General features: G+C 31.8%; 1 protein-coding gene across 1 annotated transcript; it reads left to right on the top strand.

The window, feature by feature from the left end:
- The first annotated feature begins 16,223 nt into the window (after positions 1-16,223).
- On the top strand, positions 16,224-39,867 carry LOC143045195 (uncharacterized). Its single transcript, XM_076217538.1, has 7 exons — positions 16,224-16,300; positions 24,444-24,510; positions 26,798-26,935; positions 35,079-35,222; positions 36,408-36,554; positions 37,742-37,873; positions 38,580-39,867. The coding sequence occupies exons 1-7, from the start codon at positions 16,298-16,300 to the stop codon at positions 38,660-38,662; spliced, it is 714 nt and encodes a 237-aa protein (XP_076073653.1). The 5' UTR covers positions 16,224-16,297; the 3' UTR covers positions 38,663-39,867.
- The last annotated feature ends 23,281 nt before the right edge of the window (positions 39,868-63,148 follow it).

Below are 63,148 nucleotides of genomic sequence, written 5' to 3'. Positions count from 1 at the left end.
TCAGAGACCTTCCAATTGGGATTTAGATTAAATAAAAGAGTAAAGTACATGCAGGTACACGAGAAGAAAAAAGAAAGTTTTTCAAGTTTTCAACATTTAAATCAAAACACAAGGCTAAGTCATCTGCTTGATATTTGTATTATTTGATTTAAGCGTTTCAAATCTTTGGCGACCCCACAGTGCAAATGTATATGAACGTACGATGTGACAAGTGGGCGTTAAAGACACACGTTCAGCTAATCTGACCCAGTCAATTGATAACCTGAGTGCGCCTAGTTTATAATTGTCTTGTTCACGCTGTTTAAAGGGTTCTATGACAAAACACGAACAAAAACCAGATATAACAAACAGCTGTAATTTGTCTTTGATTTCCTTCTTAATTATCGGTAATGGTTGAATGGAAATGTAACTATACTTCATAATTGTTATCTATATTCTAAAGTGTTTTCAAAATTTCTAAAACTTTATGTGTTATATGTTTCGGAATTGTAGACACATAGGTATTTTTATCAGTTATATCAAGTGGCGATAGATGTAGGTTTTTAGGGAAACAATAAGAGTATATGCGCTTAAATGGGTGGCTTGCTTTTCTTTTATCATGACAACATTCATATTGAATGTCTAGGTAAAACGGGCTATAACACAAAAATAATATTAAAAAAAACAATGATCTATGTTAATGAGGTCAAGACATGTAATGTACACCTGACTGTTATTACATATAGCAAATACAGTTAAACAACTGCTAATATTGTTTTACTGAATTATTCTAAAGGACTTGATCTTCTTTACTGGTCCATGAAGTGAGGTCAAAGTCAAGTGAACCCTGTATGTAGAACATGTAGATATCACAAGAATATTTTACCCTAAAAACCAAATATTCACATGACGAAAAGGACTATACACTTTTATAATTTGTGAACCGTAAAAAAAGGATAATGGCAATGCAGATGCGGATCATGGACCAAGACAGATATCTGTTTAAATGCTAAGAAGTTTACGTCATTGCCGCCACTGTCGAATGTTATTCGCTACGCAGACGAGACAAAACCATTGATAAATGTTCTCTACCCAGGACGTAGTTGTGAACTTTTAAGAGGGACGAAAGATACCAGAGGGACAGTCAAATTCATCAATCGAAAATAAACTAACAACGCCATGGCAAAAATCAAAAAAGACAAACAGACAAACAATAGTATTCAAGACACAACATAGAAAACTAAAGAATAAGCAAGGTTAAGCAGATCCTGCCTCACAAGTGGCACCCGTCGTGTTGCTAATGTGATAACAAATCCGGTAAATAGTCTAATTCGGTAGGTCATATTCATGAAAGGGAAGGGGATTGTAGTTACGACGTAAGGAACGTATCCGATATCATTTGTGAAACGGTTATACCGTAACGGTCAACCAACTCGTGATGGCGTCCTTAAAATTTACGAAGGGATGATTTCAACTTCACCATTTGGAACTCTTGGTTTAATAGCTTCCTTGTAAGCAGCAACCCTCTACGAAGAAAATCATGATAGGAAATGCAAGCACGGGAATATTGTATCAATTGGGAGATATATACCCCGTATGCAGGTGCTGCTGGAATGTTGCTACTTAGAAATGGAAAGTTCACAATTGGAAAGCTGAAATCATCTCTTTTTTCGTAAAGCTTTGTTTTCAATCGACCCTCATTGTCAATTTCTAGATGTCAGTGGTGTCTAAGCTGCGGAGAAAAAGAGAGATGGGTTGGCTTAAGCACGACGAATAAGCAGTCTGTCATCACGACGGGTAGTTAAACGGGGTCTGCCGGGACTTGGTCTATCATTTAAAGTTCCTGTGTCAACATGACGTTGTAAAAGTTTGACAGTGGTGGGTGTGATTAATATTAAAATGGTTACCTATGCTCTTTGTGTTCCTACTGGCATTTGACATGCCAATTACTTGCCAACGTTCAGCCATAGATAATTTGCGTCCGGCCATATCTTACAATGACTTGATAAAGGTCAAATTTCACCTGTACGCGGGACTGTAGGAAGATGATTTCCAGGTATCAAAACAGTGTATTTGTAGATGATCTTCGATAAAAGGTTGCTTAACGGGTTAATCGGAGCTCATTTTTTTGGTCGTAATGAATTTCTTAGTGTATGTTGAAGACAATTCATAACACCAAACATTAATATTTATTTTGCAATAGTTTATACAATTATTGCCAGTTATATTAAGGTGGTGCTAAACTTTTGGCGGACTGTATATATTTAGAAAAAATCTTTAAATACACTATAGCCACCAAACAAATAAAGAAAACGTATGAATAATTTAGAATACGACATTTTACAGCAATGGGTCGATACCTCTGATGGTAGACTTCAGTCCCGAAGGGTATCATTGGCTCAGTAGTTATTACTTCGGTACTGACATGATTTATAACAAATTATCTAAAACTTCCCTTTTATAAATTTTGAAATGATACAAATATTCCCACAGGCCAATTCGTCCTCGGATCGATTTGGCCTTTTGAGGGCGTTTTTGGTTTTATAGATCTTCAACGTTTTCGGTCCTTATAATATTGTTTCCTTGGCTTACAAATATTCGGCTTTGAACGTTCTTGGTAACGATAAATGCAGGAAAGCGATTCGGAATCATGAGGCTAATATCGTGTTGCTTATATGTTCAAAGCAGTTTGTTTTACAATTTCACAGATTCCAGACTACCAAAATCCTAGCTATATATTTGAAAGCGAAGAGGTATCAAATAAATAATGAATAGATACCTATTTATGTGAACAAAAGTCATGCAAGAATACCCAAGACTACTTTTGTAATTTTTTTAAAAGTCTATATAACCTACATGCATACACTATGAGACCAATTTATCATTATTTGATTGGATGAGAAGTTGTAAGTACATAGTATGTGCTAAAAAGGGGAAAACAAAATCATATGTTTTCACAAAAACCAGACACCATGGCTAAATGAAAAATAACAAACGACAATGAACAGTTAATTGTCATTACGCAGAGAGAACAAAATGATAGTGTAAAATAAAGACTGTTATTGATAACACCTGTAAGAAGATTCGATGTGTACTAAGAAAACCTGCATTTAACTTCATCACAAAGTGAATAAATTGATTATTGCTTTTTTCTTGTTATATTTAGTACAAAAGGTTAAGACAGTAATAAATGTGAACATCGGTATTTTGACTGTAATAGTAAACATGTTGTTGTCTTAGTACTTCATTTGAAAAATTTATTGGTATTAAATATACTTGACAAAAGATAAAAAAAACTAATATATAGCTATATATTTTTATGTAATGTAAATATCATAATCTAGACACGAAGATACTTAAATAATAAAAATGTCATTTCTTTGCAGATAAATTAATCCGTTAAAAAGTTAGTGGTATTAAACAAAACGTCGTCACAGATAGCATGCTTCTATATGTCATAAAGATACCGAATGCCTAGGAAAATTAAAAATAGTCAAGCCCTATTCCAATAGCAAAATCATAAACCAAACACATTAAACGAATGGATAACAACTGTCATATTCCTCACTTAGTACATGTATTTTTTTATGCAGAAAATGGCGGCTAACACCTGGTTTTATAGCTTCTAAATTTGTGCATCAGAAATGCGTTTTATCCACAAAACAAAAAAGCCCACTTTTTTGCAGTAGTTCGAATCAGTTGTTTTTGGATTTACATTTCACCAGGAACACTTACTAGTAATTTAGAATGTTTGAAAGCCAAAGATGTATACGAACTGAAACAGATGACAGCTTTACGACTCAAAATGGTTGAAACAAAATAGCCAAAAAAATTTAAAGATCAAATTTGAGAGAGTTGATTCTTTAGTTTTTAATAAATTTTAATCTATAAATGGACAGTATTAGAAATGTTTTGTTTCACATCATGTCAGTCCCAAAGTATTAACTTTTTCCATGATTGTCCACCAGTAGTGCTATCGACCAGTAATTGAAAAAATGAAAGCATTTGATACATTAACAAACCTCAGACGCTTTCTAAATAATGCTAAATTTCGAATGTTTGTTAGCCAAGTATTAATAAGAACCGACACTGTTGAATAGCCTTATAGCCATTTATGTAATAGTAAAAGTTCAATGATAAGTTAATATTGATATTAAAAGGCCTCCGAACAAAAAGGGGTGTTCAGATCCCCGAGCCCGAAGGGCGAGGGGATTTGAACAGCCCTTTTTGTGAGGAGGTCTTTCAATGTCAATATTAACTTAATCATTGAACTTTTACTGACTTACAAACCGTCAAAAATATATGAAAAGTACATAAAAAGCACTTGCAGAAACCTAATTCCCCTGAACTGGACGAGTCTAAATATGTTTAACTTAAATGATAGTTAAACAGTACTCAGACTGGTATATACAATTAACAGTTACCAAATTGAAATGAAAACGGACCAATTTAATGGCATTACATCATATAATTATTTATTTATGATAAAAAAAAATTAGCATCTAAATAACACCAAATGATAGTTTTACAAAATTAGGGGGTAAATTTATATTTTTTAGCCAACTTTTCAAAATAACGATTTCTTATTTAATAAATCAGCAATCAAAACCCCCGTACAGACCTCATTTATAACTGACCAATGAATATTATGCCCAACAACTTCATGCTATATATACTTGATGTTTTTGATCTGTCAGTAATCATGAAATAGAATCGTAAAGATCAGACCTTAGAAAACAGTAAGTAAACTCTTCCAACAATTAGCTTTTTAAACAGCTTGTTTAAGAACTTTTAATCGGACAGTCCTAGATGCATAAGGTCCTTCACAATATTCATCCGGCAAATGTTCCTTTTGTTTCTGATTTGGTAATTTTCCTACATTAAGATACATGCGAATGCAAAATAATTAGTGTTGTCTATTCAGTTCAATCAATTAATAGATCTTGCTTTATTTGTGTGTTTTTTTTTTTAAATAAGAACTATGCATGCAAACTTCAATGAATAAAACTGTATTGAACTATGGTTCATTGTCCCGATCAAAACGTGTTGGGTGAGATATATTCGCAAGTTCAATATATTATATGAAAACAAACACTTTAATTTAGTCGTCCGTTATTCCCTTTTCGTGTCTAAATGAAGCAAAAACACCTGGAAAAAAACTTGTATCTTTCTTAGTTTTATCCTTGCTTGACAAAAAAATCATCTGTAATAAATCGTATTTAAACATAGATAAGAACAATAGTAAAAAAATATCTAAAACTTTTGAATAAGCAGTCATTTATGTGATAAACTGAAGAGACCCCCCCCCCCCCAAAAAAAAAAAAAAAACCAAACAAAAACAAAACAAAACAAAATAAAAATTTAAATGAAAATTGTAAATTATAGCATTTTACAAGATCTTGTCTTTGTGTGCAAGTACTAGTACTGTAACAGAGATATTAGATCATATTATATCAAATTGATTGATTGTTGTTTGCTTTTTAAAAGTCCAGTAGCAAATATTTCATGCCTGTTAATGACTATAACACATAAATTTTAAATACAATAGGTAGGTCGTACAATAGGTGCAAAAGTTTTTAATTTGATTCATAAAATCTACCCTGAAGTCGATCATCCATGTTTACGTGTAGTTTACAATATCATTTCTCGCATCTTTTATCTCGCTTTAGTAACTGTGAGAATTCTGTGAAACTGTATTGTGTATTGTACTTTAGTTTTTGGTATGATATTCTGTACTACCGATCACTACTGCTCTCCTGGTTGGTCTCGTGTGGGGGCGTTCGCCTCGAGAGCGGGAGGTCATTAAATGTGTTCGAATCCCGAACGGGTCAAACAAAGACGTCAATTAAATTGGTATTCTATTTCAACGCTTAACACGTGGCATCATAAAGTAAGAGCACAGACTGGCCGGCTCAGCGTCGGAAATTTGTCCTGGTCGGGTGACTTTTCTTCCTGCGAACTAATATCTTGTGAACTTACACGATAAAAAAAAAAGACTCAGCTTGTCAGTCTAGTAAAAAACGGGGTTAATGCTCTTATTATATTTCACGTAATCGTCCTGAATATTAATTTTATTCGCCGCTGGTCGTCATCCATTATCATTATTTATTTTACCGTTTTATTATACAGTGAAGTGTTGGGATTATTATCTTTCATGGTAAATAATTATAGTAAATCAAATGTGCCTTTTCGGATATATAATATTTGACGGAAAATATTGAATTAACTCCGTATAACTATTATTTAGTCATGGGTCGGTTTTGGGCTTATTATTCTGTACACGGAATGTTCTATAAAAAAAGACCGAATGTTGACTCTAAATATTTTTATTTATTTGTGTCTTTGGGTTGCTGTCGCATTAATGTATACCTTTATCTCCTTTTATTCAAAACCAATATTTGCTTGGGTATAGAATATTTACATCTCTAGACCTCTCCCGTTCCACAGTATACCCTTGCTAAATGGGTGCGTTCGTTTGGCTTATTGGTTATATAAATACGCAGCTTTGTCCGATCAAAATATAATAGGAATGTATATCAGATGCCTGGTGCAGTACGAATTCCAAGCTATCTTAACCTTAAAAAAACATTAGAGGTAAAGATGTACGGAAGCGTATTAGCGCCACACATTTTTATTTTATTTTTCTTCTTATGTTTGCGTTATAACGCAAACCTTTGCGTTATTACGCAAACCTTTGCGATATAACGCAAACATCTTTATTTCAATTATTCATTAAGTTTTGTATATATGTCCGTCTGTCATTCATTTCGGATGTGATTTACTAGTAGATAAAAAAAAGAAACATACATACAAGGCCAAATCATTATAATAAATATGCATAGGAATAATGGAATAATTGAAGTGCAATTATACATAAATTAAGACTGATTTGTGCATCAGAAAAGTATATAATTTAACAAGAAAATAGATATAGTATATAGTCATATTAAAATTGAAAGATCAAAAATAATGTCATACAATTGTGAAACCTCCAAGTCAAATAGACAAAATGATCTTTCTGCTTTAAAATGAATTATTAATAAGGAAACATTTTTTTTAAATCTCAGAATATGATCAAGATTCTTTGATAGAAAGTCATTGAATTTTCATTTCAATATAATGAAGTATTTTTAAGATGCTTGGGTAGCAATTTGAATAGAGAGAACATAATTTTATTAATAAAACATCTTCATTCTATACATTTATTGCCAAAGGGTAGCTTGTTTGAATGTAACTACTTTACACAGTTCTCAAACGAGAGCTTACTTTGGAAGTATATTTATATTCGGTTATAGCTATATTAGCAGGGTTGATTTTTTTCTTAGGTATAACCTCAATTTACTCAATTTTCTTTGTAATATATATACTAGTAGTAACTTGGATATCATTTTTGGGGACCTTTATAGTTTGTTGTTTAGTGTGAGCCAATGCTCCGTGTTGAAGACCGTAATTCGGCCTATGATGGTTTACTTTTACGAATAGTGACTTAGATGGAGAGTTTTCTTATTGGCACTCATACCACATCTTCTTATATTATTCTGCTCATTATTAGTCATTGATATGATCTAATTATTCAAGCAGTTTACTTTGCAATTACTACAAAGGTGATAAATTTTATTATATCCAGCCTCCTCCATTAATAACTACTGTTTCCTTTGAATCTTAAATAAGAAATAAGATAAAACAAAGGTTTGCGTTATATCGCAAAGGTTTGCGTTATAACGCAAAGGTTTGCGTTATAACGCAAAGGTTTGCGTTACAACGCAAAGGTTTGCGTAACGCAAACATAGGAAGAAAAATAAAAAAAAAATGTGTGGCGCTAATACGCTTCCGTAAAGATGATCTACACACGAGTTGAATGATTGAAATGTGTAAATGTAACAGCCACTATGTTCCGTCAGTTACTTTGTTCCGGCGGAACTTTTCAACTAATTATTTTGTTCCGATGGAACTTTCCAACTAGTTGTTTTATTCCGAGTGTAGTCGAAAAGTTTCGGAAAAAAGTAGCTAGTTACAAAGTCCCGGAACAATTTATCTAGTTGAATAGTTCTGGCGGAACAGAACAACTAGTTAATTCGGTCAGAATGTTGCCTTCATAACGGAATAAGTTGTAATTCATTGTTATACATTAATCTGAAATTGATATTTTTAAAAGTACCCACATGAGGAGGAACTTTTGGGCTAGTTTGTTAGTTTCGGTTTTGACTAATTTGCCAAAAGAGGAACTTTGTGACTAGTTGACAAGTTCCTTTTGACTTTTGTAATCAGTATCTTGGTTCCCCTTTGAAAGGTTCAAATATAATATGTTACGCTTTTACTTTGCATCAATTCTCCAAATGGAACTTTGTGACTGGTTGGTAAGTTCCGTTGGAACTTTTGGGCTAGTTTGTTAGTTCCGGTTTTGACTAATTTGGCAAAAAGGAACTTTCTAACTAGTTGATATGTTCCGTTGGAACTTTTCAACTAGTCACTTTGTTCCGGTGGAACTTTTAAACCAGAGGAAGAACAAAGTAACTAGTTATTAAGTTCCTCCGGAACTTTTCGTCTAGTTAGTTCTTTCCGCCCGGAACTTTAATTTCCAACGTCGGAACAAAAGAGCATGTACAAAATAAACAACAAGAAAAGTCAGCTTAATCTTTTTAAATAATTATACGTCGCATGGCTGATTTTAACAACATTTTTGTGACTTTTGCTACAACAATAGTAGATGAAAAAAAAATATAACAAAACCGACTAGCAAGACAATATTAAAAAAAATGAAACGCTCAAAATAAGTTGAATCTTTTTTATAAATTGTTGTCAACCTTTTTTATCATTTTTTCCCCTTTTATGACAACTATTATACCATTCTGAGATATAAATAAACTTCAAACAGCAAATGGTGTCACCTAGACGAGGGAGCCGTCATTGTATGCTTCAATATATGAGTTATTGCCACTCAATGAAGATTGTTTTTCTGATGTAGTCCCTCCCCTGTTAGTTTTGCTGGAAATTATACAATGTAACCCCTGATGTGTATGTACTACGACAACGTTTTTTTTTTAATATTAAAAAAAAAGATTAAATGCAAAGAGAAAAATGATGGAAGAAATGCTAAGATTTACGCATAAAAATTCAAATGTAAATAAAAATGAAATATATAAAAATTGGAAAACTGTTTGAGACTATAATCAACTGAGGACAAATTATTATAAATCACTAAATGAAGCTGATTAATTTATTGCTCCTTTGTGTCCAGTGGCAAATACGTGATGCATATTCACGACTAGATACAAAGTGGATCAATTTGAAGCAAATGTTCACAAATTTAGAGTGGCACTTTTTACAATAAGGCAGAGCGTTCGATAGAGGTAAAACGTATGCCGTAATAGAATAGATTTGAACAATAATGATCGAACTCATAAGTTATAAAGCCCCCCTTCCTTTTTTTTCTCCACGATAGACGAATGTCATATACAAAACGTCATGAATTTACAAACAATAACGGCCACTATAAGTAAATGAGATATGGACTTTTTTATAAATTAATTCCTATTGCAGCCAACATCTCCCGGTTCGGGACAGGTTATTTATTTCCACAAAATACCGCCTGATTATTGATCGAAGATATTTAAGCAATCAAAAGCACTTTGAATCAAGCAAATTCTTGAAATGGTAAATTAAGGTATTTTGCTGGGTGCTTTTCCCAATCCTATTTCGGGCCCCTGATTTTAAGAGGGCGTATCTAATTAGTCATGCCCGATTAACTTTTATTGAATTGAACTTCAACTTAAAGACCTACATCGGGTAAATAAGTTCGAGGTACAATAAGTAGACAATAGAAATCCTTTGTGAAATAAGATTGTCCCAGGTATCTTAGAAAATAAATTTGCGTTGAATAACAATGAAAAATGCACGAGCCGGTTTGTAATACTAAACAAAAGAGCAAAATACATCTAAAGTCAACTTTGAATGGGAAAGTTGATAAATAGCATGCATTCAAAACTTTTTTTACAGACGCTCGAATAAAAAAAGTCAAATAAGTAGAAGACGATTCAGGAACCAAAATATCAAAAGGTTCATCTGTTCGTTTTATATATTTGAGCTTTTAATTTTGTCATTTGCTTAGTTACTTCTAGTTTTGAACTTGCTGCGGAGTTCGGTGTGTTTTTTATTGAACTTTTATTAATTTAATATATTCCGATCATGTAAGCTCGTCATATCGAGGGGCGTTTAATATATTGATTTTGTCATAATTTGGTTAAGTTTTACATGGTTTAGTAACGTTATCCCCGCACCATTGCATCAGTTCTACTCAAACGAGGTAATAAAAATCAAATAATGTTTGAAAACGTATCGTAAGTCAAACGATCTACATTTGAATTGTTGTTTCCATAAGATTAACGCAGAATAAGCAAATTAACGAGTTTACAATGGTTTGGTTAATAATAAGCTACTGGCATTGTTCGGCCTTGGCAAGTCTCTAGAAATGCGTTATGGTGTTGATCAAGTTTGTCATGGTTTAGATCCAAATTAATATATATATATATCTTTCAGTTCAATATTGATAAAAAAAAACAACAAATAAAAGGCTTGTAATTAAACGAAGTTACACAAATAACCAAATGACTAAATGGAAAAAATGCCTTTTAAACCAAATTTGGAGGGTGTAATTAGCAAATCCCACATCAAACAATTTTACTTCTTGGGATTGGTCTTTGTAAGCAAATCGTGCTACTACGAGTGTCTTGTAAAAGAATTAGGAATAAATGAGCTCTCAAGTAATCTAATATACAAAAAAATTGACACGGATGAGATTTTGGAGAATTATACGTCCGTCATGGCTTTAATAAACATTACAATGAGCAGCAAATCGGAGGTCATATCTTGTTTTTATTGGAAACTTACGCTTAAAAAATATATATGTCAACAACCGTACATTGCCGGCACATTTGTTTTGTCGACGATAGAATTGCCCATTAAATTGACACTTATTCTTTCCGCAGTGAAACAGGGTTTTCAGAAATAATGTTTACGCGCGTAGAAGTATTAATCGTTTGTTGGTTCAAAAGGTCACGAATATAGTCCTTAGTGTGAACAGTTTGTTACTTGTTAATATTTGTTATACCCCTTCCAAATTTATTTCTCCATGTTTTATTCCTCATATAGCAAGTAAGGGGGTGAAATGACACTGTAAAAAAATTTGGGTCATAAATATTAATGTAAAGTAGTGATTAGGTCCAGCTGAAAAAGGTCAAAAATTAGCACTTCGGAAGCTGTCAACAGATTTCAAGACCCCCTTAACATAAAATTGTCCATATTTTGAGTTAAAGCTGATGAAGTTTTCTATAATTTTGATATAATTTGTCCCAAAAGTAGTACAACACACTGTAAAAATATTATTGAGAAAGCGCAGGTGGGATTTTTTTTAATTTTCATTATTGTCGAAAAGAAATGCACTACGAAATAACTGTGTACTCGGACCTAAAAACTCTAACAACTGGATAATTTTAAATCTAGACCTTTTGTCTGAAATTGGTTCTATCAATACTTTTGATTTTGACCATGCATTTAATGGTAGCATACGCTATAGATTTATTACTTTGGAAAACCATACGCAAAATTTTGTTAATAGTAAACATGCTACACAGAGGAACAAGTGATCAGTATGCTGGACTTTCTTATTAATCACATATTTGTTGAATTTGAAAATAGACTTTTTGTTAACAAATTTTCGGCATTCTTATGGAGACGAATCGTGAACATTTCCTTGTCAACCTCTTTTTATTTTCACATGAGTCAAGGTTCCTTCAGACATTTGACAAAAAAAATCCAAAGAAACCAGATAATTTCTTATTCAGATGTATTGATGATGTGTTTACCATTACCATCCAGACTTTTCTAATTGGGTTCACCTGATATATCCCCAGAACTAGAAATTAATGAAACAACATGCATGGCTTTCTTTGTCTCAGTTTTAGACTGATACATCGAATTTGACACCAGGGATCATCTCAGTACCAAAATCTATGACAAACGAGACTATTTTGATTTCGAAATTATCAATTTCCCTCTCCTTAGTAGCAATATACCAATAATTTCTTTGTATGTTTATGATGGACTCTGCCGGGGATATTGTGAGCGGTATCACTTGAACAATAGTTAAAGATGTCTAATAAAAGTTGCAAATCGTATAAGCTAGTCAAAAAGTAATTTTGTTTTTTTTTATTTTTTACTAGCAAAATATACATCTGTTGTTTTATTTTGAACCAATCTATGATAAAAAAAAAAAAAAAAGGAGATGGGGAGGGTACACGCCTATGGAATAGTAATCCAACTACAAAACTAACAAAACGATAATAAGAGGACACTATAAGTCGTCAACCATCCACGAAACAAATTGTTAACGCGTACATTTAAGAAAGTCTTAATTCATTCAAAACTATTAGTAAAATTAAATTAAAAAAAAAACCCACAAGCTCCACCATAGCACAATTCCGAATTAGAATAAACCCGATATAATTTACATTTTTAACAATTGTTATTACGAGAAATAGAAAAAAATGTTTTCGTAATATTGTATACCTTCGTTTTCTCATTTATTTTTTTCTGAGGCTTTTATAGCTTGCTACAAGGTATGGATTTTTCTCATTGTTGAATGCCGTACGGCGACATATAGTTGCTAACATCTATGTAATTTTGGTCTCGGTGGATAGTTGTCTCATTGGCAACCAGACTGCATGTACGTAACATATAATACTACATTATATTTGCGTTCATACAATCTTTAAATTTGTATTCTAAATAAACCGATTTTATATATAAAAAAAATATTCCAATAGTTGTATAATGTCAGTTTATTTAAATCGTTACTCTTCCTTCACGACATGAATCACAGAACTGAACCATGTCGAACATGAGATAAACCTTGACACGACTGAACCAAACCATGATAGCGTATTTTCATTGATCTTAAATTGGATACAGGAGTAGCTATTTTTCGGAATCAGTGACGGCAGTTTAATATTATAAGGAAGGATGTGACGAAACAGACATTAAGCAAATCTCTTTTCTTTATGGATTAAAAACGATTCACTACTTTTAAATTTTGATATTCGCAAGCATCATTCTGTGACAAATTATTTAATATACGATACAAATGTAGATGTACAAACATATAAGCTATAAACAAATATACTTACCAGCTTGAATTTATGGTCAGAAGTTCCTTTAAAAAAATAGTTTTCAGAAATATTTTAAAAGTTAACAGAATGTTTATATTTTGGCATTATTTGTCATCAAAAGCACTTTACTTAGTCATGTCTAATTTAACCAAACTATGACAAAACACTGTACTAAATGCTCCTAGATATGACGAAGTGACCAGTGTCCTTGGTATTTCGAATAATCCAAAGTGTTTTATCAGTTAATTTTGAAATGTTAGCAAATAAAATAAACATGGACTCGGACTTCTCTTGAACTGACTTTTAATGTGCGTATTGTTATGCGTTTACTTTTCTACATTGGCTAGAGGTAAAGGGGGAGGGTTGAGATGTCATAAACATGTTTAACCCCTCCGTATTTTTGCGCCTGTCCCAAGTAAAAGCCTCTGACCTTTGCTAGTCTTGTATTATTTTTACTTTTAGTTTCTTAAGTATAATTTGGAGTTTATTATCACTGAACTAGTATATATATTTGTTTAGGGGCCAGCTGAAGGACGCCTCCGGGTGCGGGAATTTATCACTGCATTGAAGACTTTTCGGTGACCTTCTGTTGTTGTCTGTTCTGCTGTCGGATTGTTGTCTCTTTGACACAGTCCACATTTCCATTGTCAATTTTATTTTCTTCGTAAAATCTTTAGTTCTACACGTATGTCAAATTTAGGAAATCTTTACAACTTTTGAAGCAATGATTTCTAATGGTAGAGTATAAACAAATGAAAATAACTGTTTGCAAGTTTAATCTGTAAAACAAACACGTGAATACATGTATAAGAAGCTGCATTCGGTGTTGTGCAAATAAAATTGAAAATGGAAATGGGTAATCTGTCAAAGAGACAACAACCTGACCATAGAACAGACAACAACAAAAGGTCACAAATAGGTTTTCAATGCAGCGAGAAAATCCCGCACCCGGGAGGCGTCCTTCAGCTGGCCCCTTAACAAATATATATATACTAGTTCAGTGATAATGGACGTCATACTAAACTCAAAATTATACACAAGAAACTAAAATTAAAAATCATACAAGACTGACAAAGGCCAGAGGCTCCTGACTTGGAACAGGCACAAAAATGCGGCGTGGTTAAACATGTTTTTTGAGATTTCAACCCTCCCCCATACCTCTAGCCAATGTAGAAAAGTAAACGCATTACAATACGTACAGTAAAATTCAGTTCAAGAGAAGTCCGAGTCCGATGTTAACAAGAGCTAACAAAAGAAAATAAACAAAATAACAATAATACATAAATAACAACAGACTACTAGCAGTTACTGACATGTCAGCTCCAGACCTCAATCAAACTGATTGAAAGATTATGTCTTCATCATATGAATATCAATCACAACCTCTCCCGTTAGGGGTTTAGTATTATAACATCATAAAGTATATGAGAAGAACATAACCCGTGTCATGCCAACAACTGGTTTTTAAATAAATGTGTTTAATTCTGATGCAAAAACTCTATAAATGAATCAATATTAAGGCCAACATATGCAATCTTTAATGACCTGACAACAGTGTCGTAACTATATTCCTTCTTAATAAGTCTGTTTAAAGATTTTGTTATCTACTGGGGTGAATACTGACATGTTTGTGCTTTGTAAAGAATATTACCTTAAAAGATTGGATGTGAAATACCTGAACGTATAAGAAGTCTGCATGTTGAGTTATATTTACGAATGATGTCCTTGTACCGATGAGAAACTTAAGAAAATGTTTTGATTAGTTTGTGATATCGAAAACCCTGGTGTAATAATTTTTCAGTATTACATAAAGTTTTCTCGTAAAAATCTGAAACGTTGTTACATACACGAGCGAATCATACAAGTTGAGATATATAAACACCGTAAGATGGTGACAACTAAATTTTCTAAAAATGGATAATTAAACTATAGGAAAGGAAAAATCATCTCTTTTATCATACATTTTAGTAAAAAGCTATCCGTTAATGATATAGATATCAAGATCAAGGAAAGGGCAGTGGTCATTGTTAGTGTTAGCTTTATTTAAAGGTAGTTCAACAGGATAAATTTCTTTAGTGTACATACTGAAGTCGTCATTATTGAGAGCCAATTTATCATCCAAATATCTAAAAGTATTATCAAATTGTTGAATCAGATGTTGTTTCGATGGGTCTTTGCTGATTATAGAAAATAAAATAAATCGAGCACAGTTTTGAATAAAAATCCAGCTGTCGTAAAACTGGAAGTAATACATGTATCACGCAAAATCTGAAAATCTTATTTTTTTTTGAACCGGTAAAATGAAATTAAATCGAACCTTGTAACAAACGCTTACTAATGAATACATATACTTAAAAACAATAATACGCATTGGATAAAACAGAAATAACATAGAGTTGAGTATCGTCAAAAGTCATCCATTCGAATGTGTTACGGGCGCGATCATATTAAGTTCGTTGACAGTTATTTGACAATAATTTCATATGAAATGACCAATGATACGTCATGGCGTCCGTAAAGTTTTCAAATAGATATCTTTAACACTATAACTCTTTATTTCCGTCTATCAAGGAAAATCATGATAGGAAACTCAAGCTCTAAATTTTCTAAATTTAATAAAGTTTTCTTTTTAATATATCATCAAAAGATCTACCTGTATCATTTGCATGTAGCATACTCTTTTTAATTGGTAATTTGCGAGCGCAATTTTTTGCATGATATTGACCCATACAACCGGAAAAAAATTGAATTTCACTAATTTAACACTATAACTATAAGGATAGCTAATCATGAGCCGGAAGTTGTTAATATGTCAATATTAAATACATGAAATTTATCTAATTTCTAATAAAAATGACCTAAGTGGATTTTACTACTTGTTTATGTCCCTTTTAGTTACTTAGCTCTTCACGAATACAGGTATTTATACCCCATTGGGATGTCTAAATGAAGATAAATCCAGACAATTGCGTCGAACGCACGAAATTTATGAAGTCATTTTCTTTTGATTACTATATAGAGAGAAATGTACCAATAATGCAATGTCACCTGATGATATTGTTTTATACCTGGTAACAGTTGGGATGACGTTATCATATAAAAACAAAATTTGATATAAGCAGTTCACATTTTGAGTTTGTTGGTCTTTCTCAACTATGGTAAGTGCAATGTAATGTATTGTTATACATTTAGAAATTTAAACTACCTCAGGCAAAATTGAATGCATTTGACTATCCTTTTAATGTTCTTGTTGCTCATATACATGGCTCTTCAACGGTCAAAGTTCTATATAACCATGGCTTTCAAAAATTCAACTTTGAGCATTAATTATAAAGGTTTGTTGAAAAATCCACTTCTGACACATGCAACTGTTTATGTGTTGTTTTCATGGTTTTGCAAATTTCTTTATATAGGAAAATAAACCATTGTAAAATTTCATGTCAAAAGGTATATAGATTTTTTTCAAATGTGTAATCCTATATAACATACTGCTCTCAAGATCAATTACACTTTGGTTTGATATAAACGTCGATCTTTCTATATTTTAAGCTTCTACTAACAGTTTTTGAAATATTGTGTTTTTAAGTATTTGTTGCCGCTAGTATCACTAAAGATATTTTTGTAGAAATGCACATAAGGTGCTGTTAACTCGGTTCCTATTTCTTTTCTTTAAAACATGTTTATGTGTGCAAACATTTAGAACTTAATGCTACCATATGTGTTTATAAATTACTTGACCCTATCAAGCAGTGCAGGATATATACTGCAAACCAAATTTTCGTCCGTTTGTCCCTGCGTCAAACAATTTCATTTTTCTCAAACTATATTGAACGAAATAGTATGATATTCAGTCCTAAACATAATTCTGTTCAGTCGTACCGTCGTTCGCTCCAGACGGTCAGTTAAGTCATGTCGGTCACTTCTGTTAACTTATATATAAACCCATTAGACAAGAAATGTATCTCTCACGCAGTTTGATATGTGTTAACAAATTGTTTTTTGTTTGGCGAGGAACTTTATAATATTGAGTGAACCGTGTTACTGTTTTTCACCCAGTCAATCACTTCATGTTTGCCGACATTTATTATTATTATACTTTGTGGACAAGAAACTTTATCATAAGTTTATTTTTAGCTTCTAGCTGTGTAAAAGAATCATTTGTTCATCGATCTAGAACTCTCTTTTTATTGTGTATTGCACCGTGGTAGCAATTTTAACGCAAAATGTATATAACGAACTGCTCCCCCTCCACCACATTGTTTTTCAATTAGTTTTACATATGAATATTCTTAAGAAAATTAATACGTCAAGTAAACCAAATACGGAGGTATTCGTATTTATTATTTTTATGACAAGAGCTGTTGAAATCAATTCGTTTAAAGTCCTGGGGCCGTGTCAATGAAAGTATCCTAGGATATGTCCTAAGATATGTCTTAGGACATTATTTAGGATGGTCTTAGGACATTATTTAGGATGGTCTTAGGACGTGTCCGAGACATGTCTTAGGATGTAAAACAAAGCTGTCTTAGGACAGTCCTAACGACGATGGACCTAGGACCATCCTAACACATTTATTTAATTGAAAAAATATGTAGAGATTTGTATGTCATTGATTTAATGGTATTTTAGTATCTACTCTTATATGGAAACAGTTAATGCAAAATGAAAGTTAAAGTTTTAACGTAATACTTAATAAATACGTTATTAAATATGATAAAAGATATAAATGAATTTAATACGAAAACCTAAGTAAATAGTCACAAAACTTTGTAAAATGCGATATTCGTGCTGCAATTTTAGTACATAAACTAGTTTTGTACTTAGGTCCAATCGTTTTCATTACATGTATCTAATTAGGATTAGTTAAATTAAAAGTCAACTTTTTCCCATATTTAAATTAATATTGCATCGTTTTGGTTAGTCGCAAAAATGTTGCTTATAATGATAGTATTTTGTAGGCTTCAAAATAAACAGCACGAAATAATTTAATGTAATACAATTGAATCTTTAAAAAATATTGAAAATATTTTGATTTATTAATTCAGTTCTAATAACAGTATGATAGTTTAATATTGTATTATAGTATTTTCAGTATTGAGTTTGTTTTTATTTCGTTTTAGGACATTGTAACCTTTAGGACTATCCTAAGACACCTATTTGCATATCATAACTTTAGGACCAAATTTAGGACATATCTTATTTTAGGATACTTTCGTTAACCTGACTTAGGACTAAGACGTGTCCTAGGACCATCCTAAGACATGTCCTAGTCCTAGGACAGCTTCATTGACACGGCCCCATATTACAAATGATAAATTGGGAAAAACTGATAAACATTAGCAGATATATTATAAATTTTAAGTATATTCTAATTATTTGTCCATGTATTAAAAAAAAAAATATGATTTGAAAATGAATTACAAATATGTTGTTGTTAAGAAGGTCCTTAATTTTCAAGCTATTATATATCGTAAAATTTTGGATTCCGGTAAAGGAATTCATCACTACATAGACGTCGTTATACATTTACAAGAGGGACAAGGACAAAGTCTCTATCAAAGGAAAAATGTCTAAACTCTGATAAGTGTGCTGACAATTTCACTATCTTTTGAAAGGCGTTTCGAGTCGTAAATTTGAATACCCTCATAGTAAATAGTCACAGGTTTTATATCTATCATTATCGAATATATTTGTTCTTAGCGGTGATTCTAAAACATTCCATGATGAATAACTACCGATCACTCTTGCAATATTTAATTATATCTAACTCTAGTGAATGATTGATTTTTCCCGATGATTTATGGACAAGAAGAAATAATTTTTCAGAGAGGCGCGTCTTCGTTTATAATTTGACTTTAAAAAATACATTTGGATATGATTTACAGTAAAATTTATCGACGGGAGTAATGTTGTGAATGTAAAAGATAACTAGCTGCCATATAAAATTTTCATCTTGAAATTACAATTTATTATTTGTAATTTAGTTATAACGGGATACATTTTCTTAACGAGCAAATAGTACCGATGATTGAGAGTAAAGAAGGCTAATGCGTTCGCAGATACATTGCAAATTTATAAAGGATTTCAATGTCTCGTCTGTGATGAATAAATCATCACTAAATTTTCAAAACTCAAAAAACCCTACGTCTTTATATCAGTTAAAAAGACTGCGATAACAGCGTACGTATTCAACTATGGGTTAATACAGTAATAACTATAGTAGAAAAATTACATGCTGTTATAAATGAGTATTTATACATCCCGTATATCAAACCGGGCGCCTCTAATTAGCATTGATATAAGTGACAGATATAAGTTGTCCACGAATGATGATACTTAAACATAGGATCGGGCCTAATAAATCATTTCTATTATGGATATTTGTTAACATTCTAATGTATAAAATAAAATCACAAAAATAATGAACTCCGAGAAAAATTTAAAACGGAAAGTCCCAAATCAAACGGCAAAATCAAAAGCTCAAACACATGTTAATTATTTAAAACTACTTGTAGACGTGCCTTATGTAAATATTTTTAGCATTATAAATAATATTAATCTTGCCAGTTCGTTACCTATGTAGCAACCAATATTTAGTCTCACCATATAAAAAGAGAAATTTCTGATTTCTGACAGTGGGATATAACTAGAGATACCAGCAAAGAAATAATTTTTAAATAAAAAGAGTTGAAGGAGGGAGCACAACACATTTAAAGATGAACTACAATCAAGTCGTGGACGAAATGGATAATTATTTTAAAATGTGTGATGCTTCAACTGTCGAAATTTCTAGAAACAGGATGATTTTATTTGTTAATATGCTGAATGATTTTTTGAAAGGCTTAGTTGCAAACGATCCAAATAATTAAAATAAAAATGGTTTGTATAAGGTACTAATTGTTCTTTAATGAACCACATAATTCTCAACATATAAAAAGAAAATGTGGTATGATTGCCAATGAGACAACTTTCCACAAGAGACCACCATTACACAGAAATTAATAACATATAGGGCACCGCACGGCCTTCAACAATTAGCAAAACCCATACCGCATAGTCAGCTATAAAAGGGCCCGAAAGATCATACAAACGTACTTACTTTATGGGAAGCAATTATTCAAGTGGATTATCGCTTTGAAAAATTGTTATTTGCTGCACACATAGATTTAATACAAATATTTATACTGTTGTCAGGTCATTAAATATTGCATATTTTGGCTTTAATATTTATTCACTTATTGGGTTTTTGCATCAGAAATAAACACATTTATTTTAAAGCCAGTTGTTGGCCTGAAACGGGTTATGTTTTTCTCATATATTTTATGATGGTATAATCATAAACCCCTAACGAGAGGGATTGTACTTGATACTCATATGACATGCCAGTAACTGCTAGTAGTCCTTTGTTAATTGATGTATCATTGTCATTTTGATTAGTTTCTTGTTTTACCTATTTTGACTTCGGGTTCGGATCGATTTCTTATGAACTGAGTTGTACTGTGCGTATTGTTGTGTGTTTGATTTTATATATTGGCTAGAGGTAGAAATGGAGGGTTGAGATCACAAAAAAACCTGTTTAACCTCACCGCATTTTGCGCCTGTCCCAAGTCAGTGGCCTCTGACCTTTGTTAGTCTTGTATGTTTTTTTTTTCATTTTAGTTTCTTGTGTATATTTCTAGATTTTAGTATGACGTCCATTATCACTGAAATAGAATACATTTTTGTTTAAGGGCCAACTAAAGCACGCCTCCGGGTGCGGGAGTTTCTCGCTGCATTGACCTATTGGTGGCCTACGGCTGTTGTCTGTCTGCTATTTGTTCAAGTTGTGTTGTTTCTTTGACACATTCCCTATATCCATTCACAATTTTAACTGCATATACATTAAGCATCATACGTGGAAAATGAAAATGTAGGACTTGCGCTATTTATTCAATTTGGATCTTAAACTGTCGTCTTAATACGAATAGCTCTTAAAAATCAGAATCATAATTTTGAAGACATTGCAGTCTTTCGGTTACGTTAAAACAGCAAAAAATGTGTGTTGTAAGCTACATGACTTTGTGCACATCAACAACATACTGAATTTTCTGAATAGCATCTAAACTGTACTGACTTGATTTCAAGCCAATTTGTCAGCCGCAGTTCATTTATCTTAAAACTTACTAAAAGACTGAACATGACTTCCTAACTTATCATTAAGATATTTCATATGATGTTAAGTTCTAAATGAAAATTCAGAGCATACAATAACAATAATATCTCTATTGGATATCTTTATAATTGGAATAAATTTGACGTTATGAAAAGAAGGGTACACTATCCTAGCAGGTTATTATATTTTTATGCAATTTTCGGTATTTGGTGACAAACTCTCCTAACAGCTTGGGTACAAAACGTTGATTTTTTCGAAAAACTAAGGATTTTCTTATCCCAGGAATAAATTACGTATTTGGCAAAACATTTGGGAATTTCGGTTCCTCAATGATCTTCAACTTTGTACTTGTTTGGGTTTATATTTTTTTTGATCTGAGCGTCACTGATGAATTTTATGTAGACAAAACGCGCGTCTGGCGTAATCCTGGTATCTTTGATAACTATTGAGAATATAATTATATTGAACGTTTGACACGAAAAACAGATGGACAAACACCACACACACATTGTTAGATAGGTATAATACTTCTTATACATGTATGACAGGTCAACCTTTACCTTTTATTTGAATTTTATTAGCCTGATTAATGGATAATGAAAATTTGAAAGAATAATTGGATATTGAAATGAAATTAATTATTTGAACAAATAGTTTCAGAAATTTATTTTCTACTATTTATGTCTTAACAAAACTCACACGTAAATGATTATATAAATTGACAAAATCATATATCATTTCGAAAATTTTAACAGTCACATAAAATAAAAAAAAAATAGACTTTTTAAACAATTGAAAAGAAATACTGGCAAAAGCAAGTAGATATTTTACAAATGGTTAACTATTGATCAAACGAAAAGAAATAAATACCGCTTACTGGAATTATCTACGCTAATACAGGTATTGTATTGAGAGTGAATCATGATGAATTTTTATAGCTTTTAAGGTTTCAGTGAAGAACTCTCTTATTTTATTTCTTATAAGATTTTCAGTAAGTTTATATTTCTATTTTGTTAACTTCATCATGTTCAATGGACGAGTCTTTGATCGCCGCTGGTAAGATCTATATTTAGAAAACTTGTATATTTTGCATGTATCTGAAGATTTTTTCAAAAAAGTATATTAATACTATAGGGTTATTGCATGAATATTGGGGAATATTGTCCCGAGTAGAATTTTATATTGCACGAGCTTGCGAGTGCAATATATGTTCTACGAGGGACAATATTCCCCAATATTCATACAATAACCCTTTTATTGTATAGCAATATAATATTTGAAAGTAAAAATTGGTTTAAACTAAGATTTTGTCGTTAATGACGTCATGAATTTTAAAGATTTATTGCACTAGTGCAATATTATACAATTACTGTCTTTTGATGAGGTAAATGTGTAGTTTTATTGACTTTTGAAAAACTGATATTCACTGAGGCCAACGGCCGAAGTGAATATCAGTTTTTCAAAAGTCAATTAAACCACATATTTACCGAAACAAAAGACAGTAATTGTTTTATTCCATATTCCGAGAGAAATGTATGTAATGGCAATTATTAACCAAAACCAATTGTACATCAATCGTTTTTTTACCAAAATAGTGCAGGTAAAAGCACGCGACGTTATGCGCGGTGAATATCCCTTTTCCACAGGTGAATATGCTTATTTATTCAAAATCCCATTCATATAGAAAAACCTACTAAAGTTTTATTAATATGGAATAATAGAATTTATTGCACGCTAACTTTTGGTTACATTCTGTGGAAAATATTATATTGCTATACAATAAATATAATTCTTTAATTCTCTTCTGACATATAGAATCAATTTTAAATTCTTGATATTTTTTTTTATTTCACAAACCTTCACCTAAGTACATCCTTGATGAAATACGGTTTTTGATCGCTGTTAGTGGGAGATATTATGGAAATATTTGTGCAAATCGTGATACAAGCATGAAATTTGGTATAAAGGTTGACTATACGATAATTAAAAAAAATCAGCTGCTGGCCATAAAAAAATCCCATTTTTTCAAGATCGCCACCGCTCATTTTGCAAATGGCGTTATATCCAATAGGCTACATTTCGTAAATTTTTTGAAATGATAAAATGATAATTAACTGTAAAAAATATTTAACGCAGGGTTCACCCCAAGCGCAATCACACTTCCTCAGTATACAACACTTATTAATTGTGAAATTGATTTCTTGACAAACAGTGTTAGCTTATTTTTTTCCCCGATTTAATGTCCAGTCCTGATTTATATGTTCATGTTTTCTCAATACTTTTCAATGTATATTTTTTTCGTAATAAATCCCTCCTCCCCCCACCCCACCCCGTTTCATTATCAATTTCTGGTCCTTTGTGCACTTATCATACTCCTTTGTGGTCCTTTGCACTATGTTGTGCACAAAGAAGCTCCTATGTGGTGTTTTTAGAGACCAAAGTCAGTGTTGTAACTCTTTTGATGAAAGAAATTTTTTTTTTCAATGTTTAATCAGGCATTACATCAAAATTATTCCTTTACCACATATTTTGACAAAAGAGAAATTAAACAAAGAGTTCAAAGTGATGAAGTTGAAATCATTCTTCCGTAAATTTTATAGACGCCATCACGAGTTGGTTGACCGTTATGGAGTAATCGTTTCACAGATAATATCGGATATGTTTCGTATAGCGTAACTACTATCCCCTCCCCCTTTCACGAATGTGACCTGCCGAATTAGACAATTTACCGGAATGTAATAACATAAGCAACACGACGAGTGCCACATGTTGAGCAGGATTTGCTTACCCTGCTGGAGCACCCGAGATCACCCCAGTTTTTGGTGGTATTCCTGTTGCTTAGCCTGAAGTTTTTTATGTTGTGTCTAGTATGTTGTGTATTATTTGTCTGTTTGTCTTTTTCGTATTTAGCCATGACGTTGTCAGTTATTATCGATCTAAGAGTTTGTCTGTCCCTTTGGTATCTTTCGCCCTTCGTTCCTACCGCTATGTGAAACATGTGTATCCTGAACTTTATAATTCATCTGTATTGTTGCTTTGAAATACTTGTATTGTAATTCAGTCTATTAGTATATATGTAAAGTGTTATTTTTCATGTTTATTATGTATAAATCAATATACATTTTAAGATTTTCTTTTTCTTTGTAAAGGACCTCTTAGCTCGGTTTGTTGGTATCTGTATGGTGTTTGTTATTTATTCTGCAGTAGGTGTTGAAGGTTTGTTATTATATTATATTATTTATACAGCTTTAGTCAGTGTAAAACATACTGTTTCCTAGTTGATGCTCGTGAGTAAAGAAATCGAAATATCTCGATTTCAGCAAGAGAAATTGTGAAACTGAATTCCTTTAACTCTATAATCTTGTTTGTTTTGTGTATGTTTTTTAAATCCAAAAATTTACCTTGAACTTTACTTATTTAAATATAATCAAGGTTCCATTGTAACCAACTTTGCTTTTATCGTAAGCAACTTTTTTTTTTAAATCAGTCTCCAAAACGAAGTTTAAAGACTTTCTGTTCGTATTCTAAACATAAGAATCCTGGGTTTTGATTGGTTTATAGCCAGTGTATTTTTCACCAATTTACTTTCATCAAATGAATATCGTTCATTTCTAAACAGCGCCGGGGTATATGCAAAAAGGATATGCCTTTTTTACCCTCTCTGCCGTGGTATTTGCCAAAAAATATTCTATCCGACTGGATGCTTGTAATGTCACGATCATCAATGCGTTTTGTACATTAACATTCGGTGAAATTAAACAGATATAGATAAAAAAAGAAGATGTGGTATGATTGCCAATGAGACAACTGTCCACAAGAGACCAAAATGACACAGACATTAACAACTATAGGTCACCGCACGGCCTTCAACAATGATCAAAGCTCATACCGCATAGTCAGCTATAAATGATCCCGATATGACAATGTAAAACAATTCAAACGAGAAAACTAACGGTCTTATTTATATAAAAGAATGAACGAAAAACAAATATGTCACACATAAACAACCGACAACCACTGAATAACAGGCTCCTGACTTGGGATAGGCACTTTCATAAATAATGTGGCGGGGTTAAACATGCTAGCGGGATCCCAACCCTCCCCATGTTCTTGAGGGGTATTTGCGAAAAAAAACAGTCTTGAGAATGAATTTCCCTCGCCTTATGGCTCGCGAAATTTAATATTCTCTCGACAGGTATTTTCGCAAATACCCCTCCTCAACATGATATATCTGTTCATTATCCCATCGTATTTCTCGTATCAAATTCTGATACATTGTATGTATTGTGGTTAAAACTATTTTCCGTTCTGTACGTGAGTCTTTCTGGGTGTATTCAGGGGCTAATAGGGGTTCCCGGTTTTTAACTTAAATCAAGCGTTAGTGTTGTTCTATGTATATCATTTAAAGCATAAGATTATTTAATTATTTATCATGAATGAAATAAGAGAAATCTAAATGCATATCAGCAATATCCTTTTTTATTTATTTGATAGCGATTTCACCTTTCCCAAAACAAAAATGATTGTGATTCTATATTTGATTATTCATTAAGTGAAGAAGTGCATGACTGAAACAAAAATAAGAATAATTTAAATACTATCAATAAATGACTTTTAAAAATTATATTCACGAGGCTGCTACAATTGTGTAGATTAAAACAGATAATTTTGTTATTTAGTTATTATTGATATTGAGTTAATATTTTTTTCGATTATTACAGAAGCATCTTTTTCTTGAAAGATGAGAGCTAGGGTTTTATATTGAATGAAAAAATGACACCCTTTTAATATTTTCTGTATGAACAACGGACAATTTCATCATCTAGAAATTATTGTAAAAGAGTAAACTGCAAATATTGAAATCGTACTTCAGCACTTGCGTCTCTTAAGTTATTGTATCATTGAATTATAAAAGACCATTTTCATATTAACAACTTCTGACTCTGGGTTGTATAATTTTTGATCAGTTACCTTCTTTCTGATACGACATCATGATACTCTTGCAGGTAGGAGAAACGTAAAATAGTAAAGTAAAAAATATAACTGTTGCAATATGGGGGAAAAATTATTGTTTTACGATTATTTTTTTCGTGTATAGAAAACATAGTTTACTTTCTCCAAACGTTATATCGACTGAGAGATTTATTGTTTCTTAAACATGTTGCTCTTACCTGAACGAGTACCAGTTGTTTTACCACAGAGTAGATAACCTGTTGAAAAATTAAAGATCATTATAGATTCCGGTGTTCAAAATCGAAAATATGAAAATACATTATTTTTCGATTATGCTCAGTTTAGAATTTTCCTCGGAGTTAAGTATTTTTGTGATTTTACTTTTTATAGGTTTGGAATAGAAATTTACATTTAAAGTCATGTACAATCGATGTTGATTGAATAAATAGCGTGTTTAAATAATTGCTGTTTACTGTTATAGATATAATTTGGATCAAATTGAAATAACAACCACAGTGTATAAACTAAAATGCTATTTGATATTTTCAAGGAGTAGCTTTCGGTGGCAATTGTGCAGGTGATGGTACCGATTCCGGAGATTGTACAGAAACAGTTAATATAGTATGTGATACCACCTGTAAATGTACTGCCGATTCATTCCGAAAAGGTGGTTCAGAATGTGCAACAAGTAAGATATGTTTATATTGTTAGCTATAAGTCTTATTGACATGTGTCCCTTATCTTCTCCTTTTCTCTTTTAATTTAAGCAACTTGTAATACATTAACAATTTGCATTAAAACTTACAGATATTAGATGACAACAAATCTTAAAAGGATTCTTGATGATAACAAATGAACATTTAATTGCTCTAAAGAAAAAGACGAGGACGTCTATTGTAATTTTCACTAGAAATAAACAATTTACTAGAACACACCCGCGAAATCGCGGGCATATACAGCTTGTAGACTGTTGTAGGATGATTTTTTGTAAAAGATATTATGTATGGAGAATTTCATAAAAGGTATCAAAAGCCCTCTCCCTTTTTCCAAAGTCCGATATTTGTTTCCTTTCTGTTAAATTCAATTATTTTCGTGTGTCTGGCCTCAGACCACAATTATTCTCCTTTGCTACAATGCTTCTTTTGGTAAAGGTCAAATCAAATTAACAATTTGCACCGTTTCGATCATGAAATAAATGTAACTGCTTATATATGATAGACCATTATTATTTTAATAAAAATTAATATACTTCTAGGACAATCCATCTGTGTTTTCGTTTTCTTTTGAGAGCCTTATTAACATGCCAATGGTAGGATATGAATCATGTATAAATGACTAAGGCTAATTTGAGGGGTGGTCGGACGGGTCCTGATCCCGAAATCCGGGGCTTAAAACCAGGTGCAGAATTTAAAGAAATGCATATCCCGAAATCCCAAAATAGAAAAATATATTCCCGGATCCCGTAAGGATCAATCCCCAAATCCCGAGCTTAAAAACAGCCGATCCCGACGGCCCGAAAAAGGTCCTGCCTACTTCTAATCTCTACCTTACTTTCATTTTTGCCAAATCACTATTTTCCCTTTCAACAATAAATTGTTATGCCCCATTTATGGGCATTATGTTTTCTAGTCTGTACATCCGTTCGTTCGTTCGCCCGTCCGTGTCTGTCCCGCTTCAGGTTAAAGTTTTTGGTCGAGGTAGTTTTAGATGAAGTTGAGCATGTTTTACTTATTTTAATATATATGCAAGTGGTATGACCCCTTAAATAGTAAAAATTTCAAAGAAAACAGTAGACAGAATCAGGGCCGACTTTCTATACTAACATACTAACATACTAACATACTAACATAGAAAGTCCTTGACAGAATACAGACAGTCTCTATATATTAAAGTAGTATAATCGTAGTTTACATGTAGCTACAATGTATATAAACGCGAAAAATAATTGTCTTCTCTAAGGAGGTATAATAGTTGTGGTTCTTGCGATCTAAACACCATGATATGAAACGCTAAAAATAATTGTCCTCTCTAAGGAGATATAATAGTTGTGATTCTTGCGATCTAAACACCATGATATTGAGAACGCTCTGAATGGCTTATTTTTTTTTTCCATTTTTGTTATCCATCATACGATTGGTTGTCAAGTGACATGTGTCAAATGTTTTACTTATTTTAATATATTTACAACTGGTATGACCCCTTAAATAGTAAACATTTCAAAGAAAACAGTAGACAGAATACAGAGAGTCTCTACATATTAAAGTAGTATAATCGTAGTTTACATGTAGATAAACGCGAAAAATAATTGTTCTTGCGATTTAAACACCATGATATGGAGAACGCTCTGATTGGCTTATTTATTTTTCATTTTTGTTATCTATCATACGATTGGTTGTATTTGTGCATCTTTAAAACCGGAAGTCTTATCTATGACTAAAAGTCAGTCCGATGACGGAATCATATCCGGACTCCTGTTTTGTCGTTTTTCTCCCAAAATAACTCAATCTGATTAATCATAAGAATGGAAGACAAATGCGACTATGCATGTTATCTATAGGACACAGAGGCATGATGATTGATTTATTGTGGAAGGAAGAGAAGCGACACCCAAAATGAGGTCTTCTCGTTTAATAGTATAGATTATATCTAAATTTGTTGACATCATTATATATATAGTCCGCCAAAAGTCAAGCACAACTTATTATTGTTGCATCAATATTTTTTTTTATTTTCAAAAGTCAGTTATTCCTCGAAAAAAAAAAGAAATATTCATGTAGTAATTCTGGTGAATAATACCATAAATACATCATAAACTAATGTTTGGTCACTTATGCAGGTTCTATGCATTTGAATTTTGTATTCGTAGAAAAAGTGCAAATAACACAAATCAGAAACGGAATTTAAGTTTCAATGTGATTTCAATTTTTTCCAACAATTAATCATCCAATATCAATAAATTTCAATACAAATAATCTGTGGTATGTTCGGCAAAGTTTCTGTCAATATTTGAGTCAATAGGATTGGTAACCACCTCTCTTCTGGTACATGTCCACAACACAGTGTCTCACTCTCTCTACAAGCCTTCGGAACTTTATATAATTCCTTAACAATTGCCAAGACTTTGCAAAGATGGATTTCTGCGATAAGGTTTATGTCTTGAGACATGGAAGGAAAAAAACTAGTGGCAATGGCTGCTTGCTCGCTGTACTCGTTTACAATCCTTGCCCTGGTGGTCTTGCGTTGTCGTTCATGTACAAGGTTCTTGACACAAGTGTGGGTGATCATCAAAATGAGAGACTACAATGTTTCTAAGCACTAAATCCCTGTATGTCTGTCCGTTCATGTTACATGTACCCTGCCGTATATGAACAACCAGTTTACAACTTTATGAGAAGCAGCCCCATATTGTAATACCACCAGCACCGAATGCAGTCGTTGGGCAAATGATGTTTTGGTCAAAGGCAGTTATTTTTCCGCCAAACTCGTATACTGGCTTCTACTTGTCGTAACAGAAACTGACTTTCATCTGACCAATGCATTTTTTGTCAGCTTTTCATTTTCCGGCGTCGATGGTCATTAGCCCATTAGGACCTCATTAAACGGTGCCTGGCTGTTAGGACAGTTCTCTTGATAATACGACGTGCTCTAAGATTGCCTCTAAGGATTCGGTGGACCAATGTTCGAACAGTGACACGACCACCTGGAGGCCAGTGGTGTCTAAGCGGCGGAGCAGGAGTAAATGGGTTTGCTAAAGCATGATGAATAAGCAATCTGTCATCACGACGGGTAGTTAAGTAAACCTTAATCATTTACAGTTCCGGTGTTAAAACGTCGTTGTAAAAGTCTGACAAGTACGGTGGCATAAACATTACATGATTAACTATGCTTCTAGTGCTTTTTCCGGCATTTCCGCCAATCGTTTGCTCACGTTTAGCCACAGATGACTTATGCCGTGCCTTATGACACATGTACAATGACTTGATGTAAGTCAAAGGACAAGGTACACTAAGGGCCGTATTTGGCCCCCTATTTTGTCAAAAAATCATTTTCGACTTATAAATGAACTGAGCATTATAAAATATCTTAATATATCTGTTCATCAGTACCACATGCCTAATTTGTCTTCTTGTATGGCAGAAAGCTGATTTTGGGTTGGCTAAAGTGTGTTGATAACGTACAAAGATAGAAACATGTTTATTTGTGGACTGCAATCCTTCGTTTTTAAAGGCCTCTGCCAACGTGAGCCACATAAATAATTAGTGATAAAGATGGCATACAAACAGGGTTTTCCGAATATGAAAAGAAATTATTGGCTCACGTTGGCGGAGGTGCTCAAAAATTAAAAAATCTTTCGTAAAAAACAACAATTTGCGTCAAAATAGTAGTTTCGGATGAAATCAGAGAAAGGGCTGAAAATATCCGCATATGGCTGTTACGGCAAGACACCCTCAACTAGAGCAAGAATACTTCGATAGGTGATCAAGGTTTTCAGTTGTAGGATTTTGCCATCATTCATTTTCAAATTGATTTTTTTTTAATCTTTATATCAAGACGCGTACGGAATGTGTTTTATCAATTTAAATCAACACCTTACACAGTGAAAACATATGCACCCGTCATACACGATAAACAGTCGTTTTGAAATTGTCCCCTTGGTTGATTCACATCATAAAATAAAGCTAAAAAGTTTTGATAATTTTTTAAATTATTTTTCCTTTTTTGGGTTCTTTGTGGAATAATGTGTAAATTCGGGACAGGATATCTTGGGTCGAGTCTGTAATTGCATACGACTCTGCAAAAGACCACCGCCGAAAAGAACAAGTTAATAATTCTCACATTTATAGGATACAAAATGGGGAGATAGTTAGCCCTAGTCCTAGATTTCTTTTTTCGTATCTGTCATGACTTTACAGTATGCCTATAAATACATATGATTACCAGGTATAAGGCATTGGGACAACGTAGTGTAGTGGTATCGCGCCGGCTTATGAAGGTCGCGATTAACGTTCGAATTTCACTAAGAATATAATTTTGTCTGATACGTTTTTCTTCTAATATTATTTAAAAATATTTCAACGAGATATAATGGCTGGAGTATTTCTTTTGATTATAATAGCTATCAATTTAGTCGGTTGTCAATACACATACTTTTTTAGTCTTTTTCAATGGGATGTTTAGGGACATCTTCACGGTTCTAGTCTCACTTTTTTATATATTTCGTTGATTTAATTTCAGCTGTTTCTGGGTGGCTCAGTTTTAACACAAAAATTTGTAGGGGCTTTTTGGAAATATAATACTTAAGGATGTCTGCTGGTCATGTTTTGGAATTTTTGTCAGATTTTCAGAATCCTCTGGACTTATCCATTTGAATGCCTTAAAAAAATTTCCCCATGAACCCCCATTTTTCTTTTAATAAATCTTTTACATGCATAATTATAACTTATTTGTAAAAGTCTTATAAAATTAATTTATTTTTTAATAGCATTTGAGAACTTTAACTGGCCAATGATAAAGCTATGAAAAGTCAAGAGAGAACATTTTCCCGCCAAAATTCCAATGGCTAATATCTCGAAAACAAGCACATCGACCCCTATATTTTTTTTGCTTTTTTGATTCTGTACAAAGGACAGTGAAAAGATGATTTAAATATATCGAAACAGAATATTTGTGAAAGATAGCCTTTTATAAAAAGTTGTTTGACGGGTTTATAGGATTCAATCTTTAGTGTATGTTAAAGGCAATTCATAACACCAAACATATATATCTTTTTTTTTGGCGATCTGTATATGTATGTAAATAATGCTTGTTGTCTTTACAATGTGAACAACTTTATACCACTTTGTAAACTTTAACATCTGTGAATCAATTTAATAGTTAGTTAGGCTCAAGTTTCTTAACACTTTCTAAATGAAATATTATTAGGTCTTTCCACTTTTCTGTGGAAAGACCTATTGTTTTTCTTCTGATTATTTTTTTTTTTCCGCCAAATTTTGTTCTTGCGATAAACATTTGTTTCGCAATATGTCGGTTAGATATTTGGTATATGATATTGAACAGTTTATGCGCTTTTGAAATTTACCCTACGTAACCGAATACTTTTCTTTGTAGGAGTTATCTCCCCAAACACTGTTTTCCTTGTGCTCACAACTCCTTCGCAACCGTAAAAGATTACGACAAATTTATTTTATAAAATTGCTCGTTATATCCTTCGCATGATTTGTTCAATTTCGACCGAAGCAATATGAACGCTCCATATGAGAGTTATTTCCCTTTTTGTATTTGAAATTTTGAAATGTATTTTAAACTGGAACACCATAAGTGATAGAGACCTAGGATCTTTTGATTTGAGGTCCTTGGTCCAAAAAAATGAAAATTAGGTCAAGGTCAAAAGTCAAGGTCATATTCTAATTTTTGAATTTGTCTTATTTTCACTCATTTTCATTAACCTTATAAGATATCGACAAATTATTTTGTATAAATTGTTAGTTGCGACATGTTGTAACTAAATAATTTTAGTTGAAAGGGTGCGTAAACAATGAACGGGAGTTTTAGCCCCTATCATATCTTAAATTATGTTTAAAGTGATATAACTTATTAACCATACATATAAGAGACTAGGGTCTTTTGATTTGAAATCCTCAGTTTGTGACCTTGAAATTGAGGTCAAGGTCATAGGTTAATTTGACGTTCTAAATTTTGACCTTTGCTTTAAATTCATATCTAAACATCATAAAGCCATATGAACTGACATTTTAGACTGATTTTTTATATTTCAATATCAAAATAGATATTAACTGGTGGAAAGACCTTCAATTGTTCTCTGAACAATTGGTTTTTAATTTTTTTAGAAATTGCTTTAACGCAGACATATGCATCTAAACAACCGACTGATCGGTGTGCAGAGAATGCGATGCCACTGTATCCACATGCAAATACAAGTCTTCTCATTTTGTAAATACAACCGGAGCATGTAACTTTTAAAAGTATAAGTTTTAAAGCATCATTGTAATATGATTGTCAAACAATATTTTTTTGAGCATATATTATTTTCCTGTGATACATCCAAAACTCCATGCAAGGATGGAAATATTTTGGCCTTTGTGTTGTTTATAAAATTGCCACGGGGTAAACACTTTTTGTGTGCCTTATAAAACATGCTCCGTTGACACGAATTTGAATATTGAAACTGTTCAGTTGAATTGACGACAATGCTAGTGTGAAGTTGAAATTTGTTTTTGTAACAATCAAAGGAATGAAAATTTTTACGTGGATCGTAATGCTAAATTCATATCAAATATTAACATTTGTGATATATTTCAACTTTTAAACCTTGGAGAATACTGGATAAAAATGGGAGAATAAATCTAATATCATTTACGTAATTTTAACGTTTATTTAACTATACAAAATGTTATCATTTAGGTTGGGACAATACATTTTAGTACTGTTGTTTTCTTCCTGTACGCAAATTCGATTTGCTTAAAAAAATTGTACATGGATATAGATTGACAAATGTTACATTTATGTCAATTCATGTAACTATTTATGCGATAGGGAGTATTTCGGTATACAGAAATACTACTTTTTTTTAAATCTAAGCTTGAATTAAGTTGTGAAAGCGATGTAAAAATACGGCCGTCAGAGTTCTACTACTGAACCTGATTCCATGTACATTTTACTTTCAAATCTGAAGATCACAATAACTATACTGTTTAACAAGAAGACCTCATTTTGTGTTTCGCTTCTCTTCCTTCCACAATAAATTAATCATCATGCCTTTTTGTCGAATAAGTAACATGCATAGTAGCATTTGTCATCCTCGCTTATGATGATTCCGTTTGTGTTATTTTGGAAAAAAAGCGTCTGGATATTGTTTCCGTCAACGGTTAGACTTTTAAGTAATAGACTAGACTTCCGTATAGGACGGTTAAAATTACACATAGTTTTTATGATCTTTCATAGGTGGTTGGAAGACAGGACATATATTTTTCGCGTTATCTGTATACTATGAACACACCCTTATGGTGTAATTCCACCAAATCATGGTACGTCACATCCGGTTGTATACAAAACAGGTTGAAAAAATATATTCCCTTGCATTTGACAGTTGTAGGTAATTAATTCTAAATTTTATTGCAGTAAAACATTTCTATTTCATAAACATATGTCTTGGGTATTTCAAATCACTTTTATTTTTTTATTTGGGGTTTCTATAGAATGTTTTGTAAACTTGAGGTTACATGGTTCCTAAACCTTGTACACAGGTTTTTGGTGGGGTTCGTGTTGCTTATTTTTAAGTTTTCTATGTTGTGTCATGTGTTCTATTGTTTGTCTGTTTGTCAATTTTTATTTTAGCCAGGCGTTGTCAGTTTATTTCGATTTATGAGTTTCACTGATCCTCTGGTATCTTTCTTCCCTCTTTTAGAGAAGGGGATTTATTATATCGGTTAATTCCCAGTGATGGTTATTTGCTTGTATGCAATGAAATATTATGTGAATGTTTTTCTATAGTAATGGACAGGATAAAACTTTACTCATGCCAAGTATTTTTTTTTATTTGAAACAAAGATAACTTCTGCACATTTTTTTGAAAAGTGCAAATTTAACAAAGACTAATTGGGAAAAATAAATGGTCGTATTACACCTTTTATTTATCAGGTGTAGATACAGAGATCGCAAACATGTTTCATCACGACTTTTCCTTGTGACCGTATGTGTTTTAGTGACTGTTGTCTTCATACTAGTTTAAAACAACGTCCTAAACATCTAAAAGCAACGAATTAGGCATTTTTGTCCAGTTTGTTTTACAGAATGATATGTTTTCATTTTAGAAATTGTGCTAAATGCAGCGTGCACAGATGGCCAACCGGCTGACCAATGCGCAGACACTCTTGCAGAATGTCGAGATCAAAGTGGATTCAAATGTCTATGCCAAACCAGTAATTTTGAAAATAATGTCGGAGTATGTGCTGCACGTAAGAATTTTTAAAGCACCATTCGGGTATAATTGATGAAAAATCTACTTTTTTTGCATTGCGACAAATATTGTGGTTTCTGTGAGTTTTTATAAAATAGTCCACGGGACAAACGTTTTATTTCGTCTGTAATAAAAGACAAATAGAAATATTTAAAATTACAGACGCTAAAAAATTATCGATGGATATACAGTGGCTCATTCTACCTGCGTTATAGTATTTTCTTGTGAAAGTTAAATCTTATTAATGAATTAGGTTGTGAAAAGCATGGCCATTGATGTGGTTCATAGCGTTTCTCGTTTCTAGTATTATATATAGATTAGATCGTTGGTTTTCCCATTAGAATGGTTTTACACTTAGTCGAGTAATGTTTGGGTCCCTTTATAGCTTGCTGTTGGGTGTGAGCCAAGGCTTCGTGCTGAAACCACACTTTAACCTATAATGGTTTACTTTTATAAATTTGACTTGGATGTAGAGTTGTTTCACTGGCACAGATACCAATCCTTCTTCTTTCCACTAGAGGTTTTTTAGCAGAATTTATTTCATGAATATTTTTACAACATATTTGAAGATGAAATTAATTCTGGAAACAAATAGCCAAAAAGCGCCAGTCTATGATCAAAATTGTGTTTTTGGGATACCTTACCCAGGCAGATTCCTTTTTGACAGTGTGGTTTCTGTCTATGTTCATAACTTTATCAAATAACTTAAATTATTTCGTTTGTATGGTAAACATCTCTAGATATTGCGTGAAATAAATAGAAATTCCTTTAAAACTGATTAAATCAATTCTACAAAATATCCTAACCGATTAATTGTGTAGCAAGCAATATAAATATATGGGTTTACATTTAGCAGATGTATCTCCAGTATGAATTTTTTATTCTTAACCAATGCGCCATTTTGTGTTTTATTTTTCATTAAATTTTGAAATGAAATGTGGCATTACACGACTTTTCCTTCGGATGTGATTGATGACTCATCTAACAATGTCTAAGTACTATTCATACACAAGGGATATGGATAAATAAACTCATCAAAGATTTCATGTTCATTTGTCAGTAATCAGATTGGTTTTAGTTTGTTGCTTTGAAATACAATTATACTTATATACAACTTTACTGTGTTTAAACTTCGTTTTAACTGTATGTACCTATATTTTGTATTATCATTTACAAATTACAGAAGTTGCCGCCTTGGACGACCCTTGCGACTCAATGGATCCTGCTTTAGATCAATGTGCTGTGGCCGACGCAGAATGTAGAGTTGATGGAACTGCTAAATGTCTATGTAAAGCCACCCACTATGTAGATGGAGCTGCTTGCACAATCAGTAAGACTATAATCTGCATGTTTTGTATCTAATTTCTTGTGTGTCATATTTAAATGATAGATCAATAATTTTCTTTAGGTCAAAATACATGACATTCTGTTCATAAAATCTTGTTCATAGATGCGTCTTGATTTAACAAGGGGTCCTGATAAATATAAGCTTATCTTGACCTACATTTCACATATAAGTGACTGATTAAAGTTTGCGGTAGAGTCCATATCTGAGATACAACTCGTGGAGATATAATACTTTGTCAGTAGATGCGTCAGAATCGAGGTTCGTAAAAAATATGTCATCTTGACATAAAATTCATCGAATATCTGAGATGAGAAAAACAAATATTTTATCAGTTGATGCTTTGATAGTCACGACTTTCAAAATCAAGTCTTGAAAATGAAATAGATGATATTCCATTTCACCAACTGCAAAAGTGTTGTTTTCAAATGTTTTTCAATAATATGTTCTAAAAATAAACGATACCTATTTTTGTGTATTTCATTCTGTTTTTCATACCGAATTCTGCAGTTTAAAAAGAGATGCAATATCAGCGAATTATTTACCTGTCTTCAATATAAAGACAATTAAAATTCGAACCTCCATCTAAAATGTACGAACACTGAAACGAGCACAAAATACACAAAGAATTTTGTATACATCAACATACATGTATTCCAAAACTCTTATAAATTGAAAGATATGTTAATATTAAAGGAGTGATTCTAAAACTATATATTTGCAATTTGTAAATTTTTAAAAATTGTGTCCTGTCACGCAATAATCCACAATTTAATGAGTAATTACACCTCATATATATCCCATTGAAATTGTGGAAAAAGGTATATTTAATATCTTGATTTTGTAGTTGATATTTGTTGAGGACTAAACACACAAACTATTTTTTTTTTTCAGATAAGAAAAAATATCTGGCATTTTTATTTGTTCCTTTTCAAGTCAATGTTTTATTCATATTTAATTTAGTGGTGTGTTTTTTTTTGCATTTTGCAACACATGTTTGATATCTTTAATATTGATTTGTTTAAATCAACAAGGTTGACTCTTTTCGTGTAACAGCTTTACAAACTATTTAGGCACTTATCTAGTCTCGAAGACAAAATGTTTGTCTTTGTAATGGGTTTCATGTCACGTTTACGTATACCTAGTATGTTTTGATTTATTTATAATTGCAGGAATCAAGCCAAATATCACTTGTACTGCTGCAGGTCAATGTGTAATCCATGCTACCTGTGACACCACTGATACTAACACATGTGTGTGTGATATAGGATATACTCCATCACCAACCATTGATCCTACCATGTGTAAGTTAAAGTTCTAATATAATAAATTGACAGTATTAGATCCAACATTTTTATTTGAATTTGGTCGTATCCTTATTATGTTTTTGAGCATGTGTAATGCTAAGGGCAAGATGAAAAATAAAATAAATTGTTATAAATTGGCTACATTAGATGCAAAATAATGTTATTGCTGTTACATTTGGAACTTTATCTTGTCATTTCTGTAATTTATTTGTAACCTCGAGGACGCTTCATGTGAGTTTAAAGAGAAGGAGGTCATCAAATGTTTAACATCGATAAAAATACAAAAAGATAATCAGGTGAATACAGTTATAGTTTTATAGAAGCACACATTTGACAACTGCTATTTATTTTACCTATTATGCAAGCATATACTTTTATCTGGCAAGGTTAGTATAATGTTCCCGTAATTGGACGTGTATTGTCGCTATTAACAACTACCAAATAAAATGTCTGAATTAACTTAACTGTCTTCCTGATCGAGTGTTTTCAAGTTATTAGTATTTAAACAGCGGTATAATATTGTTGCCTTTATGTATGTACACTTGTCCAGTTCAAACAATTCGTTTTTTTTGCAAATTTAGCCAATCAAACAGAAAATAGTGTATATACTATGAAGTCAGGTCCAGCATTTCCTTCATCTAAGTAATACCAAATCAGTCAACAAATGGCGTTGAGGAACATTTTATTTGATTTTTTTTTTCAGGCAATGGTGTTGTCAAAGTCACAATTCTAACATACATGTACATGGCACCTATCCTTATATCCATGGTGTTTCTTCTGCATTGAATGGTTATTCACGAGCATTTTGGATTTTTGCGTTTGTGATAATTTAATGTTATTTAATGTTATTTTTTTTAAAATGTTGGCTTTTTGAAAATGTTTAAGGTGTTTAGTAGAACCTTTTTATCTTATTTGATGTTTCTAAATCTGTAAGTCTGTACCTTATAACAAGGAGAACAATGATATCGAATGTACAGATCAAAGTAAAATGTTTATGATGGTTAGATGTAAATGTATTTCACTAATAAGAATAAAACTCACGTAGTTGGATGACACTCATTTTTATCGTTGAAAATGTTCATCAACGAAAAAATAATAGAATTTCGGACAAGATGATTCCCGCCTCCGGGTACGGGAATGTATTAAAGACCAATTGTTGGCCATGCGTTGTTTTCTGTATTTGGCCAAGTTTTTGTCTCTTTGACACATTCCACGTTTCAATTCTGTTTGTTTTATTTATTTTTCATATGGTTTATTCATGTATAATTATGTTATTAAAAAGCGTTTACATTTTTCCTTTGTCTCAATCAATATACATATGCATACATATATGTACTATTTATTGACTCTTTCAAATATGATGATAACTTTAATTTTTATGTTTGTTATATGGATTACACTAATGTGCATGTAAATTTAAATGTCTTTCATATGAAACAAGTGCTATACAATTGTGTTGTATGTGAAGCAGTAAATTCGGTCCTGTAGTAAAATTTACCTTGGAAGAAAGTCCAGTGTAATTATATCGAAAAATACCCATATTAACAAAATAATGATGAAAGATTGATGTCTAACTGTTTAACAAATATTGAAACTTAAAAACTTAAGATTCCATTGTTTACATGTTAATGATTTCTTTCTGTTCAATCTATTTTTCCAAGTGAAATGAAGATCATGGAAATTTTAACCTAGAAATATTAAGGTCACGGATATTTATACCTAGGCAAATCTAAAGAAGGACTGATTTATCTTTTTGATATACCTAACTCGGACAGGTAGTCCACTTTTTCAACCTACTAGTGGATTTGTGACAAATTGTTCACACCACCTTTGCTATTCTTTGTCATTTATTCAAATGATATAAATGTAGTTGATGTAAATTCGTATAATAATGTCTTACATTTTGAATATGAATTTTTATGTCAACAGTTTTATTTGCAAAATGTATTTTTTGCATTTTATGATTTTGAATAAATAACATTTTTGTCGTTTTATTTTGTTATAACATATAGCAAAACAAGCTCTGACACGGGCCTGCTTATATACTAGAATGATTGTGGTGTATGTCTGTCCGTCTTAAATGTCTATATATGTATAATTCATCAGCATCATCAGTTTTGTATAAGATTGTGCTAAACCTCAAATTGTCTTTAGTTTACGCATCTGCTTTCTGTCGCATTGAAAATTAAGAAAACTGATAAAAATATGACATAATATATAACAATTTATATATCAAACGCGAAAAATGTACGTAGTACAAATTATAAGAATTTCAAAGGAACATTCATATAGAGAAACGTCTAATTCGACCCAGATACAACAACAACGGCCTATCATTCCGTCTGAAATACTGTTAAATAGTTTCAACTGCATCAAAACGTTACTTACGTGGAAAAAGTACGTTAATATGCACAGATATATTTAGTCCGGCGGCTACAAGCATATTTCAGACGAATTGTGCACAAGCTGCTACAAGCATGAAATTTATCATAGATCTTCCTCAACTATTACTCTTTCATTTCAGATAGGGAGGCATTTGAAAAAAATGTCTCACGTCCGGTAAATCCAAAACGGCGGACATCATTCTTAAATCAGCCCTATATCAAAGGCTGGTATGTGAAAAGGTGTAATTATCATGCTACTAGCATAATATTTGGTATCAACCTTTGTTTTGTACTACTTTTGGATATATGATATAAATAAGATGTCTTCAAAAACCCTACTTCCGGTAAAATCAAACATGGCGGATATAGTACTAGAATAAGCTTTTTTTAGGGAGGGTAATTGAAATGTGTTTTAATGTATTGCTACCATCATTACACTGGGCAGGACCTTTCTTTTGTGCCTCTCGTGGATACAATGTATAAGACATATCTCTTTAAAAACCTTACTTCCGGTAAAATTTAGAATGGCGGACATAGAAATATCAATTTTCTATTTTAATATTCAACTTTTTTCAAAATGTAAAGAAAATGTTTTTTGTTTGTTTTTTTTTTTTTTGCTTGTCTTTAAACTATTGGCTTCTAGTTATCCTCAAAACCACTAAATTTTTTCTTATGTAAATTTTTAAATCACACTTCCGGTATTAAAAAAAACCAATATGGTGGAAATTTCAAAAATGAGTCCTCAATACATATCTTTGATTTAGAGTTTTTTTTATAGATTGGCTAAAACAAAATAAAAATTACTGAAGTACTAAAACATTTTTCAAATTATTACTATTTGGCTGAAAATACATGTTTATTCACAGTCACCACCACATGTAAACAAAACGGTGCACGGGAGACCCATTTTCCACATTAACAACGACCGCGACATCCTCTGTATCTGTATCTGTATGAATGCGTTGTCAATACCAATTCTGGCTTTAATATAACGGTTTGAGAGAGCGCCGCCGATTTATTGACGAGGAGTAAGAGCAGATTTGACGCTCTATACGCTTGATGTGCGCACTACAGTGTCGTTTTGCTGATTCGACGCGATCACTGTCTTTACAAAGAATGAGTTTGAGTATTGTGGTGTTTTGCTTAGTGGAATTTCAAAACACTTAGAGTGATTCTTTACTTGCTTTTCCACAATATTTGTTGCGTGGTATTCTTCGAACTTCTTTGCAGTTATGTTTCTCTTAGGACGTGCTTTTTGGAGAAATTCGTCTGGTTCAATAGCCGGAATCAGACCCTAAACCACTTTGTACATAAATATCCATTTCTAGCTTGTTCGTCTTGCAATTGTCTGGAGGTCTTGTAGTTCCAGTTTGGCAAGCAAATTGGAGGCACACCCGTCCTCTCTTGACTTGTTACTTATAGTGATAAATCTTGCCGCTTGACGCTGTATCCTTTCTAGCTTATTTATGTTTGTTACCATGTTGGGGTCCCATACTATAGCTCCACATTCCATCGTTGATCAACGAGCGAGATGTAAGCTGTTTTTTGCAATCTTGTGGGCAGTATTTCAAGTTTCTTCTCTGAAAGCCTAGTGTTGAATTTACTTTCTTTGCCACGTTTAATATGTGGGTGATCCATTTGAGGTCTTCCGAAATTTGTAGGCATAGGTACGGGTTATGCTTGACTTGTTGTAGTATGTGTCCATTTAAACTGCAGATTTTATTGCTTTTGTTTCTGATGCTTAGGATGTAGCATGTTTTGGCATTGAACCGTATTCCCAAGTACATCCACAATGTACAAGCTTCTGACAAAATGATGAGGCCTTAGAAAGAGTTATTTAAGAGTTATCCTCTCTGTCCCTTCGCCATTCATAAGTGCTTGAACTGGGTATCATAATAGTCAATTCCAAGCTCGTCCCGCTAAACACCTGCCTTAGTATATTGCACGTTTTACCCTCAATTAGTCTTCCATTTTGCGCAAATAGTTATTTTCTTGATTCGTTAACCATGTTAACTCCATGTGATAAGTTTTTGTGATCTTACAGTTAAGCCTCGGTGATTTAGGCTGATCAATCATCATTCTTTATGTCAAAGTCACATCTTCAAATGCCATCAATGTCTCCCATGCAGTCTTATTTTTCTTTTCAAGCAATCAGAGAACCATATCATAACTGGTAAAGACATGGAGCACAATAAGTGTGTGTTATCACTCATTGCCAGATGCATTTGTAAATATATTTATCCAAAGCTTTTTGCCCTCCCAAACACAATCCATAGTTCGTCTACCCCTGTCACGGAATAGCGAAACAATAACGACTATTCGAATCATGACTCGTGCAAGTTCGTGGTTCATTGCATCAAACACATGCACCATGATTATATTGTTAGCCTCTTAATGTGAACATGGTGATAAACTTGAAATACATCTCGAGATAGATAAGATAGAATATCCTGAGCATTTGTCATAAAAAGCAAGAGCTACATTTAGGGGAAAGGAAATACACTGACTAATCAAGAGTCAAAACAAGATTATGACAATAAGAACGAGCTTTTAAGTTTTCATTCGCATTAGCTTGCTCAATAGATTTTGAGGGAAAGGTAGTTGTAGCAACAATTACTCAGGATGTTCTGTGCTATCCATCACATGGTGATGTTTCAAGCTTAGCATCATGTTCACGTAAAGAGGCTGACACTTGAATCAAGATGCATGTGTCTGATGCAGTGAAACACAGACTTAACTGAGTCATGACTCGAACATTCGATACTGTCATTGCGGTTTCGCTTTTCAGTGACATAGGGGCAGACAAACTTTGGCTTGCATTTGGAAGTGGGAAAAACTTCAGATGTATATCTATCTATGACCTTTCAAATACACTAGCTATATAGGCATTGAGATATTACACGTTTGCTGGAAAAGGAACTGCGTTGGTGACATGTATGATGTTTAAAGATGTGACTCTATCATTTAGAATGATGATTGATCAGCCAATATCACCAGATATGGATTTGACAATGTCATTGATAGAACGAGACGTGGTTTTGTTGTACGATCGAACAAACTTATCAGATGAGGTTAACGAAGCAAGAAAAAAAATGTGTTTTTGGAAGAGGAAATACTTATTGAGGCTATTCCCACGACTCGGTCTAGTCTTTTTCAGTAAGTAAAACGTGCAATATACCATGGCGGATGTGAATGAGTAACAAGCTTGGTATTGGTTCCTTTTCTAACTAGTCCATCCCTTATGAATGGCGAAGGGGAAAATATTATCCATGGCACCCTTTTCAACAACTCTTTTGTGAAGCCTCTTAATCTTATCAGGAGCTTGTACATTATAAATGTAGGAAACAATACCACGATCTTTGTAAATTTGGAAAATAAGCTCTCCGATGTTTAACAACTTTAGTGATTTTATTTTGTTTTAATCAATCGATCCAAAATCGAATATATGGATTGAAGACTCATCTTTGTAATTTTCGCCATATTGATTTTTTTATCGGAAGTGTTAATTTTGTATTGAAACATATGCAGCTGAATAGAACTAGTGGTTTTGAGGATGACTTAAAGCCAAAAGTTTAATGACAACCCCAAAAAAATCATTTTATTTACAGTTTGAAAAAAGTTGAATATAAAAATGAAAAATTATCAATATTTCTATGTCCGCCATATTGGATATTACCGGAAGTAAGTGTTTTAAAGACATATGTCTTATACATTGTATCCATGAGAAGCACCAAAGAAAGGTTCCTGCACAATATAATGATAGTAGCAATACTTTAAAACACATTTCAATTATCCTCCCTAAAAATAATCTTATCGTAATACTATATCCGCCATGTTTGATTTTACCGGAAGTAGGGTTTTTGAAGACATCTTATCTATATCATATATCCAAAAGTAGTACAAAACAAAGGTTTGTACCAAATATTATGATAGTAGCATGTTAGTAACACCTTTTCACATACTAGCCTTCGATATTGGGCTAATTTAAGTATGATGTCCGCCATATTGGATTTCACCGGAAGTGAGGCATTTTTTTTAAATGCCTCTCTATCTGAAATGAAAGAGAAATAGTTGAGGAAGGTCTATGCCAAATTTCATGCTTGTAGCAGGATGTGCACAATATTTCACAAAGCCGCCGTACTAATTACATCGACAGTTCGCGCTTAAGTCATTAATTTTTGAGAGTAGAAAAGAATATAAAAAGAGTTCAAACAAGTTAGTTAAAAGATGCTAATATACTGCTTTAGTAGTTTTTGTTATCACACTGTTACTTTATCCACACAGTCGCAGGTATGAAGTACTAAACATAAGTATGTTGCGTACAATTAATCTACTAATATAAAAAAGAAGATGTGGTATGATTGCCAATGAGACAACTATCCACAAAAGACCAAAATGACACAGACATTAACAACTATAGGTCACCGTACGGCCTTCAACAATGAGCAAAGCCCATACCGCACAGTCAGCTATAATACGCCCCGATAAGACAATGTAAAAAAATTCAAACGAGAAAACTAACGGCCTTATTTATGTCAAAAAAATGAACGAAAAACAAATATGTAACACATAAACAAACGACAACCACTGAATTACAGGCTCCTGACTTGGAACAGGCACATACATAAATAATGTGGCGGGGTTAAACATGTTAGCGGGATCCCAACCCTCCCCCTAACCTGGGACAGTGGTATAACAGTACAACATAAGAACGAACTATCAAAATCAGTTGAAAAAGGCTTAACTCATCAGATGGAAAAATATATAAGTAGACGTGGCCGGGTACTTATACATCCCGACACAAAAAGACGCAATGAACAGATCTGAGAGTACTCGCAGTTATCTGACAGCTAGTTCAAAGCCACTAACAACTAATAAAAAAAATCATGCATCTAAGACTAAACTATCAATCCTTACACATCCAACATCCAATGGATTTAGTGTAAAGACGTCATAAACAGCCAGAGAAGAACATGACTTTGAGCAATGCAAAGTTAGAGGTATCGACAGACTGTAGATCCATGAATATGTATATGTATATAACATACTAGTAATAAGTTTGTTTGCCTGTCCAACTGACCACCATATAACGACACTTTAAAGCGTGCTTCATTCTCCTGAGTATATTATACCATTACATTGGTTTGTTGATTGAACAGAATTTATTTTATATCATTCAATTACATAGTAGAAAGCTGTAAAAGAACAAAAATACCGGACTCCGAGGGAAAATGTAAACGGATATTTCTAAGCAAACGGCAAAATTAAAAAGGCCAAACACATCAAACGGATGGATAAAAACAGTCATATTCCTGACTTGGTACAGACATTTTCTAGTGTGGAAAATGGTGAATTTAACATGGTCATTTAGCTAGCTAAACCTCTCACTTGTATGACAGTCGTATCAAATTCCATAATATTGAAAACGATTGGTTATCAAAACAATCATGATAGGTGAAAATGTATAAAAAGGGATACAGCAGTCAACAATTTGCTATGATCTGAATTACTGTACAAACAAACAAATATGTCGACAAAGAAAAAAACATGCATATAGACAAGGCACATTGGCAACACCAAAGTCAAGCAATATTTATAAAAATATAACATAGCACACAATAACACAATTACAGGATCTATTGGTACATGTACCGTGCTACGTCAAATGGATATTTTTCAAAAATTGACTGCTTTATTATAATGTAGCTATATTGTAGGATACTTTGATATTTCTTGTTTAAAACACATACAAGTATTTTTAAAGAGATGATTTTAGCTATTTTATCGTATTGAATGTTGACCAAGTTGTATCATTTCATATTTTTTAGTACACAATGCTTTATCAGGGAAACTAGTGAATTTAAAATATTGTGTACCCAGCAACATGAACTGCACCATTTATGTCTGCACCAGATGCACATTTCGACAATAAATATAGCATTTGTGATTCCCGATGCCAAACGAGTTGGAATCAAAATTCCAATACAAACGTTAAAGAGCGGATACAACCGACATTTCAACCGATATTTCAATTTTGATCCGAATAATATATGAAGGCTTTATTAAGAGGTGTTTTGTAGAGATATTGCTAAGAGAATAAACACCGAATAGATAGTAGTTGAAAATGTATAGAGTGATGTATTTAAGAATTTGAAGTCATTTGAACTAGAAACTGGAGAATCTATAAAAAATAAGATGTGGTACATGTATGAATGCCAATGCAACAACCCTCAGAGACCAAATGACTTAAAACTTTAAAACAACTATTCAGTATATTAGTATCAAATATCATGTATTACTTGGTTCAAGCAAAGTAGAGTTACAGTGTAGAAACTTAAAACTCAAGTTCCTATCACTATTTGTGTCCTTTTTAAAGCAACATAACTCTAGAACATTGGTAGTGAAACAACCCACCAATCTGTATTAGGTAGTAATAAGCATTTTGTATAATTTTAATATCGGTTTGGTTTAGGTAATAATTTCCCCTCCTGCCTTTGTATTAACAATTTCCGTTTAAGGGGGCTCGCGGGTCTAAATCAAATTTTTTATTTAATATAAGATTTCGCCAATTTTTTCTATAAATGAACTTTATCTTATACCTAATAGAAAAATAAAATAAAAAAGGGGGGTCACCGATCATTTACGCTCACAATCTGACTTCGAAAGAAGCATACATTTTTGTAAAGGTACTTTTTTTCTGTTGAACTAATAGGAGAAAAAGAGGTAATATCGAAATAAAAAACGAATTTAATTACAGAAATCGCTTAAATTTTACAATTATTTAGTTAATGTATAGCTTATTTGAAAACAATAATACAAAATATAGGTCACCGATGAGTAAAAAAAGATATTTCAATTTTAATGAGAAAAAATAGCATTTTTGCACCAAAGGGAGATAATTTTGAGCTTTTTTCATGATATAAAGATTTTCAAAGTCACCTGGGGCCAACACGAATTGATTGTTTGGAATAATTTTTGTACCACATGATAAAGTAACAACTACTTAAGGTAATAAATAAAATTTGTAATGAAAAATAAAAGTTTATTTTTTTTCTGAAAATCTTATACCCGCGAGCCTCCTTAAAAGAAATCACGAGGCTTCAAACGGGTTTGGTCAGAAGCTATAAATACGACTTTAAATGAAGGAACGCAATGAAACAACGACAAAGATCAAAGAAGTTTCATTATCTAGAGTTTTCACGACAGGGCATCTTTTGTTTTGTTTTATTGATTGAAAAAAAAAAACCCAATACGATTGTATTTTAGAATTGAATGATGATTGATAATTTTTTTCTCGAAACCATTGGGGATCAAAAGAAGCTGTAAGAGGCATTATTAAAGAAGTACAATTTCATTCAGCCAGAAAAGTTAAAAGAACACGAAAATGGTACATTTTCTTTTAAGACTTAGGTAGTGTTTGCTCCATCCAGCCCAGGAAACAACGAAACTGCTGTGATAATTAAAGTCGATTAATAGTTATCTTTTACTCTTAATCAGTTTTTCATTCCCTGTTTTTGCAATGTAAAACTTGGAGGAATACAACACTACAAACTCAGTCTACACAAAATAGAAAATAGAGTTACTTCTCTTTCTATGATTTATTCACTAGTATACACTGATTTCAAAAATAATATATTCCCCAAAAGACAACAGTCCATACAGAATTAAAGACAATTTGAAAGATGAAAATAATAGTAGATTACTGTACGACCTTAATTGTACCTTCATGAGTCCATACATTTTGAATTAAGCTATTCTCCGATAATCTGAGGAATACAAAATGAGCATTCCTTTATAAGATAATAACTTCGTGTATTTGAACAACTAAGAAGTAAACAATGCATGGTTTTATCCAATTATGTGTCAGAAATGAATATCTCTTTCTTAAGTTTATCTCTTCAGGAAACTACTATTAATAGCGTTTGCCTTTACAATTTTGAAAATTAAGACGTGTTCGGGGTATTTATTTCCAACATATTATATGTGTTATATGTGTAATTAGTGATATGCGAGTGTAATTATATAAAAATCAACGTGTAGGATATCAACAAAGTACAATATCATAGCGCTCCTATTGCATAAAACTATTTATAAAATTTTAATATGCTGTCCTTATATACGGATAAGTCCCTTTGTGGTTCTGTGTTTTGTTTTTACAACGCATCGTTAAAGATCGTATTTGTTGCAAAGAAAGCACCTTACGTGAAAAAAAGATAACACGTTTTACCTGGTGAAAAGGTATAAGATGCTATCATGTTAGCTTTTGCAAACTTTATATGATTTCTTAGTTATGTCAGTATGTGTTATAATCGTGGGTAAATAGGAAGGTGTTAATCCTTTATATAATTACTAGAACACACCCACGAAATCGCGGGCATTTAGAGCTTGGTTGAAAGTATGTAGAGAGAATTTTTGTAAAAGAATTTCAGAAAAGGTATCAAAGTTCATAGTTATAAGGAGGCAGGAAATTATTTAAAGCCCTCTCCCTTCTTTCCAAAACTCGTTATTTAATTTTTTTCTGTTAAATTCAAATATTTTGGCGTTTCTGTATACAACAAGTATAGTACGTGTACTATAAATAAAGTGTATTTGCTATTAACTGTCAATTTCAAGTGTCTTCTCCTAGGCGATCACTGTTATGTTATAGAGAGTCTCTATCAACCCGAATATTATTGTCCTGTCCCGGAGCACTCTTTAAATTATGTGCAAGTTTAAACCGGAAGTCTTGTATGACCTAAAAGTTGGTCTAATAACGGATATAATAATCGGACACCTTTTTTTTCTTTTTTCTCCCAAAATAACCCAAATTGAATAGTCATAAGAATAGATGACAAATGTGACTATTCATGGTACCTATAGATCACAGAGGTATGATGATTCATTTGTTGTGGAAGGAAGAAAAGCGACAAACACAATGAGGTCTTCTCGTTTAATAGTATAGATAGTAATAAGAAGGAGAAGAAAACTCGGGCGCACGATCATACATCAATGTCCTTATCAGTGTTGATATCTCTATATTAGTCCTCATGGTTGGCTATAAGAAAACTTAAATCCATTTAAATTACAAAAAAATACTGTTAACTATATTCTTTTCGCACAATATGATTTTTTTGTTGAGTGAGCGCATCGAAGAAGTTCATAAAGATTTTATTTATTAGTAGGATTGGTAAAACTTTAAATTTGGTTAAAAATAAATATGTTTTTGACGTTGCAGAGAGACAGAGAGATTACATGAGATAATTGATTTGTAACGCTTATGCTTGTTCTTTTTTACATTTACAACACTTTTATTTTTTGTTACTTTAAAAATTTACAAAGCGAACGGAAAATGTATAAATATTTTCTTTCTTTCAATGGAAAAAACTTTTATAGCCTTTGAATAATTCACAAATGATGCAAGTTAACAACGAAATTCAGTCTTTTTAAAGTTCGAGTCAAAATACAACCATAAAATCAATACGTAAATATCACTGTCCTTGCCCTATGAATCTGTCTTAATGCATGTCATATTTCCTGAATGAAACACTACATCATAAATGCGTTTTACTTCCATTAAGATACAAGACCTGTAAATAAACATTTCCGGTAGGATAAGTCAAAATGACGTTTATCAGATGGTTAGCCTTATTTTCGTTCGTCAAGGTTAGAAATATCAAAATGTTGACCGAATTACAATTAAGCAAACATTAAGACATGTTTTTTTAGATTCAAATTAATATAGTTGTAATTTTGATTGGAAACGATCAACAGCGGGTTTAACAGTTGCTTAACATATCTGTTATATTAAAGACATTTATTCTTTTGATGTTTAATGAAATTATTGTCTGTAACAAAGGGTGTCGTCGGAAAACCATGATCTATTTCTGCCGTTTGATATCAAACATTTTACAGCAGCTGTATAACGATACAATATTATTAACTTAGATATTTTGACCGTGTCTATTTAACATCTTTTTTTACTTTTTTTAGTCGCATTTACCACTAACTTTTTTCTGATGTATGCTATCTAATTTCAGCACTTAAATACTTAAACTTTTATTTTTGAGGACTAAGAATGCAGGTATTGATTTATTTTGATACAAACAGATACAAATTATTAACCGTCATATGATTTCAGTACTTTTTGAACATTATGATTGGCTGTTCTTCATAAAATATGCTTACTTTAAGGAAAAAGATATTAAATTTGTGTAAGCGTTACCTAAAATGCATTCGATTTTTGTCCTTTTTATAGTTTAGAATAGTTTTTTTTTCATAAAATTAAAAGAATGGCAAAGAAATCATACTGAAATTTTATTCGCATTGTAAAAAAATAACCAAAATTATTCTTCTTTTTATCAGAGACATAAAATGATACTATTTTATTTGAAATCAGTTATTTCTACCATCTTGCATTCTTGAGACAAGTCTTCTTATTAGAATTGAGATATATTGAGAATTAAAATACTTAAACTTTTATTTTTGTGGACTAAGAATGCAGTTATTGATTTATTTTTATACAAATTATTAACCGTCATATGATTTCAGTACTTTTTGTACATCAAGATTGGCTGTTCTTCATAAAATATGCTTACTTTAAGGAAAAAGATATTAAATTTTTGTACGCGTTGCCTAAGATGCAAATATGTCTTCATTTTACTGAAAATTATTGACTGCTATTAAATTTGTGTACTTTTTATAGTTTAGAATAGTTTTTTTCATAAAATTAAAAGAATATCAGAAAAATCATACTTAAATTTTGTTCGCATTGTTTAAAATAACCAAAATTATTCTTCTTTTTATCAAAAATGATACTATTTTATTTGAAATCAGTTATTTTTACCATCTTGAAACAAGTCTTCTAATCAGAATTGAGATATAGTGAGAATTTAAATACTTAAACTTTTATTTTTGTGGAATAAGAATGCAGTTATTGATTTATTTTGATACAAATTATTAACCATCATATGATTTCAATACTTTTTGTACATCATGATTAGCTGTTCTTCATAGAATAATCTTACATTCAGGAAAAAGATATAAAATTTTTGTACGCGTTGCCTAAAATGCAAATATTTCTTCATTTTACTGAAAATTATTGACAGCCATTGGATTTTTGTACTTTTAATGTTAAGAATAGTTTTGTCATAAAATTGAAAGAATAACAGAAAAATCCTACTAAAATTTTGTTCGCATGGTTTAAAATAACCAAAATTATTCTTCTTTTTATCAAAAATGATACTATTTTATTTGAAATCAGTTATTTTTACCATCTTGAGACAAGTCTTCTAATCAGAATTGAGATATAATGAGAATTAAAATACTTCAACTTTTATTTTTTGGAATAAGAATGCAGTTATTGATTTATTTTGATACAAATTATTAACCGTCATATGATTTCAGTACTTTTTGTACATCAAGATTGGCTGTTCTTCATAAAATATGCTTACTTTAAGGAAAAGGATATTAAATTTTTGTACGCGTTGCCTAAGATGCAAATATTTCTTCATTTTACTGAAAATTATTGACTGCTATTAAATTTGTGTACTTTTTATAGTTTAGAATAGTTTTTTTCATAAAATTAAAAGAATATCAGAAAAATCATACTAAAATTTTGTTCGCATTGTTTAAAATAATCAAAATTATGCTTCTTTTTATCAAAAATGATACTATTTTATTTGAAATCAGTTATTTTTACCATCTTGAGACAAGTCTTCTAATCAGAATTCAGATATAATGAGAACTAAAATACTTAAACTTTTATTTTTGTGGACTAAGAATGCAGTTATTGATTTATTTTGATACACATTATTAACCGTCATATGATTTCAGTACTTTTTGTACATCAAGATTGGCTGTTCTTCATAAAATATGCTTATTTTAAGGAAAAAGATATTTAATTTGTGTACGCGTTACCTAAAATGCAAATATTTCTTCATTTTACTGAAAATTATTGACCATCTTGAGACAAGTCTTCTAATCAGAATTGAGATATAATGAGAATTAAAATACTTAAACTTTTATTTTTGTGGACTAAGAATGCAGTTATTGATTTATTTTGATACAAATTATTAACTGTCATATGATTTCAGTACTTTTTGTACATCATAATTGGCTGTTCTTCATAACATAATCTTACTTTATGGAAAAAAGTTTTGTACGTGTTGCCTAAAATGCAAATATTTCTTCATTTTACTGAAAATTATTGACCGCCATTGGATTTTTGTACTTTTTATAGTTTAGAATTATTTTTTTTCATAAAATTGAAAGAATATCAGAAAAAATCATACTATAATCTGTTCGCATTATTTAAAATAACCAAAATTATTCTTCTTTTTATTAAAAATGATATTATTTTGTTTGAAATCAGTTATTTTACCATCTTGAGACAAGTCTGCTAATTAGAATTTTGATATAATGAGACTTAAAATACTTAAAATAAATGATTGCATTACTTTTTGTCTATCAGGATTGGTTGTTCTTCATAAATTATGTTTACTTTAAGGAAAGGGATATTATTTTTTGTACGCGTTGGCAAAAATGCAAATATTCCTTCTCATATTGTAAAATATTGTAATTTCAATTGGAATCAGTTGTTATAAATGATTTTCATATGTTTTTTGTAGAAAATGATAATTATTCAAGAATAAATCTGCTTAAAATTTTTTCTTTCTTTTTAAGGAATATATTTATGTTTACCACCATTGGATTTTTGTACTTTTTATTGTTTATTGTATCAGAAAAATATAATGTAATGTTGTTTGCATTGTTTAAAATTATTTCTGTTTCTTGTTAAAAAATACAGCAGTTATTTTTGTAATTTGTTATTTTATAGGCTTCGTTTGTGACGAGAATATAGAAAGTCCGTGATAATGATAAGTTTTTTTAAAGAATTTTATGACGATATTTAAAGGATACAAAAATTTAAAATATTGAAAAAAATAGACTACATTTTTAAATAACTGATTCTTTCATTTTGTTTTTCTCGAGTATGTTTGGAAAATAATAAAATAAAAATTGCGATGTAGACACCGTTTTAGAATTCGCCGGTTTTGAAAATATATAACCTAAATAAAACGAAAAAAGACCATTCATTAATGATGATATTTTAATTTAGGTTGTATCTGTACATTTCTTTTCATTTCAATTCATAAAACTTTGCTAAATAATTAATAAACAAAATGTAAACGAGTCGCCATTTTAATTGGATTAAACGAAACTAAGATTCCGTAATTTGTATTAGTTTATCATGTTACGTATTAAAGTTAAATCCGTCATCAAGGTCGATCGGTACATGTACTATCCGTCCTATCAGTCCGATCAGGCAATTACTTTTACTATAAGTCTGACGGATTGCTGACGTGAGTTTGACGCTTACTTGACTGATCGGTGACTGATCGATGACCGCTGATTGATCGCTGAAATAGTAACGCCTAAGGTTGCAAGTACTGTAACAGTAAATGAATAGATTATTATATTTGATTTTTTCACTAGTAATCACTAAAGGTACACGTATACATATATGTTAAAATCGTATTATGTACTGTTTAGAAATATTTCAGGCCATCTGTTTGAATACCAAAACGCTGGTTTTTTTCTTGTAACTAAATATTAAGAAATAAACTGAAGTACTTTCTATTAGAAAGGTCCAAGTAAACACAGAAACAAAGTACATGAAACATAAATCAATGAGACTCACGCTAAATTCAACTATGAATAGAATAGAATAGAAGAGAAGAGAAGAGAAGAGAAGAGAAGAGAAGAGAAGAGAAGACAATAGAAAGAGATTATAAAAATAACAGTGCATCGACTGTCACCATATCCTGCTATGTCTGCAATGTTAACCATGTTAGACCAATAATATAATGCAATTAAAACACAACATACAAAATCAAATAGACGAATACATAAGGGTTTAATATATAACAGGATAAATATTTGTTCAAAGTAAGTTAAGACATAAAACATTAGAGCGATCAACATGTTTCGTGTGAAGAGTTAATTACAATTTAGTATTTTGTACCGTCGTAAATCGTTTTTGAGTTTAGATAAAGGCTTTATTATGATGTTTTTTTGGCCGTGTTCATTGTCAGTCTATATATTTATTGTATACTGCGTCATCTGCAGGGATACGTTGCCATTTTTTCATCAAACAACGGATTGCCTCTCAGCTTAATTGACAAAAGTTTATGCAACTTAAGAAAACTGATTTTTCATCTTACTCCACTCGACCTTACTTTTTGCTATCATTTTGGTACTTTGAAAGGCTGTTTTTTGCAAACACCTTTGTAAAGTGTATGAACTGTGCAAGGTTACTCGTTCCATTTCCCGCAAACATCGTCCTCCGTTAGACACTACTAAAAAAAAAGTAAAAACACAAAAATACTGAACTCCGAGGAAAATTCCAAAAGGAAAATCAAAAATCAAAAGGCAAAATCAAAAGTCCAAACGTTAATGTGTTGTACACTTACAAATAATACAAAATCAATACTCAGTCTGTATCATGTTAATGTTCGCTAAAAACGAGAATGATAACGTCATCATAAAAAAAAAAGTTTATATATATACTCAATCTATTTTCAGATCATTTTTTAAACACTTCTTTAATTTAGTTTTATTTTCCTGAGAATTATATTTCATTTTTGAAATGAAATAGATATAGAAAGAAAAAAAATACCTGCGTTGCGGTTCATCATAGACCTTATACAAGTAAACTGGCATGACATATATTAATAACGTGAATTTCAATTTTTCTTAGAGAAAAAAACGCTGTTTGTACTATAATGAAAAAATACATATATTATGTCATTTGCTATCATAAAATCTCTTCTACAGACAATGACGGACTGATCAGGCAATAGAGATATGGCTAAATCTGGCATTTCCCACGCGGCAGTACTACATATGCTAAGAAGGGTGTCAGTTTGATTGTGCGGGCTGTATAAATATGAGAACAAGTCCAGTGAGAAAATGTATTTTGTTCGACAATTGTTCCATCTTCTTTACATATTTTATGCTATAAAACATTTCTAAAGGTTTATTATTGTCAGTTTTTTTAATTTTACCAAACAATAGATATAATTTTTAAAGTTCATGTAAGGAATCGCCTGTGATATTGACACAGATTTTATGATAATCAGTTACATGACTGATTTTTCTATTCTGAGTTTAATAATAGGGTTTCAATATAAAAAAAAAATACTATGCAAATGGGATACTCTATCTATAATTGAATTTAGACTTAAATCAAATTTAATCATCTCAATTAAACATTTCGATTAAGTTGAACCATCTGTTTAAATAGCAAATACGGTGATAACATCCACATGTTATTTTGTATTTGCTATTTCACTGATAGAATTTTCAAGTATTAGTAGCCATGAGAAAATAAATTTGTACAAGATTTATAACTTTTAATCAAATACTAAAGCCCAAAACCAAAGCATCAGTTTCTTCAAAAGTCAGCAGAAATTAAATATCATTCATATTGGCAATTTGCACTGACCGAGAATCTAACATCCTGAAGAAACTAGTAAAGTGGGTATACTACGTTTTAAATTATCTTGATAATCGTGGCTAATAAATGAATTGAAAATTCAATATCTATATAATTCTTGTTCTCTACATAATTCTAAGTTATGAAGGGTTTATCAAATAAGGGTCGCGTAGGGGTTTTGTGTCCATATTTACAACATTGTAAATGTTTCCTTCCTATTTAATTTCGTTTATTAATATAAATTGAAGACGTGGTATGGTTGTCAATGAGACATCTTACCACAATAGTCCAAATGTCAAAGAAATTAATATCTTTAGGTCACCGTACGACCTTCAACAATGTTGAAAGCCCATCCCACATATAGTCAGCTATAAAAAGGTTTTTCAAAATGACAATTGAAAAACAATTCAAACGAGAAAACTTCGGCATAATTTATGTTAAAAACACTGAACGAAAAACAAATATGTAACACAGCTTAAACGACAACCACTAAAATATAGGCCCCTGACTGGGGAAAGAATACAAAATGAGACGGGGTTTTGCCAGTAAGTTTGCGCCAAAACCTAGACCTAACCCAGCACAATGGTGTAACGGCACACCATAGGAACAAACTATGTAAAACAATTATTGACAAAATAAAAAACAAAAACAAAAAAACCTAGCAAATTACGACAACCAATAAATCACTGGCTCCTGACTTGGGAGAGGCACATCTCAGAATGTGTCAAAGTTAAACTAGTTAGAGGGCGCCAACCGTCTCCGTAAACTTTGATAGTGGTGTAACAGTACAACACATCAACAAGCTAAATAAATTAGGTGGAAAAGGCTTTTAAAAAATTCATCAGCAGGATACAAGTAGAAATACATCTAACAAAAACACAAAGTGGAAATTGACGGGTACTTATTCATCCAAACAACAAAAAGACACTGTTTATTTTTTTTAAAACTTTATATAGATTAAAGCGTTGGTTTTCCGTTTTACACTAGTAATTTTTGGACCCTTTATAGCTTGTTGTTCGGTGTGTCCCCAGGCTCCGTGTTGAAGGCCGTACATTGACATATAATGGTTTACTTTTTTAAAATTGTTATTTTTATGGAGAGTTGTCTCATTGGCACTCACACCACATCTTCCTATATCTACTTAATACAGATCTGAGAGTACAATTTGTTCATATCCAATAATAAGGGCAGAAACATAGTTTATGCATTTTAATAGAAATCTAACTTATATCAAAAATGAGATTGTAAGAATGTTTTACCCTTAATTGAATTCCATGGAAAGGTAAGTATCTTGTTAAGCTAGTGGCTACCGTTTTATGCCTATGGTAAGTAAAATAAGTATAAAGTAGTATACACATATTTAACAACCGAGGAACTATTTGTTAAGCTAGTAGCACCCATCATGTTGCCTATGGTGAATAAAAATAAGTATAAATTCACATAAACGAGTGTTATAATCGAAGAACAGTTGACGCAATTGTGGGTACAACATATCCGTGGTAATCAAATAAACAGATATTGCATAAATTCAACTGCATCATATGATGTCAGCCGTAAAACGTTCAATGGGATTTCACCAGCTGACGCATCCTGAGAAATGGTTTGAACCGGGAGGGAAACACTCTATCTGAAGATGCTACTGGAATTTCGCTACTCGGAAATGGAAAATGCACAATTACGGGATAGTTGAAATCCTAAATCTTTTCGTGAAGTTTAGTTTTCAAGCGACTTTTATGTTAATGTTTGAATGTATGTAATGGTGTCAAGAAAACTGACTGATTGCTATAATGAGAAACACACCAAAATAAAGATTTAACAAAGACATATCGTTAGACGTCATTATGTGTCTATGTAATGTGTCAGGCTCAAAATCGCCTGGAATCGTATTTCAAAATAATTCACCCGACTTTTGAGATATAAACACTAAGTTGGATTAAGATAGTTTTAGAGCACTTCCTACCAGATGAATTTACATGTACATGTGTAATTACTTAAAATACACCTTTATTTATAGCATCAGTAAATTAGACATCGAAAAGGTAGATATAAGTAAAGTATCACAAGAAGGTCTGCACTACTCATTCTACTCAGAAAGGGATTACACAGGTGATGTTAAAGTTATACCGGATCCCAATCTGATATTGGCGTTTATTCATATTTGTATTCAGGTTCAATAAACCTTGTTTTGTTTTCCATATCAAAATAGGAAGTAATTGTACTATACAAACAGAAAGTGATTGTATTATGCAATTATAACTCTGCACTTTGAAAGGAATTTTGTTAAATTATCTGAAATATTTATAGAATGATGTTTTCGTTTATAATGATAACGCGTTCATCGTATGATATCCGATTACTTCAAAGTTATTGGTATAGAATGCTAATAATAAAACATTTAAAATTTATCCATGCTCTATACTGTTATCATTTTGACCGAGGGAATATTAAGTCTGACACTTGTCCGGGAAAATTCTTAATCTTTAAATTGTTTGTTTTTGTTTTGAACTTTGTAGGTGTTTGCAATATCTGTTGCACAGGCTTTTAAAAATAATTGACAAAGATAAGCCGTCAAAAGGAGTTCTCACCTTTTACATGATTGCTATCACATGCCGCTGATTACGTCATTTACATGCTGAACGATTTTTGAATTTTGTCATTACTTGAACTTCAAGTCAAACAAAACCATCAATTCCAGCTATTAAAATGAGATTATTTAAGATTGTTTATTAACATGAATTGTAAAAAGACAGTAGCATCAAGTGCAAGTAATAATTTATCCATGCATATATAAAAAGAAAAAGCTTGATCGCGTGATTATTGGGATATTACAAATAATTATATATATATATATATATATATATATATATATGTATATATATATATATATATATATATATATATGACAATGACTTCCGTGTTGACTGTAAATAGTTTTATTGTTTATGTCAAGTGCGGAAAAAACACATTACACATTATGCGTGCTGTATCTGGTTAAAGAAAAGTACATTTGAATTGATGGTGTCATCTAATTCTATCCGGTTGTTTTTATTTTCACTTCGTTGTAGAAGAGAATATGGTGAGCTTTAGTGCAAGTCTTTGTAAGGATCAGGCAGTTTAGGAAAATGAAAAAAGCCCACAAAAAAACTGCCTACCTGTATTGCAGTTAATACCCTCAATGGTTGGTCTCATATTTCTGCTTGTCTAGTAATTCGAGATATGCCCTAGATAAGTAAACGTTTGATTAAAATTGAAGCAAATTACGCGTTAGCTTCCCTTAATTCTTGATGTAAAGACACCTTATCGCTATTTGTCCGCCGTTACTGGAAATCACACAGGTTCCGGTAAAATTTTGACGTCATAAAACATAATATCTGATGCCACAATGGAAAAGTGATTGTTGTATGCGTCAAAAGTTCAATAGGCCGTGTCAGCCGGGATTAACGATAATGTGTATTGCATTTCAACCAAATTCGATTTTGCAAACTTAATATGATTTCTTGATTATGTCAGTCTGTGTTATACTCATGAGTAAATAGGAAGATGTTAGTACCTTATATAATACTAGTAATAAATAGCAGAAGAAAACACGTAAGCATGGCTGAAAACCTCACTCCTACATCATTGCCCTTATTATTGTGAATAACTCTATATTAGCTCTCATGTTTGCCTATGAGAAAACTCAAATTATTTCAAATAAAAAAAGTACTGTTAACCATATTCTTTTCGCACACTATGAAGTTTTTTGTTGAATGATCGCATCGAAGAGGTTCATAAAGATATTATTTATTTGAAGAAATCCTACTTAATAAAATTGGTAACACTTCAAATTTGGTTAAAACGTTACGTATTTGATTTTGTAGAGAGAAAGATAAAATGCACAAAAAATATTTTATTAGTAACGCTTATTCCTGTCCTTTTTTTTTACAAAACAAATGCAAAATATATAAAACTTTTCTAGCCTTTCAATCATTCACAAATCATGCAAATGAACAACAACATTCATTTGATAGTTAGAAATTACTGAATGACATGCATGACCTCAGTCTTTTTCAAATTTTAGTAAAACAAAACATACAATCAATACGTAAATACTACTGTCCTTGCCCTTTGAATCGGTCTTAATGCATTTCTTATTTCCTGAAGTAAACACTAAATCATAAATGCGTTTTACTTCCATTAAGATAAAAGACCTGTAAATACCCATTTCCGAGATAATAAGTCAAAATGACGTTTATCAGATGGTTAGCCTTATTCTCACCAATGTTAGAAACGGCAAATTGTTGACCAAATCGCAATTAAGTAAACATTAAGACATGGGTTTAGAAATTCAGGTTAATACTGAATGTAGTTGTAACTTTGATTTATAAAAGTTCAAACAGCGTTTCTTAAGGCTGCTTAACATATCTGTCATATAAAAGGCATTTTTCTTTGATGTATTCAAGCAACAATTAACATTAAAAACATGGTCTCGTCGGAAAACCATGGTGTATTTTTGCCGTTTAATATTAAACTTGGAAAACTAATTAAAACATAAAACAAAACTGGAATTCCACACTCATCCAACCGATTCGTTTGCTTGATATAGACTCGGAGCAATTCATAAACATTATTGCATATATTGTGACGGTCTGGTTTAGTGGTTATTTTTTAACTACATTTTAAGTCTGTATTTACAGTAACGTTCGTTTGACTTGGATATACAGTAGCCAATTTGAAACTAGTTAATCAAAGAAGATGGGCAAGACTAAAGGAAGTTTTCATATTCTATTGATGCTTCAAGAATACATGTTAACAATTAGATAAAGGAGAGACTATTTGAGTGATACTTCTTACTATACATTTATATTATAATGGCTACTGCATAAAGAGAAATATGGGAGAAACCTCCACTAGGCTCAACTGGCTTTCATACTGTCTATGTACTAGTATAATATTATTTCTGACAGTTTCTTTATCATAGTACACATACGTGTAGTCAGCCATAGTCATTTCAAAAAACGACATATATTACAGCATATATTTTATATAGCATGAGCGCTCCTCTTGAATTGTTTTTAGAGGTATTTCGCCAATCTACAGAGCCATTAGCAGTAATTATTTATATGTTATATATTACAAATCTCAACAATAACTAAAGAATTTACAACTATTTACACTGAACATGACAAAACGTATATTCTTCAAAGTCTGTCCCTCCCCCTTGTCTTATGTAAATGAAAATATCATTCTAGTAAAGAGCTCAAACATAGCAAAGGCGACTTATTTTACCAGCTAAATTCACTTTTGTAAAACTATCACTAAGATAACTCCATATTCCCAAGTTACTCGCTAAAAATTACGGATATAAATTTAAGGTTTATTCCCCTAAACCTTCATATTATTTGCAAGATCTCTGCAACTTTATTAACATACATGGCCCACTATTCTGTAACTTCTAGAGAAAAGCCCCAAGCTCACAACAAAATAAACTTTAATTTTCTCCTTTTTCTCATCTTCATAAATTTACTCAGCTATTGAACATTGTCAAGCATACCTTTTTCTGTTGATACTGTGAATTACAGCACAGGTATAACTGAGGGGAGGCAGCTTCTTTTTATTACTAGCTTAACCAAATTCGAACTTAGCCGCTTCTGAGCTTTTATATGTCAGTGCCAGCAGTATAGGAGAATCTAGGCCTTACCATTGGTTCCAACAATATTTTCCTTACTCTAATAATCACGTAACCATTACTGTTTATGTTATTGTATCTTTCTAGACTTGTATTTATGTAACATTGAATCAAACTAATAATAAATTTTATTTATAAAGCTATATAGTTTGTCAGATTCTTGGTTTGCAGTGTATATGGCTCGAAACCGAACTTTCTTACCGATAAGCCTGAAGCTATCGGATTGCCTAGTAACTACATCAAAGAGAAGTATTATTAGAAGCGAGTACTTGACTTCCTTTACAAAACATGTGAACCCAAAAATGACCCCGAGGACCTCAATATCTGCTGTTCTAAACCAAATACGATATTACAAACAACAACGACCATTTCCTAATGATTGATACGATACAAAGTAAGCATATAAATACTCCAAACAACATGTCATTATCTATTCTATTGCAAATCCACCCAGTAACCCGTTTCGTTCAGACGACAGATTTCTTCAATCATCGAACATATTTATCACACACGGCGAACATTAAAATATAGCATGTTTATCATAATGTAAAGGCATACACAATGAGATTTACGCTAATTTCAAATGCGAGATCCTAAAAATTACATTGCATCGTCTACTGTTAGCATCTTCAGCTGCAATGTTTACCATGTCAGAACAATGTTTTAAAGCAATTGAAACACATCATACTACTTGAAATGGACTAATACATAAGGATTTAATTTACACTATAACACGATAAATCATTGATTCAAGTAAGTTAACACACAAAACATAAGAGCGATCAACATGTTTCGTGTGAAGAAGTATTTTCTACCATTGTACGTTGTGTTTAGGTTGAGATAAACTCTCGATTACGAATTTTCTTGGTCGTGTTCATTGCCAGTCCATATTATTGTTACACTGCGTCATCTGCATGGATACATTTCCAGTTTGTTTTATAAAACAACGGATTGCCTCTCAGCTAAATTGATTTGATGCAACTTAAGAAAACTCATTTTTCATCTATGATTTTTCATCCAACTCCAATCGATCTTACTTTTTGCTATCAATTTGGTACTTTGAAAGGCTGTTGTTTTTGCAAACACCTTTGTAAAGTTTATGAACTGTGAAAGGTTACCCATTCAAATTCCCACAAACATCGTCCTGTGTTATACACTACTACGTAAATGGCAATAGAGATATGGCTATTCCTGGCATTTTTCCACGTGACAATAGAAGGGTGTCAGTTTGGTTGTGCGGGCTGTATAAATATTTTAAAAAGTCCAGTGTTAAAATGTATTTTGTACAATTGTTCCATTTTCTCTTATGTTTGTGCTATAAAACATTTCTTAAGGTTTATAATTGTCCATGTTTTAAATTTTTACAAAAAAACAGATAGAATTGTTAAAGTTCATATACTGAATCCTCTGTGATATTGACACATATTTTATGATCTTCTATTACACGTTTCTCTATTTTTAGTTTATTAATAGGGTTTCTATAAAAAATACTATGCAAAAGTTATACTCTATCTATCGAGGGGTTTTGTGTCCATATTTACCACACTGTAACTGTTTCCTTCCTTTTTAATTTCGCTCATTAATAGAAAATGAAGACGTGGTATGATTGCAGATGAGACCTCTTCCCACAATGGTTCAAATGTTACAAAAATTAACGACTACGTCACCGTACGACATTTATTAATGGTGAAAGCCCAGCCCACATAGTCCTCTATGAAAGGCTCCGAAATTACAATTGAAAAAGA

The sequence above is a fragment of the Mytilus galloprovincialis genome, chromosome 9 (assembly GCF_965363235.1).
Source record: "Mytilus galloprovincialis chromosome 9, xbMytGall1.hap1.1, whole genome shotgun sequence".
NCBI classification, from domain to species: Eukaryota; Metazoa; Mollusca; class Bivalvia; order Mytilida; family Mytilidae; genus Mytilus; species Mytilus galloprovincialis.
This window is presented reverse-complemented; position numbering and strand designations above follow the sequence as displayed.

Coding starts and splice junctions, on each gene's coding strand:
- LOC143045195 (XM_076217538.1), top strand. Junction 35,223..36,407: donor TGTCGGAGTATGTGCTGCAC/GTAAGAATTTTT, acceptor TACAAATTACAG/AAGTTGCCGCCTTGGACGAC. Junction 37,874..38,579: donor AACCATTGATCCTACCATGT/GTAAGTTAAAGT, acceptor TTTTTTTTTCAG/GCAATGGTGTTGTCAAAGTC.